The 67,160-nt window shown below is 43.6% G+C and overlaps 1 protein-coding gene across 1 annotated transcript; it reads right to left on the minus strand.

Annotated features, from left to right (window-relative positions):
* Positions 1-4,258: 4,258 nt before the first annotated feature.
* Positions 4,259-60,242, minus strand: ETV5 (ETS variant transcription factor 5). Its single transcript, XM_059920726.1, has 13 exons — positions 60,108-60,242; positions 56,868-56,986; positions 56,645-56,732; positions 56,465-56,512; positions 56,321-56,371; positions 33,028-33,157; positions 31,847-32,134; positions 21,402-21,661; positions 19,277-19,336; positions 15,117-15,185; positions 14,799-14,968; positions 10,007-10,108; positions 4,259-6,759 (listed from the first exon to the last, which is right to left on the minus strand). Exons 2-13 carry the CDS (start codon positions 56,910-56,912, stop codon positions 6,538-6,540), a joined length of 1,533 nt encoding a protein of 510 aa, XP_059776709.1. The 5' UTR covers positions 56,913-56,986; positions 60,108-60,242; the 3' UTR covers positions 4,259-6,537.
* Between the last annotated feature and the right edge of the window lie 6,918 nt (positions 60,243-67,160).

Below are 67,160 nucleotides of genomic sequence, written 5' to 3' on the forward strand. Positions count from 1 at the left end.
GTCGACATTCCCATTTGGATTTCTAATAGGCATCTCAAAGTTATTTTGTCTAAAACACAGTGCCTCTTCTTCCCCTACTCCCACCCTCCATTTGTCTTCCTCAGGCTTTTCCATCTTAGTAAATGGCAACCTCACGCTTCCCTGTACTCAGGCCAAAAACCTTGGAGTCGTAACTGACTCCTTTCTTCCTCTCACTCTACAATCCAAAACCTATTGGCTCTACCTAAAAATACATCCAGAACATGACCTCCTCGTGCCCTGGTCCAGACCACCATCTCGCCCCACCTGGATTACTGCAATAGCCTACTCCTTGGTCTTGTTTCCTTCCTTACTCCCCTGCAATCGATTATCAACTCATCAGCCAGTGATCCTTTAAAATATAAATCAGATTATGTCACTTCTCTGCTCAAGACCTCTAACAGCTAAACATTGACAGAGTAAATGCCAGAGTCCTTAAAAAACCTACAGGGCCCTAGATGATACGTCCCCAGTTACTTTTCTGACTTTCTCTCTTACTGTGCCCTGTCTCACTCCCTCTGACCCATTGTCACAGGCCTTGCTATTCCATAAATAGTCCAAGCATGTTCAAAGTCTCACGGCTTGCTCTTCCCTCTGGCTACATGCTTTCCCTTCAGATAACCATCTGGCTACTTCTGTATTTATTGTCAAGTCTTTGCTCAACTGTGAGGTCTTCCCTGACCTTCCTATTTAAAATTGCAACCCCCATCCCCATCACTCATCATATCCCTTCCCTGCTTAATTTTTCTCCATGGTACTTAACATCATCTAATGAATACTTTTATTACTTTCATTTATTTGTTTCATTTGTTTTTTTGCTCCCTTCCCCAGATGTAAGATCCTCAGCAAAGATTTATATCTATTTTTTCCCCTCCACTAATCCTAGAGCAGTACCTGGCATAGAACGGGCACCATTTATTGGGTGAGTAATACTCAGTATGCTATAACTTGTATTCTAGTTTCATGCAGACAAATGTTTCCCCCACTAGCCTGTGAGCTGTCTAAGGGGAGGATGGGTTTCACTGTGAGGTCCCTCTCCCCACCCCCTGCGGAAACGTCTATCATGGTGCCTCACAAACAACAGATGTTTGATATATGTTTGTTAATGGAATGATGGAAGCAAAGACTCACCCACCTTAAGTATGGAGACAAAGAAGCCAGGTCATGCAGGAGAGCCCTGCTAGTGTTAAAGGTGGGCATAGCGAACACCATGATGTCTGCTCCAGGTCTCCTTGGCCCCCTGAGTTACTGTATCTGCCAGCAGTGCCCAGCACACTGATACCTGCTCTTCTTTTCTTCCTGGAAGGAAGTACATTGGAGTGTTAGCCTCCCTGGGGTTGACCCTCAACCAGTAGGGGCAGGAATTGGTGGATAAATGTCCCAGCCTCCTTGGCCTCTGGTCAATGTGGTCAGAATAAGACAATGCCAGTAGTGTTGAAGTAGGAGCTGGAGAGTAGAGCATTTAAACATTTACAAGGTCAAGAACAGGGATTTATTTGAAAATGCCAGCCTAAACCTTTATTTTCAGTATCTAGCAGTGTCTGGCATCTAGTAGGTGCTCTGTGGATGCTTAGGGAATGAACAAACATATGCCTTTAATGGTGGGACAGAGCAATCTTCAGAGCTTGCTCAAAGGTGAGAATGATGTTAACTGTTAAATCTGCCTACACACTCACACACACACACATGCACACACACACACACCCCCTTTGAATTTCCAAGGAACTCCTTTCTCCTTTACCTCCTAAGAGATTTGGTAACAATTCATCAGTGTCCTCACTGATGTAGGAGGTTAGGCCAGGATGGCCCTCTGAGATCATCTAGTCAAATCCAATCAATCCCTGAACTGGGGCCAGAGCCCCAATGTTCCACCTCCCAGTGTCCAGTCCTCTTTCCACAGTAGCCACTGAGAACATTCCAAGAAAGTAATTTTGTAGGCTAACAGCCGTGAATATTTTCAGATTCAATTTCAGCAAAGTGTTACCATTTAAGAAAGTCTGCCAAAAAGATAATGCAGATGAAAATGTACTGTGTAAACTGTAAAGTGCTATCCAAACGTTAGCTATCTGAGGTCCACTGCCAAGGTCAACAAGGCCTGGGTGTAGAGCCAGCTCTTAAATTGGAGGAGCTAAGTAAAGGCTGGTCATTCAAGGGGCCCCTTCCGAATGGGACACTGGTGTCTTTGCTGGGATCAGAAGGACACAGTGGCTTGTCTGTGTGCCTCTTTCACCCCCATCCCACTAAGTACAATACACTTGTGCTGAATAAGATCAATGCTTACATTGTATATGTGATAAAACTGATGATTTTCCAGCTTCTTCTCCTTTTGCTTGTGTTTTAGAAGCCACACACTGAGCTCCAGCCACCTGTACCACCGGGCAACGGACTGTCTCTCCAAGGTTTCCAACTGTCTGGGTACGTGAGTGTTTTTCTCCCACATTCGTTTACATTTGTCCCAGCTGCACTACAATTTAGATTCTGAACATACTCTGGCTCTCAAAACCGCATTCTTTTGCCCTCACACTACTTCTTTGTCATCTAACAACTGAAAAAGCATTGTTTCCTTGACTTGGCTCGAGAAAGGGGACCTCGATGAAGAGTAAACTTCACATTTTCTGGGCTTTCTTATCCTAGTGCCCAACAGGAGAAGGGAGGCCCAGTGTTTGGTGACCTCCTGCCTTAGGTTAACGATCTGGATATGGGCCCAGGGGGATAATGAGCCCCTGAATAATAGGGAGCTGATTGTCAAAGTCTTATCATGGTGAAGCTGAGTGGCAGAGCTTGCTTTGTCCTGGCTCCCTCGCCTTCTCCCCAAGCATCTCTTAATCTGTCGAAGCCAATGGGTTTATGTGGCAGACATTCATTCCTCACAAGCTTCGATTCAAGCGGCTGTGCACCGATTCAGGCTCAGATGTTTCTACACTTAGGGCTTGTAAAACAGTGAAGGAAAGATAGCAGATAAATTCACAGAAAGCCTTCTGTTATAGGCTTGAAAAAAGGATCTACTTATTTCTCTACTGTAACAGGAGTCTTGAAAAGCCCAAATTAAGGTGCAGAAAAAGGGTGAAATGAGAACACTAGAAGGCCTAATACTGCAGCGAGCCCTGCAAACTTTTCCCAAGTGATATATATATTCCCGAAATCATGAGTTAAATTCATTTCACCTGCATTCACTAATCAACGTGGTTTTAAGACTTACCATGTCCTCCAAGGAGCACGTGGCCTAAACAATGTTTGCCTGAGATATTCTCGGGAACTTGCAGTCAGCTGTGTGTACCTAGTTGGAGCTGGGCTGGTTAAGACCGGACAGGAGCACGGACCCTCCAACTGGGCATGCGCGGTGTCCGCTGGGTGACCTTTCGACACAGAGGGCTGAAAACTCCACCCTCAGGATGTGCAGAGGCCTATAGCCTAGTGCAGAACCTCGATTCCCGCACCTTTTTCCAATCACCTTTCGCCGTGCTCCCCACGCCTCAGTCGGCCCTGACGCTTTATTCCTAAACCTATAAATACCCCCGCCCCTTGCCTTATAGGAGGTAGTTTTCAAGCTTGTTTTCTCGTCTATCTCGCTGCTTTCCCTTTAAGCTCTTTTTTTGCTGCAAACCTCGGTGTCTCAGCATTTTGGCTTGCTGAGCATTAGAATGAACCTGGTTCGGTAACATGGTTCAAACTCGGAAGAAAGGTTTTTACTGCTCTATGGCTGGAAAGAACAAACAGCCAAAACCTTCCTAAGTTGTTGTTTTTGAGGGAACAACTATTAGTAAAATTTCTACTCCTTAAGGTCAAACCTTTTGCGGGGAAAACTAGGGAATGGGCGGTCTTCTTAACTTCTGTCTGGTTTTCCAAGAATCCATCTAAGGAGCTGAGCTGGATGCGTCTTGGAACTCAGAGTCCTAGCCTAGTTAGTGATCTTTTCATGCAACCCAGGGCCCAAGCGTGAGCTATGCTTTAAAAAAAGTTGACTAAAAGTTGGCAAGTAGATGGGTTCAAGGAGAGGGGGTGGTGTCAGCTCACCACTGGCTAGGAAACCCTCTCTGCTTTCTACTTGCCTACTCTCTTGGGTCAAATGTTTAGCCAGAGCTTAAGAAATGAGGCAAGAGAGCAGTTGTACACAAACCATCAACTTCCACAGTCGTAAGGCTAAACAGCTGAGAGGAGGAGAGAAAGATGCCAGGTGGCTTCTGCTTGCTTCAAGATTAGACCACTGAGGGCAAGAAAGAGGCGGGTTTCAAGCACTTGGTAAACTGAAAGCAAACTTCTTTATTGTACACAGTACAGAATATAACGCAGCTTGGCAGGATGCAAACGGCCCTGCACAGGGGAAAGTATTTCAAATCAACTGGCAGGTTAAAGCCTTTCTGCACTGTAGACTTTCCACACTCTGGAAAGAAGCAAAAACAAGAACAAAGAAACAAAACCATCAGGGAGGTGCATGAGTCCGACGGGAATGCAACGGTGATGCTGCCATCCTGTGTCCCGTGACAGCACAGGCCACGTGGCTACAGCAGGGGAGGGGAGCTCAGGCTACAGAGGATTCTTTTCGTACTTGCTAAGACAGCATAAATCCATCAAAAAAAAAAAAAAAAAACAACCCAACAAAACCCAAACCCGGATAAGTAAAGAAAGGAAAAAACAAATCCTATACAGCATTTACAACAAATTAACCTCTAGCCAGCTGGGGGTAAAATATGCATCTATGTATAGACTATGTGTAGGTTAGAAAGCTATAAATACCGGTTTGGAAAGTCCTTTGATTAGAATACAATGCTAATTAAGGCCCAAGCTACAGGTTCAATAACTTTGTGGGCTAATTAGCTTCCAAGATAGGAAAATCTTGTATTTCCATAGCTATAAAATGCACCCCTTATCTCTGTGACCCTCTTCACAAATGTGCTCCTGGTCACCAGGGGGACTGTTTGAGACTACAGAGCATTCCATCAATAGAAAAACAACTCAAAGCACTGTCCTCCGCATATGAAGAGTAGCATAGTCATTCTTTGTGTGCTAGGTGTCAGGGGAAGCACAGAATCCTATCAGTAGGCAGCAAGGTGCTACCACTTTCTAATTCTTTTTCCACTACTTTGAGCTTAACTTTCATATAGCTTTAGCTGGGTTATTTAAAACTTTCCCAATATAATACAGCAATCAGAGAGAACCTTTTTTTAAAGTGGCAGGAAACTAAGATGCTAGTACTGCTTTACCTGTCAGTGTCGCACATATGTCTCAAACCCTATTGAATCATATGCAGGGTTTAAAGTCCAAAAATTAAAGAAAAAGGAAAACAAAACAAACTGAAATGGAAATTGTCATCAGTCATGCCCAGGGAAGAATCCCTACCTAGGGTTTCCACCAGGTGACCAGGTTTCAAATGGACATGACATGTATTATGTACATATGCTTTCCAGAGAGGGCATGTGAGGGAACGGGGGGGACTATACACATAGAACCTAAACGGTGTACCCAGGCTGTCCTGCACACCTCAGAAATGTACAACTCAGGTGCAAATGTTCCATCAGGCTGTCTGGTGCAGAAAGCACAAAGCAGGCAATAAAAGAGGGCTTGTACTCGGCTAAGGGGACGCCCCCAGCAAAGCCCCTTTCAAGCTGCAGCGTCTTCATAAGTTGGCACTGCCCCGTTTAAAGGGCGCAGTGCACAGTTACCAAAAGGTTTGTTTTTTTTTTGCTTTAAATACCAAAACTACAAAAATCAGTTTATAAACTGTTTTTCCAAAACAACCACCAAAACAAAACAATCCCCCGAATCAAAGCAAAACAAAATACTGTCAAAAGTATTAATCACCCTTCTCCTAAAATTAAAGCCATCCACACACACAGCGATGTTGTGACTGGGAAGAGAAAGGGGACTTGCTCTACTTGGTGACCACATGGCCACAAGGTTCCCAAGGGTAGCAATGGTTTTATTATTTGAGAACCATGGAGTGGGTAACAGCTGTTCATCCTTTTCCCCCTTCTTTCCAGACCAAGAGGAAACATTTCAGATTAAGCTGGAAGAGCTCTCTGAGTTTTAAGATATATTTGTAACCCCTCATGGTTTGAGCCTCCCCAACTTTGCCTACCTCCTGTTCTATGGGTTTGTGACATCTTTTTCAATAAATTGTGCAAATCAGAGCCCTTCTATGTAAAGGCATTTAGTAGTCCATGATCAATGCAGATTGTCACACACTCTGTCCTGGTTTGTGGGTACTAACCTGAACAAGGTATTGCTTTGCATATATTGTCCATGGGAAGGAGACTCCATTTCAATTGCTTTCCCAGAAACCTTGTCAGGTTCAGAGCTGAGGCACCAGCCTTTTGGTGGTTTTCTGCCCCTCCCTGTTCCCACTCCCCCGCCAAGGTATCTGTCTTTAAGGGTGCCGATCCAGAGACAGCTTGGGTTCTCCAGATAATACTCAAAGGGCAAGCTTTGGGAACAGCCAGAAACACAAACAAAACCACTGCCCTCGTTTGCCTGAATGGGAACTGCTAGCTCTAGGGTTTGGCCGCTCAGCTGCTCGGAAACTTAGTAAGCAAAGCCTTCGGCATAGGGGAGGCTGCTGCAGCGGTCCACATCCAGGAGGTAAGCAGGGTTGTCTTCAAAGTGGGTCAGTGGCAGGGTGTCCTCCTCGCTGAGGTGGCACTCAGACTCCGCTTTCAGGAACGGACGTTGGTTGTCGGGGAAGGCCATGGAGAAGAGGGCATCGGGGTCGCAGACAAACTTGTAGACGTATCGTTCCCCGGCCACCTGAGAGAGAAAACACATCTTATGAGGCCCAGCTGGAACAGGGCGTGGGCCGGGGCCAGGGCACCAAGGGAAGAATAACGAGATATTTGTAAGTCACCAAGCTCTCAGGGAGCCAGGGACCAAGAGGCTCACTGGTAGCTGATTATCCAAATCATTCAGATTTATTTTGATAAACTGTGGGAACCTGTTACCTGCCAAGTGTTGACACCACAGCTTAGCAGTTGAAAAGAATATCTGAATTTCAAACTCATATTAGGTTCTTTTAAAAGAAAATCCTCACTGTGTTATACTCACAGCCTAGAAACAACGGTTATGCTGACGTTGGTGCCTGATATTACGGGAAGATATACGGACTGAAAGATGCAGGAGTCGGACCATGTGTTCAGTTCCCTCCAAAGTTTACAGTCTTCCCAGGACAGCTTTGCTCTGAAGGGCTAGGAATTCAGAGAGCTGTGTGGGAATTTTAAGTTTGTTCCAAAACCAAACAGAACTGTGTTTTGGCTTACCTGCAGTTTTAAATTACTCATTCCATGGCTCTGCTACACTGAAGGAACTGATAACTACCTTTATATGAATTTTATGCATTATAATATTACGAGAACCAAATGGTCTTGATTAAGGGTGGCAGATGTATAAAATCAATCATCCCTATTTGGGTTGTTTTGTTTGAAAGCCAGTTTTACGTTAAATCTCTGGTTCCCCGGCCCAAGAGTCAGCTCACGTATGTGGAAGAAGGAAGTAGGAGGACATAGTGGCAATGATATCAGCTCAGAAGCCAGGAGCGGATGGCTCCCAGCATTGGCTCAGTCGCTAACAAGTCTCAACCTCTATGAGCCTCAATTTTCCCTTTCAAAAACCAAGGGTATGGGACTACTGCTTTTCTAAGTCCCTCCCTAGATGGGCATGCTACCACTCTTCTATTTAGTTCTCATTTACTCATGGGTCATGTAATAAATATAACAATGATCTCTTACACTGGATAGCACATTACTATTTCTAGAATGTTTTCACATATATTACCCTTTGAGATTAGATTAGGGACTATTACCTACATTTTTATTGGAAACAGGCTTTGGAAGGTTGACTTTCCTTAAAGCATAAATAAATGGGAGTGCTGGATCTGAGCCCCCCAAGTCTCATTCCTGTGCCTTCCTGTACTTTTTGCCTGTTTTATTCTCAGAAAATTCTCTTCTACTTCCTTAGAAAACCTAGGAACAAGTTCGTAGGGACAACTCGTTGCCATTAGTTCAATTTGACTGTCTTGATTACATTCCCTCAGATTGGATCTGGAGTTGGGAACAGCAAAGGAGTAATGGCCCTTCTTCCTGAGTTTAGGATTCTACCTGATAATGTTAAAACTAAAAGGGGAGAGAGTGTGTGTGAAGTTTGAGGGGAAAAAGGCAGTGATTGCTAATGGGTTCAGGGTTTCTTTTTAAGGTGATAAAATGTTCTAAAATTGATTGTGGTGACGGCTACACTACTCTGTGCACATATTAAAGCCCCACTGACTTTAACCCTTTAAAAATAAAAGGGGGGAGGTCGGGCTTCCCTGGTGGCGCAGTGGTTGAGAATCTGCCTGCCAATGCAGGGGACACGGGTTCGAGCCCTGGTCTGGGAAGATCCCACATGCCACGGAGCAACTAGGCCCGTGAGCCACAACTACTGAGCCTGTGCGTCTGGAGCCTGTGCTCCGCAACAAGAGAGGCCGCGACAGTGAGAGGCCCGCACACCGCGATGAAGAGTGGCCCCCGCTCGCCGCAACTAGAGAAAGCCCTTGCACAGAAACGAAGACCCAACACAGCCAAAAATAAATAAATAAATAAATAAAGTTAAAAAAAAAAGGGGGGGGGGAGGTCAGGTGGGGTGACCACCCATCCTAGAGTATTCACTCTGTGCCAAGCACTGAAGTCAAACCCTCATTCCTGCCCTAAAGGAGCTGATACTCCTGCGGCAGATACTGACAAGCCAGGGAGTAACTTACAATACAGACAGTAGGGGAAGTGATGGAGATGAGCCCAGGTGCTCTCAGAAGCAGAAGAGGGACCATGTAACTCAGCCTGAGAACTTCAGATTCTTGGGAGTAAAGAGGTGATTTACTGAGAAAACAAGTAGGGGCTGGCCAGGCAATGAAGGCGTTAGGAGTGTTCTTAAGTAGGACGGTAGTTTAATAGGTATTTTTTTCATTTTATAGTATGCTTGATAACTTACATGAATGATACGTATTGTTCGGTAAACAAATATATTAAGATAAAGATGGCTAGGCTAGTGAAAGCAGCCAAATACAAGTGAGGAAATGAGGGTTTAATGGTGCCTTGAGCCTGTATGAAGCATTAAAAAGTCTGGATCTTATCCAGAAGACCTTCCATGAAAAGCTGTTCTAGTATTTTTTAAGGAGATGAGAGGAATATGGGGTCATATTACCACCTGCCTCTGAGAAAGATAAACCTTGCTTCAGCGTAGACAAGTTCTCAGCAGCAATGACCATATACTTCTGAGTGCATCTTGGCATCTACCATGTAGGCTGCTTAAATGTGTAAATGCTAGAATCTGGGCAACAGTACAGTATAAAATCTGGTGGCTAAGAAAAACCAATCAAAGATTTGCCATTCTCATCTTCTGCCTATCCACAGGATTTTAAGATTGTGGTTCTTCACCACCTATCACAATAAGGATTTTGTATTGGCTTCCTCAAAATTACACTTCATCCTCTTTTCTGCTACCTGCTACCAGGTGATTCTGCCATTTTGCAAACCTTGGGTTTTTAACTTGAGTTCCAGTTTCTAAGGTTCTAAAAGAGAAATAAGATTTTTTTTTACTGCCCTAACACTTTTGGGAGTATTAAACCAACATATTTGGAGGTCTCGGTGTTTCAACTAAAGACTTCGCCTAAGCTCTCATGGGAGGGGAGACCTTCCAGTCGATTCCCTCACTTGCTCCTTTATGGATATAATAGTTGGCCTAAATGTCTGGACATTTTTGTAAGTAGAGACAGTTTAAAGCGGAGGAGGCTAATTTTCCTACAGTGTCTTCCACACACAACCTTTGGCTTTCACGTACCCAACAGCATTAAAGGTGCTCTTTATTAACTCATTTAACTCAAGTTTTTCCAAGATGTTTTTCCTATCACAGAATTACTTACGAGGCTGGCATTTCCTCCCAGTCATCACATACAGTTTTATTTCAGAAACCCTTGACATTTTCTTTGAGAGTGGTCAGAGTGGTCTAAGCGTCTATAGTAATCGCTCACCTTCTGCATGATGCCCTTTTCATAGTAATAGCGCAGAGATCGGCTGAGCTTGTCGTAGTTCATGGCTGGCCGGTTCTTCTGAATGCCCCAACGCCGAGCAACCTGAAGAGACAGGAAAGCAATGGAAACTCATTCCCTGGGCTTAGTGGTTTTCTCCCAATCCCAGGAGAGCCAGTTCTGGAACCTGACTGCTTTGATCAGTGACCCATTTCTCTGACCTGGAAGGAAAAGCACTTAATTCCCTCAAGACCAAACATTCAGCAAAGGTGATGATTTAGTCAAATGCTAAGAGGTGAGACCTAGAGGTGGAAAAATCCTAGCACTTTAATAAGACTGCAGAGGGCTCGGCTAGCGTCCCAGAGGAAGCAGGCTCTCTACTGTTTCTCCACATATGAATTATCGACCAATACCCATAGACCATTAGCATGTTGCCATTAAGTGCTATGGTTTCTGTAGCAGTCAATAAGGAATAATTAGAATGGTCATTCCTGAAACATTAGAAACACACTGGTGAGTTGCTAATGGGCCAGCAGAGCAAAAGTTCAATTCTAATAAGATTGGAGAGGGGCTGGGAGATGTTTACTTATAGCAGCTCATGGAGTAAAGGGGAATCGGATCATTTCAGCCTGCTGCCATCCAATCCCCTGCTCCCAGCAGACTTGCAGAATGGACATTAAAACATGTAGCACCATTATCCACTTAATGAAAAATTAACAGGGCTTCCCAAACAGTTCTGAAGTGCATTATATCCAACTTGGTCCACCTCTGAGGTGCAGTGATGGGGGGGGGGGGTGTAATTGGAGCTTTGGGCAAAGAGGCCTTATAGCAAGAAAACTTCCTAGTGGAGTTCAGCAGGACAGCCAAGCAATTTCTGTTCTCAAGTATCTCAACATCCCAAATCCTACTTATAAGGATGACTGTCAAGGTAAGAGAAGAATAACCTTGGAAATATGAGGTCTTTAAATGTATGCAAACCAGGGATCATGTTTTGAACATTTTGGGTCAGTTTTAGAAACTTAAAAAAACAAAATAACTACATTCCTTTTTATTAAAAAAAAAAAAGATGACAAACATGGAATGAGAAGTAGGGAGACTGCAAGTGGAAAAGGTGGATCATAAAACCACATTTCACTTGAAGTATTCTTTAAAAGTATTTGGGGCAGAATGAAAGCAACATCTTCTGAATTCAGGATTCTAAGATGACCTTTAATAAATACCAAAAATAATCTGATAAGTAAGGAAGAATGCATCTGTCCTAATTATATTACAGTAATTCAATAGCCACTATTCCACTCTGCCTTGCAAGAAACTGTGTGAAAGTTAAATTTCCATTCGTTTGCTTTGTGCCCCCATGGCACACACGATTATCCCTGGCTCTCCCCCTTTCTCCACATTGCACCCATTCAACTCTTTGAAATGGCCCAAAAGGCAAAATTAACCAAAAATACATCCCCTGGTTAAAGAAGACAAACATTTTATTTTACTATTATTATTTTTGGCTGCACCGAGCAGCATGTAGGATCTTACTTCCCCGACCAGGGATCAAACGCGTGTCCCCTGCAGTGGAAGCGTGGAGTCTTAACTACTGGGCTACCAGGGAAGTCCCGAGAAGATAAAACCAATTTTTAATCAATTTCTATTTTTAACCAGTTTTTAATCAATTTCAATATTTAACCAATTTCTATTTTTAAACCAATAGAAATAGGGGTAAGAAAGAACCTGTTAGATCAGTACATGTCCTTTTACCTGTTCAAAAGAAATGACACCATGAAACTGTACTTGAACTGCTGTCAGACACAAGTGATGCAGGGACCCTTAAAAGAAGCCCAGCCTCATCATTTTACTACATTCAGTAGTGGAAAACAATTCGTGAATATTTTTCAACTTCAGCCGTGACCTCTCTTTGCTGTCACGTGCATATGCAGTAGCTTGCTGGAGAGAGGTTTTATATATGCACAGACTTCAAAGCAGCTCTGGTAGCCATAGTTACTGACTCATCCTCTTGGGCCAGGGCCCTCTGATTCAGTAGCCCTCACCAGGGCTGCTCCTTCTGCAGTAATCATGATGCAGCACAACTGCAGAGCAGCTGGGAATTAGGGCTGTCCCATTTCTGGGGGGAGGGGAGCAGGCAATAGCTTGCTACCAGATCCTCCTTTCTTTCATCTTTCACATTCGTTACTTTGATAGCATGCATCTTGAGGATGGAGGCCGAAGGAGTTTTAAAAACAAACAAACAAACAAAAAAACCTCACATGTCTCTTCCTCCCTTTTTAAGAGAGAGCAGCCGCAGCGCAGGGAGCGGCTCTTTCTAGCAGCCCGTCCTTTTAAACCTCCCCATGGCATCATTTATCTGCCACATGTTCAACAAACAACCCTACCCCCCAAAATATTCATTAATGCAGATTCACAGTTAAAATGGCTCCAGATTAAAGCCGAGTCAGTCATAATTGAGAGGGTGCTAAGCTGGATGACAATCAAAAGACATTTGATTAGGAGGCCTGCCAAAAGCAGTTCCAAAACCACAATTTCCATGCACAGTGTAATGGATATTATGGATAATTACCCAGAGTGCACTACTCAGCCACACAGCTGCCTACAATTACGGCCCAAACAGCTTCCTCCTCCGCTTCACCCTTCAAGCTTCCCCCATGACAACTTCTTACAGCTTTTTCGAGGAGTTGGTATCTTCCTGACAGTAACAAGAGTAGGGCCCTCCAAGTTACACAAGGATTAGAGAGTGAAAAAATTCAAATGCTGCATGTCCCGAGGCCAAAGTGCACATGTGGAACAGAGCTGATCCTGGGTTAAGAGAATGGAATATTCGGAGTTCATGGAATGCTCGGGGATTTCAAGGTGCGGCGGAAAGAAGTACTTCCTGAAGAAACAAAGCTGTCCAACCAGCTGAGGGGAGGCTCAAGGCCACCACAGGCCTCCCCTGTGACTTGGCTGCTTGGCATTTATGTGAGCATTCTGGCTTAGTATTAGCTTCGTTATTAAGAAAGCCGGGCCCTTTGCCATCTGTTCATCATTTTCTTTACCACTGGTAGGAGAGCAGCAGATTCAATAACAGCTTTACAAAGGGTCATAACCAGGTTTACCTGCAACTATACAGCCTGTGCTTAGGCCAGACAGAGGCAGTGGCAATAAAGTAATAAAAGCTCCTGTTTGAAATGAGATAAATCAATAAGGGCTGCCCACATGACAGACTGACTTTCAAAAAGCCTTAGTGAGTCTGGGCGACATGCTTTTCTCAAGCCTCACATAAACCAGGCCACGTTATGAGGAAAAGAATGCAGGGCGGATGCTCTCCAGTGTGGCTGGAAGCCGCAAACACGGCTCCACTTCTAAACACGACTTAGCCAAAAAGACACCCTTAGAAAAACACAGCAGTACCAAACTCTGGCTTTGAAGGTAGACTGACTCTTAACAGAAACCATTTACAATATGAGGTGTTGACACATTTCCATTTTTCTGTGAATGATGCAAGATCGGGAACACCATACATGTATCTTCTCTAACTGCCTTTAATGAAGCCTGCCTTCCTCTCCTATCAGTCAGGATTCTCCTTAAGTCTCCAATCCACACATTCTCCTTTGCTCATCTTAACTTTCAGGTCACTTTCTTCTTCCAAGTCTCCTGCTGTTAACCCCCATGCCCACCTGTCCCCTTGGTGTGCTCAAGTGAGCCCTGGAATTGATGGAACAACATCTACAACTGCAGTCCCTGTTCAAACTCCTTCCGAGAGCATTGGTCCCATTCCAATCACACCCAACCCAAAGATACGTTTTGCTCTGCTGGTTTAATATGTAACACCTAAGTACATGCTACCAAAAGAAGCATATGTCGGATTTTCAGGGATGTTATTTCTTTTCTATTTATAATCTCTCTAGATTCTAAATCAGATAGAAATCAAATCAACCCCTTTGGGAATTCCCTGGCGGTCCAGGGGTTAGGATTCCGAGCTCTTACTGCTGAGGGCCCCGGTTTAATCCCTGGTCGGGGAACTAAGATTCCATAAGCCGTGTGGCGCGGCCATAAAACCAAAACAAACAAACAAAAAACAACCCCTTTTGAAATATGCCAAACTCAGAGCCTGATTTAATTTACTTTGTTATACTCAGGAAAGGAGGAGTTCTATGATGTCCTCCCCTTTTGAAGAAATGGTATTGGTTCTGTCCATTGGCCTTTCTGTCAATAGTGTGGGCAAACAGACAGTAACAATGTTTCTTTTTTCTATTAACAAAATAATGAAGGTTTGTGTCCTCTCTCAACCACCGTGATACTACATTTAAAAAAAAAAATCTAACTTCCTAAGATTGACCCATCTCTGATAATTTTATTTCTCTAGGTTAGAGCCATTTGAAATACACAGGGGGGTAGTTGCAACCTACAGTATATTACCAAAATGTCTTACACTCTGTTCATGTAACCTCTGGTATAGGCTATGACATATGAGGGCTGACACCAAAACAAGTCGGTATCACTGAAAGAACTCTTGAAAAAGACTTTCCAAGAGAGAGAGCAGACCCTATTAGAATGTAAGTCTTCATGGCCTCCCTCCTCAGAGTTTGCAGAAGTGTTACTAATACTTTTTATATATTCTGCAGTGGAGAACTCGTGTCTGTGAATTGTAAGTTGTCCTATTAATAGAAAAGGCACTGCCAAGCCCATTGGCCAGGCTAGAATCTGAATGAGAAGGAAGAGCATATTTAACACCGTAAAAAAGGCTCAATGGAGAACAGGAACAAACATCAACAAATCAAATCACCTGATGCCAGCTTCCAGTGCTTACCTCCTCCGGTTCTATCAGCTTGAACTCCATGCCTCGGCCTGTCCAGGCAATGAAGTGGGCATTGGCTGGGTCGTCAAGAAGGGTAACCAGGAACTGCCACAGCTGAAGGGAACCTCGCCTCTGGTAAGGGGGCCCCTCCCGATACATGGTGGGCTCTTGCTTGAGTTTGCCTGTTTGGGACAAAGACACATATGTGGTACTTTAGTCTCAAGTTTCTCAGCTGATTTGGGCAAACGCTAATTTGGCCTCAAGACCGATGAGCGTACTCTGACATCTTGAACCTTCCAGTTTCGCAACACACTGGATGTGGCTACTTACCTTCCAGTCTCTCAGGAACAACACAGGTGTCGTCAAAGTACAACCGGGGATCCTTCTCATATGAAAAACCTGAAGGAGAATTTAGAAAGAACATGTTGCTGAACAAACTGTGTTCTCTGAAAACTCTGGATTTAAGGACTAAAACAGGATTCTACCATTTCAGGTCCTCAGCCTGATGAACTGCTCTATCTATGCCAGACTGAATTTTGGGGGGAACTTCAACTTCACTGGGACTTAGGTGTTCTGTTCTGATGCGATCAGAACTGAACCTGCGCTTCAGTCAGAGCAGTTATCAATTCCTGCTATTAGAGCTGAGACTGTAGGGAGGCACCGAGTCGCCAGAACGTTCCTTCGCATCTTGCTTACGAGGTCAGCCTGGATCAGCGTGGCCGTGACTAAGCCTTTGTATCTGAAAAGACATCTCATCTATTTCAGTTGGCCTTACTGGGTGGATTTGGTTGATCTATACGTGGTCTCGCCGTGTTCCTTTTAGCAAATATTAATTTCAACCTTTCTTACTGCTCGTCCGGGCTGCCCACACACCTCATTCAATTACGAAAAAGCTTGGAGGGTAGGGAACAATGCCAAATGAGTGAAGACTTGGGCCTGTGGAGGATTGTGACAAGCAATAATTTTAAAGACAAGTTGGAGGTATTATCACCTCCAGACACTGTGGAAGGAATCTGAAGAGACTTGCTGTCAATAAAACTTATTCGTTGTATAGACAAGAAAACAAAGGGGGACTGACTGGGTCCAACAACACATGTAAGTGGAAATGAAAGGCAGGCAGGGCAAAAAGTGGAAGGTGTCAAGGAGAAGGATGGTCTGGCATTCTAAACCCACCAACCCTTAATATGCATTCAACGCTGACCACCAGGTCATCCGGCACCCTGACAAGGCCAGCGGCTCAAGCCAAAGCCAGTTAGTAGACAGGCGTGATGGGACCACACCCTTGCCTGTGGTCCAGCCTGTTTCAGGGGGCGAGTGCTCCAGCGTACTCCCCTCTACCCGCACACTGCTCAAGAGGAAGCGCCAGGAGCTCCCGTCTGCTCGGTGGAGCTCCCTGTGCTCGGTTCTCTGATCAGTTCGTCCGGCGTGGGGTCCAGGCCTATGAGTGTCAGGTACGCGGTAGGGGGAGGGCAGAGGCGTGAAGGGCTCTGCAGTGAAGGGCTAGCATTAGATTTTGAGAGGGATTTGATCTGACTTAAAATCCTTGGGTAAAGGTGCCAAGAAAGAATCTGTTCTTTTTCTTCACAATCAGCCCGGGTCAAGTTCTCCTTGGCAGGATCAGCACAATTTTAAAGAGGCCTGGGGTTGGGAAAACACTGCCCAACCTGGAGGAAACAGACTGTTTTAAGGTTCTGTATTATTCATTTTTGTTTCCTCAGCCCCAAGCATTATTCCTCTGCTTAACTACAAAGGAAGTATATTTTATTTAGTATTTAATCCAATAAATATATATGCCGGGCACTGTGCTAGAAGGGGGTAGATAGAAGAATACAGACGGTGCTTGCTCTCGTGGAGCTTGCATCCCAACCGGTGGAGACAGACAACAAAGTAGGGAAAAAAGAGACATGGTGTAGTGTGAAGAGTGTGGGCCCTGGAGCCAGACTGATAGACCTAGATTAACTGTGTGACCTTGAACAAGTTAATTAATTTCTCTCAAGTTAATTTCCTCATCTGAAGACTGGGGAAGATAATAATTCCCACCTTATAGGCTTTTAAGAATTTAATGACTTGATACATATTCTGTTCCATTGACCGATTTATCTTTACAATAGAGAGCTAACAATAGCTCCTGGTACATAAGTGTGCAATACATTATAGTTATAAGAAATTAAGACAGTAAGTACTTGTACATTGTGATAAGTGCTATTAAGAGATTAACTGGATAATGTGAGAGCTTTATCTTATATTCTGTCATGGATTCTAAATTCCTTTAGGATAAGGACCATATCCTGAATATCTTAGCCTCCTTATAGCACCTGGTACATAAGTCCTCAATAAATATTTCAATAAATATGAGGGAATCTATAGTTTCCATTAAAAGATTTAAGAATGCAATACTAACTTTTAAGTTAGGGACTCAGGGACTCCTATAATTTATTTTCCAATTTGGTACTAGGAAACTGACTTATGACAAACTATTATACTTTATATTAACAAGAATTACATAATCCATCATGCTTCATGCTTTTTGCCTTGGCTACCAGGAAGCTATGTATTTCCTGAATTTCCACATGGATTTTGCTATTCCAGTGATGTTTTAACAGCCTTATTATAAAGTCATTATAAATAAACTACAAAGTTTACACACCTGTCAAAATTGCCATGTTATTTTTAGAGCTTTTCTTCCTCTAAGGTAAAGAAAATACATTCACAGTTCACAGTATATAGGGAAAAAATGTAAATCTAGATTAAATTCTAGGTTTGTTTTTTCAAACTAATCAGATGAAGCCCTGCCCATGAGTATCGTTTTGGTGTACTTTGTGGTTTCTAGTCATTGCCACATGTGGTTCTCTAAAACATCTGGAAGATGCTGTTGGTTTAAGTGAAATTTAAGTCAGTTGAATTTGCACAGCAGTTACATCAGTTGTGGCCACAACCATCTAATCACTCAAATAAAGGTGGCAGGAAGGAAGAACCTGTTTGAGGGACAAAGTGGAAATGAAAGATTCAAAACAGTATGCAAAGATTCCAGGTGAACGCTAAGGCAGGATGGCTGTCTTAGTAATCACAGATGCCAATCAGAAACACTTGTCTCACTATTTCACGGGCATCTGTGGTCAAGCCCGTATAAGGAGGAGAGAAAAACCATGTCAGGGTAATTGAGAGCAACTAAGAATGCAGATCTCTTTGAAACTAATTTCTTCAATGTGTATGGGCTCAGGGAAGAAGTGGGGGAAAAACACAAGCTCGCAGATATTCTGTGTGTAGTAAGCAGCCCGATGCCTTACTAAAAATATTTCCTTTAAGAGCATGCTCCTTTCTAAATGTTGTAATCATGCAAAGTGTTTTCCTCCCTCTCTTCCCTCACTCCCTTCTAGTTCGCCTGCTGCAGACATCACTTGCTGCTGTAGAAACATTCGGGAACCTGGAAGAGAGCCCCACACAGCTGTGCCGATCATGGCCAGAGGTCCAGTAGACAGCCCTTCCTTCCCAGGGCTGGACACTCACTCGGAATATCCCCGGGTGCCCGTGGCAGCCACACTGGGTCTCTCCTCTAACCAAGTCAGTGGGAGGCAGCCACCCATAGAGACCACTCTTGTGAACCAATCACTCACAATAACCAGCAAATGCTTCACAGTGCTATTTTACCGGGTCTTTCAAACTTTCTCTAAAACTCTAGAACAGTGGTTGTCACCCTGGGACACATGAGAATCACCCAGGAAGCTTTACAAACTACTAACGCCTGAGCCCTAACCTGAGAATTTCTGATTTAATTGCTCTGGGTGAAGCCTGGACACCAGAAGTTTTAACAGTTCCCCAGGGGATTCTAATGTGCAGCCAAAGCTGAGCCTCACGACTCTGCAGTAGTTCTCATGTGAGTGTGCATCACGATCGCCTGGAGGGCTTGTTGGAACACAGCGCTGGGCCCCTCCCCTGGAGACTCTGATTCAGCAGGTCTGGGGTGGGTCCTGAGAATCTGCTTTTCTAACAAGTCCCAGGTGAAGCTGACTGATGCTGTAGGTTTGGGGAATCACACTGCTCTAGGTATTTACGGAGAGACGTATAGGACAGAAAACAGGACATACTTCTGGGGAACGTGTTCTAAGAGAGAAATCCTTCCCTGTTTCAGCGTTCAGAAGAGAACTCTTGAAGGTACCATCTCAAGCCGTGATGTAGTTCCTAAGTGCCAGTTTAGGTGATAGTGTTATCTACAGCTATGTATACATAACCTCCTTGTATGGAAGGGTGGAAACCAGACGGTTCGTGTTTTCCTCGTAAAAGTTAGGGTCATTACTATGGAAAAGGATGGCAGCCCTCACAGGTCAAGAGCATGCCTCAAACCCTGTGTGTGAGATAACTGGGGATCACAATAAGTGAACTCTTGTGTTCACAAGCTAAGGAAGGTTTAAACTATGATCTCAAATCTTAGCCTGGAAACTGAGCAACTTTAAGCTTCCTTGAATATTATTATTTTTTAACGAGCTACTTACCTTCATGGCTACTGGAGAAGTAGCCCCCTCTCATGTAGGACGACTGGCAGTTAGGCACTTCTGAAAGAGAAACAGACACACACACTCCTGTCAATAGTCTCTGCAGCTGAATCAGCACATCGGTCCAACTGCAGCACTGCGGGAAAGCCCCTAAACCTTCTCCTGCTCCAAGGTCATGTCTTTTTGGCCTTGTCTTGGAAAAGAGGTACCACTCTAGTAAGCAGCGTGGGAAACACTATAACCCACCATCTGAACGGGGAGGACTCGACTCGCAATCAAGAGAACTGGGAGGAAAAAATACTCACTCCCGTAACTTGCTCATTTTAGAAACTAGTTAACGTCGAACCTCGTGAGAGAGTTAATGGCAGAAAAAGAAACTGGCTATCAAAAGGCCAACTTGGCCTTCTGCCTGTACTGACTCAGGGGCTTTGGGGTTTGGAGGGGCAGGAAGGTCACTTTAGAGCTTTCCCAGTTTGCTCCCCTTTACTGCTGATGGTCATATCCATTTCTGCTCCAAGAAGTGAGGGTATTTTTAGGTCAAAGAGATGAGGGGATTGGAAGTGATGAAGCGAGGATAAGAATGGGCAGGAGTGAGGAACTGCAGCTTGGCAAGCACATTTCTACCACATTGTTACTGTTAGAATGGAACCCATGCTGACGCGATCTCTTCTTCAGACACCATGTTATCAAGGTGTCCATCGAGACAAAAGACAGTGAGCTGAGCTGTGCCCGTGTGGGATGAGGCTTCACCCTGGGAACACCTCTCAGATCAAAGCATTGTAGATACGGTAACATCTGCTGGGTGTCTTGCTTTAAGGGAGTGGGATGGGGTGAAAGACTCATAGGACCGATGGAAATGTCAGTCCCAAAGGAAAAATGCTGCTGGTCATGCCTGCTCCTGAGAAAAATACATCAAAGCCTTCAGGAGGAATGCCAGTGGACATTTTATAAGCTATCGATACCTATACTTGGTAATTTTTCCATCATAAAGCAACAGATGTCTCCCTTCTGCCTACCTCCCCAGCCTTTCCCATAACCAATTTCTGCCTGAATTGAGCAATCTATGTATTATCTCAGAAGGCCAAGAGAAAATTCTATATCCTATTCCATTTGCAAAAGCCATTGAGTACATACTGCCCCACCTGCTCCCCAGGGCCTTCAAGGAAAGCACGCACAGGAAAGGTTGATAACTGACCCACCACCCTCAAATTCCTTTAGCACCAACTGCAAAAAAAAAAAAAAAAGGAGCAAAAAAGTGTCATTTTTAAAATAAGGGGAAATGAAGAAGAGGAAAGAGTTTCTAAATGTGCAAGCTGCAAAATTCCCACTCTCCTTTCCCATAATAATCTCATTTAATAAGCCTGGCCTATAAGATATGTAGTCAGTGAATGAGTGGGTGAGGGTGGAGAGGACTCCCAAGGACAGCTGAAACTTGTTTACGTTTAAGTTTCTAGAGAAGAGGTAACCCAAAAGCAAACCATAGGTGTTCTAACATGTTATACCTCTCCCTGTGTACACTGGCAACAGCTGAAGGACACAGGAATTTTCCCAGATGAAAGTACTGCAACAGAGCAGCGACTCCTATGAAGCAACCAACAGGACAAACTTTTCCATGGCGCACCCAGCACCCTATACAGCCATGACAGACCAGGCAATTTCTCAGAACACAACTCATTTCAAGAATAGAAAGAATCCCATCCTGCATGTGGACTCTCTTTTATTTGTATTGGGAGTTTAATGGGTCACTGTATTCAAAAAGAAAGCCACAAAACTACAGGCAGGACTAAAATGCAGAAATAATATCCCCTGTGTCCAGTGACTCAAAAGGTAACCGGTCTTAAGAAAGGACATCACCAAGACTGGATGGCGGCAACCCTCAGGCTCGGACTCAGATGTACTGTGACCACTTCCGACTGCCTACTGCTCTTCCTACCATTTGCATGGCTTTTCTGTTTTGTTTTGTATTCAGTTATGCATAGACATGTTTGCTTTACTAGCTCCTAAGTTCTTTGAGGGCAAATTTTATAAAACTACTCCCCAAAGCCCTGCACATAGAAGACAGTCAGTGACAACCTGACAGATGAATGGGAGACTGAAGAAAGGAACGGCATGATTTTATGCTTACCTGAATCAACGCAGTAATCCCGGGGCTCCTGCTTGATTCCCATTGGTGACTGGAATCCATGTGCTGGGGGGCCCGGCATGCCTGGGACCCCATGTTCATAGAGTGGGTCATGGTATTCTTGTTTGAATCCCTGAGGGGGTGGGGGAGGTGCAGGGACGATAGGTTCTGACATTTGCCGGTGGTAATTGGGGCGATTATCTCCAGGAACTCCTGACTGAGGAGGGAAGGGGTGGCAGGGTTCAGACAGTTGTCTCTGAAATCTGCAAGAAGAAAGTAGTAGTTACATTGTTAAGTAAGAACAAGATGAATACCTTCTATGATTTAGCATTGAGGATTAGAAGTCCAGATTAATGGAATTATTTGCAAAGTACTTATTAATGCTTATTTCTGGACATCTTAGACTCTTCCCAAAATTATATCGCACATTTCAAACCTCCTGAGTCAGGGACTGGCCAAAAAAATAAATAAATAAAACAATGACATGGTAGCATCTTATTTTCCATGCATTTTAATTTCATGCACAGTCTGTGTATAGTTGGGCCATATTACGTATCTGAATATATAAGACCAATTATTTGCAAATATCACATGTCATGCTTGTTTACTCGTTCATTCATTCTCTAACCTGTAGACAGAATTAATTTTTAAAGACAGAGGAGTATTTAACCAGAAGTTAACCAGTTAGAAAACGTAGTTTAAAAAAAAAAGCCTACATGTAATAGCAATCAAAGCCATAAAATCCCTAGGAATAATCAGGAAATGTGTAGGCTGTACAAGAATAAAATCTTAAAAACTATTTTCTAAGCAACAGATCTAATGAAAGAAAATATTTAGGACTTGGAAGGTGTTCACTCACTGAAAATTATTCTGTAAAAGCAACTCCTTCCCAACCAACTTGACAAAATGATTCTAAACTTTAAAAGATTAAGAAAGAAATAGTGATCTATTAGATTGACAAATATTATAAAGCCACAATAATAGGAATACAAAGAATGAAAGATAGGCATGTCAAAGGAATCCAACGAGAAGTCACAAACTGTCAAGCATGTTCTAGAATATGCTACTTGTTAAGGTTAGCATTTCAAATAAGAGGGTAAAAAGATCCCTGGTTTTATACCACATGCCAAAATTTTTATATAAAGATTTAGATGTGAAACCATGATAGTAAATATATATGAAAACATATCTTGGAGTGAGGAAAAACCTTTCAATACATCATACCAACAGCAAAAATCATGAAGATAAATACGGATATATCTCCTTGTATAAATTTCTGTAAGTCAATAAACACCAGAAACCTAAAGAAAAACAATAAACTGGGGGAAAAAAATCTATATTAGTCAGAAAATACCAGAAACAAGACCCCAAATTAAACAAACTGAGGAAAAATCTCTAACAGATACAGTAATGTTAATACTGTTGATATAAAGAGCTTTTAAAAAATCAATAAAAGATGGACACGCCAACAGAAAAAATGGGTAAAGAACATAAACGGGGAAATCACTAAAGAAGGGATGCAAATGGTCATAGACAAAAAGTTTAACTTCATTAGTAATCAAAAAAAGTAAGTTTTAAAAGTCAACAATGTAACCCTATAATATTAAGGTCTTACTCTCTACTTTTAGTTTGATCCTGTTGATAGTTTTAATCAAATAATTTGAATTTGATCTGAATCAATCTGTGACAACAGGTGGCCAATAGATTTCTAGAACATCAAGACTTAAAATCTTAAACTGAAGAGATTTGTGTGCAGATAAAACACTGTTTAGATCAGGGTATAGCGTGGCTCTCACTTTGTGAGTCTTTACTATCTTACTAAAAGCAGCACCACAAGACCATTTTATAACATGAAGATCACCAAACTATTTTATATATATTTATCCTTTTATCCCAGACACCAAAAGCATCAGAATCTGCCTGGCTAATTATTTAAACAAGCTTTATGAACTCTGTAAGGTTCAGTGGGCACTGAATGCATTACAGTGGATTGTCACCAGGAGCGCAATTTTCAAGGTTGCTGTTATTTAAGGAAACCCTTCTGTGGTCTTTGAAGTGTAAATTTGAAACTTGGGTTTAGGCTTGACATTTAGAATACAGGCACCAGGAGCATGCTGCACCTGATTTTTTTTTTTAACGCAAATTCTGAAGAAGTGGGCAGAAAAGAAAGTGAAGATACTCTTTAGGGCTTTTTAAAATAAAGTACCCAAAGTTTATGCTAGCAGGAACAGTAACGAGGGCACCCACTGTCCATGTTCTCTCCCTCCCCCGCTCTGCAACCTTCCTAGCACCTTCCAAAGTAACCTCCACAAATCACTTCCTCGATGGCTCTGAGACAGCACCGAACCGCTCAGTTCTGTAACCAGAGCCTGTGCAGCTGGCAGGCCCAATCACTGCACTTCCGCTCAGCGCTCAGCTTCTCACTTTCCAGAATGAAACTCTAGAGTTGGCCTGCTATGGCCCCTTCAGGAAAAGGTACTTCCAGGTGGGCACCAGCCAGCAACCCTCATCCCCTCCCCCCAGCATAACTTTAAGGATGCATGAAGCTTACAGGCCTGGGATCTGCAGAACAGATTCTATAACTGGGATTGTTTTGTCCTAGTTTGTTTTGAGGGAGCGGGGGTGGCAAAGGGGAGCTTAAGGGTAGGTCACAAAACCAACATATTTGGAAGAAAGATTCTCTCAGAGCTTGCTGCCGATAATGGCTTTTATTTGCAGAGATTAGTAAAGTGATTCAGTTCTTGTCCTCAAATACATTCTGTGAACTTTACTCACTGACCTTCATTTGAACCCCCTTCCCCTTTCTGCAATCCTTCTGAAGTATCTAAGAATGTGTTGTATTCATAGCACAGCTATGACAGAGGTGCCTCTTGTTTACTGAGGCAAGCATTCATTTTCAGTGGAGGGGTGGCTTGGTTCCTAACAGACCTCTTCTTCCTCCTGATAACCACTCCCCCCTTCCACCACCCCCTCACCCCGTGATCCCAACAGATTTCAGGCCATAGTGAGCTCACAGTTGGTGAGCAAAAGGAGACTTCTGACTACTGAGCAAGCCTAAATTCAATAGGTTACAGATTAAGGCTTTTTTTTCAGTGCCAGTTTATTTAAAGAATCAGTTATTTATTTATTTGTCAGATTTATATAGCGCCTTTCCTCCCAAGAGCTCACCCACGCTACCAACATTTGGTTTACATTATGAAAACCGTTAGATGCTTTTTCTGCATTTCCTTTTCGGTTTCTGCTGCCAACACATAGAGTAAACACAATCCTTAGAGAAAAAAGGAGAAAAGTGTGGATTCAACGAAGGCTACACAGTGGCAGGCTATGGGTGCCAGGTGAAGTAGAGTGACAGTTCAGAGGCTAGCCGAGAGATGATACAGAAAATTGGCTAAGAAACCACCACCACGTACTTAATATTTCCGTTAAAGCTAAGTAAGAGAAGATAGAAAATAGAGAAGCAGCATAGCTGGGTAAGAGGCTCTGGCTGTGAAGTCAGAACACACTGGGCTGAAATCCAATCTCTACCCCTTACTAGCTGTGTGACCTTGGGTTAGTTACGTAAATGCTCTGAGCCTCAGTTTCCTCATCAGGAAAATAAGGACAGTCCGGTTGCTTGTCCCAAAGATCTGTCGTAAAGATTACATAAGATACTGTGTGAGACAGGGCCCAGCACGCTGCTGAGTTCTTGATTTTATGTTACCGTCAAATGTCACCATCAACTCCCCATGCCACCCTGACCCCCACAGTAAGCTAAATTCAGAAGGTATTCAAATGTAAGGGAAGAGCTTAAGGAGCTGGGAGAAGACTTTCCTCCACACAAAATAAGAGTCTCCTAGCTGCCTAGTCAGTCTCCTGTCTCAGAAAGAGAATGCTGACTTTTATTCCGGGTGGTAACATACCACCTAACTTCACATAATATTGACTTTCCTGACATATACCAAGAGCCAGGCACTGCTGCAAAACAAAACCCACACATTGTCCCTAAAAAGCCCAAAGAACTCTGAAACAGCTCTCAGGACTCTGTGAGGCCTGTTGGCATTGCTTAAACTCAAATTGGCTTAAACTCAAATTGGCCTATCTAAACTATGGTAAAACATAAAGAGATGAGGAACAAAATATGTCCTTTAAAGGCCTAGATATTTGTCTGATTTCTCATGATCTAATATGGAAGAAAAAAGGTGATGTAAATACAAGATGTTACCAGGAGATTAGATGGTGAAAGTATTAGTTTTACGTGTACAACATTAGTAAGTCTAATGATGAAAAGATTTAGGGATACAGGGAGCTTTACATTTTTAAAACTTAACATTAAACAGTGAACCAACTAAAGTTTCTGTTGTAGTATCTACATCATTTAAGGAAGATTCCTTTAGGATAGTTTTCTTTATAGAACGTAAAAGTGATTTTTGAAATAAAATTGTCATGGAAACATTGAGTACTTTCCCTGTGCCAATATGACTTCATCTAATTCACCCAATGAGCTAGTATTCTCCCATTTGCAGATGAAGAAACCAAAGCTTAGAAAAGTTAAATGCCTGCCTGAGGTCACACAGATAGGAGAGACGTAAGTGAGAGAGCAGTGTATTCCAAAATTCTTAGATAGGAAGTAGCAGAGCTGGGATTCAATCTCAGGCTGTTAGTCTGTCCAACTCCAGAGCCATTGGCCTATACTATTTGTACAATTGTTTCTATAATTGTTTTTAAATACCCTCTTGATGACATTTAAATAACAGTCATATAGTCCAGGCAGCTAGAAAACTCCCATATGTTTAGAAATCAAGAAATATATATTTTAAGAACTCCAGGATTGAAGAAATAATAGAAAACACTTGGAACTGAATTTTTTAAATACCACAAATCAGAACCTGTGGGATACAGCTAAAGCAGGACTTGGGAAGGGAGATCAAATAACTGATTGTCCCAGCCATGATATTTTGGGGAGTGAAAAGGCAAGCTATTAGCAATTACTTTCATAAACCATAAGTGACACAGAAAAAACTGAATGTTTGGTCACCCCAGCCTTAGGAGAAATTTTATTTGGTTATATGGTTATAGTATAAAGAAAGAAAGCTAAAAAAATTAATGAGCAAATCATCCAACCAAAGAAGTTAGAAAAAACAGAATAAGCAAAGAAAATAGAGTAAAACATTTTAGTAGGAGCAGAAATCAATGAAATAGAAAACATCCAATAGAAAGAATGAGCAAAGCCAGAGTTGATTTGTTGAAAAGATGAGTGATATAATCTGCTAAGGCTAAGAAGGTCTAGATAAATAGCATCAAAAATGAAAAATGGATAAACAGATGCTATAGAGGTTGTTAAAAGGACATTACGAACAGCTTTATGCCAATTAATTTTAAAACTCGTAAAACAGAAAAATTCCTAGAAAAATAATGTATTAAATTCACTCAATTAAATAGGAATCCCCAGAGCAAGACCATAAAAGGTGAAGACACTGAAGCAACCAGTAAGTAAAAAATCTTCCCACAAAGAAAACATCAGGCCCAAATGGTTTTACTGGTAAATTCTTCCAAAACTTCAAGGAATGAAAAACCCCAAATTCACACGAGCTATTCTGGAATATGTAGAAAGGAGAATACCCTCTACTCATTTGGTGAGTATAACCTCAATGCTAAAACCCAACAAGGACAATATAAGAAAGAGAAAGTATACATTATTCTTAATCATAAATACAAATGCAGAAGTCCTAAATATATATTGGAAAACCTAGCCCAGCAATGTATAAATGATAATACATAACAAATAATTTTGCCTTATCACAAGTATATGAGGTTGGCTTCATATAACTCAATGTAATTCATAACATTGAAAAATTAAAGGAGAAAATTTGTTTGATCCTCTCAATAGAGGCAGAAAAAGTGTTTGATAAGACTCAGTATGTATGTAGTCATATTAAAAAATGTCAGTACACTAGGGAAAGAAGGAAATTTCCTTTGGCTTGACAAAAGGTAAAAAAAATTAAAACAACCCAAAATCAACCCCCCACCCCCCAAAAAAACCTATAGTAAACATGGGGAAATGCAGAAAACAAGCTCTTTTAAGATTCAGAACCAAAAAAAACCCCATACTCGAACCATTAGAAGTACATTATTCAGTCTGTCAAAGAAGGTTCCATTAAGCATCTATGAAACTCAGTTTTGGATCCTAAAGTGAATTTGCGCTGCCACACATAACACGCTGTTAACAGGAGTGTGTGGAGAGGCATGTGTCAGACAGGCTAGAAGTGTGACTCACTGTCAAGTTCTTCCCTCTCTAAAAGCTACGAAATATGAAGGACAAAAATGAATAGCCATTTATTAGGGATGGACTTTAAGAGAGGAAGTAGAAGCAAGAGAAAAACTTGCATATATTACATCTCTTAATCTAGCATCTTTAGGGAATAAATAGTTTTCTATTAAATCACAATTCTAGAAAACGTAGGCTCATCCTTTAAGCTCTTAAGTTTCGATCATAACCACTGAGGGAACCTTCTCAACCAGGCCATTCACTCCTTTAGATTGTGTGGCACACAACAGACCCTTTCTTGGTGACTCTGGGGACTCGGTTCTGACTATCGATTTCAGTGTCATAGCCTATTGCGACACTGATGCCCTTAGGAAGCATCAAGAAGCAGAGGATTTTTCCACCATCAGGGGTATCTCCTTAAATTTTGTCTTTTCTTGAGTTTTTGCTTCTTGATGCCATGTAAGTGCGACAGCAGTGTATTCCAAAATTCTTAGATGATGCTTTTCTTAGTGGAGTCTCTTCAGTTGAATTGTGGGGACTCAACTTGAGATGGATGACAAATGGAATAGTAAAGATGAAAACATATCTGGCCAGGACTATGGGCATAACATAGGAATGTTTTCTAAGTTCCCCCACCCAGCACATGTAAACATCGTAAACAGCACAGTGAAAACTCCTGTGAGAGTGGAAAAGCTGCATGAGAAGCACTCCTCCTTCTCAAGGAGCAGCTGCTCTTTAAGGATAAATGGAACATGTCTGAACATGCCAAATTACATGGTTTTTTTTTTTTTCCTCCTCCTTGAGGGGAGGAAATAACGAACATAAATCACGGCTTTCAAACACAGTATTTATCTTCTAAAAGTGAATTTTGAGTTGTAAAGAATTATATACTAAGATTATACAAAACATTAAGAATGTACTCTTGACTGGATTATATTTTACTTGTTTAAAGTATAATCTTAGCAAACAATCGCTATCAATAAACATTGAAGACAAGATACTGAGCTAAATGTGGTTTAAAGAAAGGGGTCTAAGTCATGATTTTTAAACCTCAAAGAGTTTGCTCTAGTCAACTGAAGAAATAAGGCACTCTGTGAGCAAAACAGAAAATATAGGTGTTACAATGTGGGCTTAGATAAGTGATGTGGGAATTAAGTAGGATTTTGTAGTTTAAGAGATGGATAAAGTTCTGGTAGTTTAGGAGATAAAGAGATGGATAAAATTCAAGGTCGAAATGGATTTCTCAAGGTCCCTTACTCAGCTTTCAGTAGATTGTTAGCAACCTTCCTCCTGCAAGCATAACCAAAATGGTGTACTTATATGTTAATGTTTTGGCTTCTAAGTGTAGGACCCTGTATTTGGCTATGTGACCTTTAGGAAGCCCTTTAGATGCTCTGAGGTCTGATTTTTTTTCCTTATCTGTAAAATGGGGTTTTTGTTTTTTTACTCTGCCTTGGTTACAGAGCTGTTGAAAAAAAAAAAAAGCTCAAATAAGACTATATTTCCTTCTATCCTGCAAAATATCACATTTTTGTTATGGGGTTAGTTTTGAAGCAATATTCCCTCTAATTTAAATTAAAAGTCAGCAAAGAACAAGCTACAGTTACAAACTAAAGTAATCTGCCCCACTTTCAGGCAGGTATAAGTTATTGAATATGTAATTATTAAGCTTGTAATCATACATGACTACAATTCCCATTACTTTTACAAAATCAGACTAGGGATTTTAGTTTGTCTCATTTTATGCACGCTATCCAGTATCTACAAGCAAAATCAATTGTCATGTTTTCGATGTATTCTGCATCACACAGATATCAAATCTCATTAATAACAGACAAGGGCAATAAGAACAAAATTCAGAGTATTGGGTACTTGCTGCTTAAAAAGAAAAAAAAGATGGGTTGGAGTAGGCGTGGGGGGTAGAAGAGAGGGTGGCACCATGATGTCTCAAAGTGTGACAATAATATTTCCAGGTCCTGCCCCCAAACCACAACTCCATCTCTGGGGTAGAGCAAGAAATGTGCATTATTAATAGCCCCCCACGGGGACTCCTGTGTACCCTCAGCTTGGAGACTACAGTGGTCTGGGGTAGAAGCCTAAGCACCCAGTGTTGCTTGTATTTTACCTCTCTAGGCGCCTGCCCTTCACCCCAATTTTCTCAAGGATCTCTATCACTTCCGTGTGTGTGAGGTCTTTTTATTTCAGACCCACCATTCCTAAAGGCAGAGGGGAAGGGGAAGTGAGTGCAAGGCGGACAAGCAGATTTCAGGGAGGAATCACCCCCCAAAAGAAATACCTACTTTCTGGCTCCTGCCTTTGGACACCTGAGGACAGACACTCAAATTTCAGGGATCAAATGTCCTCCTTTTGGGAGGAGGCAAACCTACTTCATCACTGAGACTAAGGCTCCCTGTCTGCCAGGGCTGCAAGGGGATGAATAACCACAGCAGAACTAGGGGATTTCTCCCCCAGTGTAGTTAGCCATTGACACCATCTGTTTACACAGGCCCCTGGATAAGAAACAGAGATTGGGAGGAAATAGGAATAAAATAGACGGAACACAAAGTAATTTTCCTTTCTGTATGGTGTAATAAATATAAAGTTTGCTAATTATTTCAAATACCAAACATATACCCCACCCCACCCCTCCTCTTCAATTAATAATCCCTGTAGAAAATCAGAAAGATACTGTTTAAAAACATAAAACCAGAAAAATTATTGAAATAAAAATGGCATCCAGGCTCGAGTTCACAAGCTGGCAGGCCTGAGGGTGATTCTGCCCACAGAGGTTTTGTTTAGTCTGCAAAGTGTTACTGCTGTTTTAAATTTGAATTAGTTGCCAGCTTAAAACAAAACAAAACAAAAAAACCTCAAACAAACCTGAAATTTCTACATAAAAATCCAAATTTCCAAATTTTGAAAAACTCCAAGACTATTATTACAAGGCAAGAACTAGCAAAAGCTTCGTGGTAGCTGTCTCCTTCAGATGAGCTCCCTGTGGAAAGCGAGGCCCACCACTGAGCCAGCCCCCAGTCAGCACTCTCCCCTCAGGCCCCGTATATCATTGGCGTTTGTGGCCCCCTGGCTTCAGCAGGGGAATAAACACTAACCAAACAAGTTATGTAGTTCTTTATGGTGACTTTCACAGCAAAGGGGGAAGGGAATTGGAACCAGACAAGAGTGCTTACTTTTCTACATTTCATCTAGAAATAAAGAAAGTGACCTCCAATTAAATACCAGCAGGCATCTGGGTTGGACCAGGTCAGGGGAAGAAACACTCATACATCCTTCCTCTCCTGTCCTCCTCCCCCACACCCACCTATGCAGAGCAAGAAAGACAGAAAGGACAAACAACAGTCACCACCTGGCAGCCCTTGGTAACCACAGACAACTACCCACTCTGTTATCTCCTCATTCCAGAGGGACTTGAAATAAAAAAAAGACAGGTCCGCAGAATATCCTGTATAAAGGAAGGTGACAAGCATCCAAAGTTCTAGAATACTGCAGATAATGGACTTTGAAGGCTGGGACCTAAGAGGTTAAGTTTGGTGTTTGCAGAGTAGATTCCTTTTACATTTTAGTTTTTCTGAGAATGAATGACTTTGGACAAGTTATTCTTGATGCCTCAATTTCCTTATTAAGAATGTAGAACTACCTGGAGTGAAGTCAAGATCTCTATCTCAAAAGTGAAAAATTATAAATAAGGTCCTTGGGTAATCCCCTACTGTAAAAATGTGTTAAAAATCAGATGAGTAATAATACCTCCTATAACTCAGCAATCTTCCCTAATACGTAAGTAAAATGGTAATAAAGTATTTATGGGTAGCATAAACCAAAGTGCAATTCTAGCAAGCAGCATCCAATGAGGAGCCAGGAAACCTGCCCTCAGCCATGGTCAACGGACTGTGCATCCTGAGCCGGCCCCTCTTCCTCTGCCTCTGCAATGGGGAGAGTACCAGCTACCTCCCCCCTACCTACTTCACAAGGATGTCGTAATGTCTATAACCCATGTGCAGTACCTCAGGTACAGGGTGATATATAAACAGGTCATATTCATATTATTAGTAGTCTTACCTCACAAGATGTCTCAATGGAATGAGAACTTTATAGGTACCTGGTAAATATGACTAACTGCTTCCCCTCTCCCTGGGAGGTAAAGGGGAGGGGGAAGGAGGCAGTAAAGGAAGCCCAGATATGCACCCACCTCTGTTCTGATGGATACTGGCTTTCAGGCATCATCTTTGGCATCTGCAGGGGCTGATGTGGCGGCCGGGGGACCGCAAAGGTTTGCTGCTGTGGTCCAGGTTCTGGAAGTGAATGAGGGCTGGGGGTGGGGCCCACACCTGGTACTGGGCCAGCTGCAGGGGCATGTGCCGAGGTGGGCAGAGTTGCCTGAGGCGGGGGAAATAGGGAATTCTGATGGGTAGGCGACAGTGGGGTGGTAGGAGGGGTTAATGGCTTGAACCCAGAGGGAGGCTTCCTATCATAGGCACTGTAAACAGAAAAAGAGAAGGAACCATTTAGCTGCAATGAAGCCATTAGCATGGTCACCAGGTCCAGCTTGCAGCCCACGGTTGCCAGGAAATGACAGCATTAACATAGTTAAATTGCTGGCAGCCCCGAGGGAATATTTGTACCTCTGAAAAGTGACAAACACACTGCGTCACAGGGACTTGTTTAACACTTCTAGTGATTCTTCTCAAAGATAATTTTAGCCTCTGCTTCCGGTTTCCTTTTTCCCCTTTTCTAAAAGAATTCTCCATGTATGCGTGTGCAGGGGTGGATAGATGAGGGGAGAAAGTATGCCTTGGGAGGAGTTTTCTGGCCCCCTCTCCAAGAATTCCAGGGTTCCCAGGAATTAGAATCTTTATTGAAGATAAATTTCTGCTGTAACATCACTTAACAACTCTTCTTCTCCCCCTTTCAGGCAGGTCTGTGTTTATCTTCCAGAGCAAAGAATGATTTAAAATTAAAGCTTCATTCCTGGGGCTTGGATATTCTTAAGTAAAGGGCACAAGCATGGGGACTTTTTCATATATTCTGATTTGAAGATTACTTCTTTGGTGCTTAAAGTTCACATTAACATATGATAGACATGAAGAAGCATATATTCCCTCCCTCGAAGCCACAGATCAAATATCCCAGCATTCAAGGTTCTTTCCCTTAGGAGGGCTCAGTACCCCATGAACTCAGTACCCCGGAGAGCCGATTTAACAGTTTTGCATTTTACGTGCAGACAAAGCCGCATTTGGACTGGCTACACCTAGAGGATCATTACACTGCCACGAAAGATGGGGTGCGCTACACTGAGCATCTGCTGAATAATACTGAAAGCAATCAGCGTGCCGGCCACTTCCAGGCCAGCCTTCCTCTGGCTCCACTTACCAATAGTTGTAGAGGCACTTTTCTCCATAATTAGCACCGAGAGCCTGTTCATGGCTACAGGACGACAGCTCGGAGGAGGGGCTGTGCAGCTCCCGTTTGATCTTGGCTGGAGGTGGGGCATGAAGCACCACTAAAATCAGAAGAGGGATGAGGGAGGAACAGAGGACAGCTGATTAACAGGGAGCACAATGCTTCCTTCTGCAAACCCTATACTAGCTGATTGTTCTTGGAACTCGTGTCAAATCACATGCCAGAGAAAGCCCAACCCTTAACACAGAGCCTACCATCTAAAACCAATGAAAAGTTCTTTAAAGTCAGAAATCATCATCTGACACTTTACATTAGCCAAGTCTGTTTTCACCAAACTTCTTTGGTGTTGGGTCTGCTTCCTAGCAGCTCTGAGGCCCTTAAAGATCCTGTAGGTGATGAAAAATCTTCAAGAAAAATGCAGGTGTGATAGAATACCAAGAATTGCAGATAAGAATAATTTTGTTTCTGAAAAGGACAAAACAACACCAAAAATATACCGGTAGACATTACACATTAGCTTATCAAAGGCTTAAAATTGCTGTGGCAAAATACAGAGGCATATATACAAATTAAATATATGACTTTTAAAAAAAATACATGATTTTGAAAAGTCCTTCCTCAAGCAACTAAATATTAGCTCTGAGTAAGAAATACTCAGTTTTAGGGGCATTTCAAAATTTTTAGAAGCAAAGGAATACAACGATGGCCCAAACCACAACCGAGGAGAGGTTAACTGCATACAGGAGGAGGCCTGGAAACCTCTGTGCTCGTGTCGGCTCCATGCCTGTCCTAGTACCCGGCCACGAAGGGCAGGCTCTCATAACCAATCCTTTCACAGATGGTGCCAATTACTTTTCCTAAATTGATAGCATACAGAGCTGTTGCTTTATGTTTAGAAGTCAACTGCACATTCCATACGTGATTCTGAGAGGGCAGAGGAGTAAGAGTTTTTCAAACCAAGGTGACTTAACACGCAGTGGCAAAACCCAACCAGTTTTGTCTTTTCTGCCGTATCTAGGAACTAACTCATTTTAGAGAGGGCGTTTTACCCAAAGTAGAAGGGCAAACTCTAAAGATGCCGCGTCGTAAGGGTTGTCTTCTAGCTACGGGCTAGAATTGCTACTCTCTGTCCAGCATCTGGGAAGGAGAGGGAGGGGAACGAGTTAAGCTTTCCTGCCAGCTGTTCTCCACTGGATCCAAATTCTCATTAAATAGCTAACAGAGCTTAGTGCTCTGGTGACCCACTAAAGTTTTCTGTTCCACTCAATCTTTACTTATAAGCCATCTTCCAGGAGCTTGGTTTTCTTAGTGATTCTATTAGGGAGAATTAGCTAAAGGATCATCCCTTTCCTGTCTGGTAAGACTGAACAATCTTCCCACCAACTGGTTTCTCAGGTGCCTCCTCCAACCCCTGAATTCTGGACTCAGAAGTGAACAAATGAGACTGAAGACTAGATCACAGATGACAAGTTTATAAAGCAAAGTCCTGCCAGGGACTGACTGGCAAGGGCAGGTTTTCATTATTCCTTTCCTACATAATGCCAACTGCTTTTCCCGAACATGCAAAGTAAGTTCAGAACTGGCAGATTATATTTAGAAGTCATTAGAGTCTCTCTTGTGATTTTTTGATGGTGACATCATGGCAGCCAACCCTCAATTGCTATCAAATGTTTTCAGACATTCAGACACAGAAAATGGCTAAGCTTGTTGTTGTTAGAATGTTGTTAGTAAACGAGAAGGGAGAATTGACGACTTGACACAGAAAACCATTTCTCCAATGCAGTGGATGCTCTGGTGGTTCTCGGCACTGCCCCTGTGTCATTGCTTCTCCTCTTACCAGTCTTCTGCCATAAAAGTTTTGGCAAGATAATGAGGGAAGGTGATGATGCCCCAGCGTAAACAGAAGTTACATGTCCTGGAAAGTACTTTTCTGACTTTATCTAAAGAAAATCATTTATAATCACTGTTTTACCGAAGTTTGGAGAGTAAACAAGTTATGGCATTATTCAATTTTCTCACTTCAGGTTTTAGAAATGTTTTGACATTTTCACAATATTGTTATAAAAGTTACCAGCTCTGCTGACAGGACTAACAACAGAGGGTAAACCAAAGTTTCCCAGGAAGCAAACTTTCATAATGTCTTCAGGAATAGTATATACCCATTTTGAAAGAGAATCTAAGCTTTTGGCTAACTGGATGTCCTGATTCCCTCAAATCTACACAGTACTCTTAGTGTGTACTACACCATTTTGGCTCTTGATTGTATGGTGTCTTCTACCACACCAAACTGTCCTATACCTGGAATCTTATGTTCTCTAACCAAAGGAGGAGTTCAAGAAATAGCTGATGAGTGCTACGGTCTGAATGTTTGTGACCCCCAAAATTCATATGTTGAAATCCTAATGCCCTATGTGATATTAGGGGGAGGGGCTTTTGGGAGGTGATTAGGTCACAAGGGCACAGCTATCTGAGGACACAAGTCTGTGACCTGGAGGGGAGCCCTCACCCAACCATGCTGGCATCATGATCTCAAACTTCCAGCCTCCAGAACAGTGAGAAATAAATTTCTGTTGTTTGTTAGCTCCCCAGTCTGTGGTACTATAGCAGCCTGAATCAACTACGATAATAAGTGATTGAATGGGTTATATTTCCAATTAATTCTTAACCTTGAAGGTAGGGACCACATTTACCCTTCAAGGCTAGACACGATGTTAGTCATAAATATTCTTTCCCTCAGGAATCAACCATTCGAAGGAGGGAGAGAGAGAAGAGTGGTACAGAGCAGGAACGAGAATTGGAAGTTTCACAGATAACGGACAGGAAAGCCAGTAGGGGCCCTGTGAGGGGTTAGGACGAAGGCTCGGTCTCCAAAGGGACTGCTGGGCCAGAGGATGTATGAAGGAGCCTGACGGTGGTATGCACTAGTCAGAGCTAGTCGTGTATTTTAAGCAGGAACTTAGAAGTCCAAGGAATGCTCCTTGCTTTCAGCCTGTTCCCTCTTTGTAAAATGAGATAGGTGATGCTGCCTTCAGAAGTTAAGAAAATGGCACAGCACCTTGCAGATGGTGCTATAATGTTGTGTAATTATACACTGTGCTTTCAAAAACAGAGTATTTACCTTCGCATGGGCGACTTACTAAACGATGACAGAGACTGAGGACTATGAAGCACGGCAATGAATTGCAATTAAAAGAGGAGCATGAACTCCTTAGGAAGTTTGAAAAGAGATGCTACTTGACTATTTGAGTTGATAAACATTTTCTACAATTAGAAACTTTGAGTTTAAGCTCAGTTATAGAAGATGAGCCCACAAAGCCAACAGTGCCCTGAGAACAATTCCTGGCAAACGTGGGCCACCTTCCTTGTTGTAAAAATTTCTTTCATTCATTCATCCAATCATTCATTCACTGAACATCTTCCATGGGTCAGGCATCCTGAAGGTGTTGGGGATATGACGGTAAACAAAACAGACATGGCAGTCCTTTCTTCAGGGCATGCATAATTTAGTGAGAGGTCTGACTTTCAGCATCTTCCCACAGATGTAATTAGAGTTGGACTAGGGCCTCATGATCCACTTAATTCAGGCCCTTACATTTATAGATAAGGACGCTGAGGCCCAGAGGAGTTAAATAAATTGCTCAAGGACTTGGAGCTTCTGATATTGGAGGGGAAAGGAGGCAAGAGCCCCCCACTGTCATTTCAGTGATCTACCACATTGACAGCAATGGGAGATACTGCACTCACCCACTTTGTACATCAAAAATAGAGGACAGGGCTTCCCTGGTGGCGCAGTGGTTGGGAGTCTGCCTGCCAGTGCAGGGGACACGGGTTCGAGCCCTGGTCTGGGAGGATCCCGCATGCCGCGGAGCGGCTAGGCCCGTGAGCCACGACTACTGAGCCTGCGCGTCTGGAGCCCGTGCTCCACAACAAGAGAGGCTGCGACGGTGAGAGGCCCGCGCACCGCGATGAAGAGTGGACCCCGCTCGCTGGAACTGGAGAAAGCCCTCTCACAGAAACGAAGACCCAACTCACCCAAAAATAAAAATAAAATAAATAAAAATTAAAAAAAAAAAAACCTTTAAAAAAAAAGAGGACATAGACCTTTTTTTCAATGAAAACAACAAAAATACCACATTACATCTGGTTTAGAGAAAGTGTTCTAGAACAAAGGAATAATGGATAAGAACTAACACCTCTGGAAAAGAACCAGGTAGACCAAGAGAGAGGCAGCCAGACAGACCCCTTATCGTTGGCTTTGGCCAGTTTGTTTATATACATTATTTTATTCAATCTTCCCAACCCAGTGAGAAAGCTACTTTCACTATCTCCATTTTAGAGATGAGAAAATCAAGGCTCAAAAGGTAAGTAATCTGCCACAGTCTCATAGCTGTAAGTGATCAGGATACTGTCCTAAACAGTTGTTAGTCATTCCATCATATTGCTTCCCAGAGGGAATCTGAGAGAAAAAGACTAAATCAAAAAGGGATTAAAAGAAATACAGAAAGAGGTCGAGAAAGAAGACAACACCAGAGAAGAAGATGAAGGAATACTATTTGCCAATTATCAGGGTCTGTGTCCTCATGTTTACTCTGCACTCGCCAGCTGGAGGCACACCTGATACACCTGAATCCACTCAAGGGCTTACACCTTCCCCATCTCTAGGCCACCAAAATACCCAGGATCCCTGCCTCACTCCTACTGGCAACTAACATCTCTTGACTCCAGTGGCCTCTACTTCTTACAGTCTTTGCCTCCCATCCTAGTATTCCATCTAGAAGATCTCATTCTCCCTTCTATATCCTGCTGATCAAAATCTCATTCAGATAGCTGCAGGCACTTTGGAAGGCCTGGCATCTTCTACAGCCAGTCACTGACCAGCCAGATGCCACACTGTTGCCATGGATACCATCTCGCACCCCAAATGCCCCACCCCTCCTGAAACTGCTTCTTGACATTCCCTCTTAATGCCACCTCTGAGGCAAGAACACTTTGAGTGAGCTGTCTGGACCCCTATTTGACTATAAGACCTCTGTTAAGGATTCATGCACAAATATATGAGAGTCTCTGCTTGTCAGGGGTAGGAAAGACAAGGGTGGCTGGCTGACAAGATACAAGTCCATACCTGTGGGCATGCATTACAAAGTACAATGTGCTGCTTTGCAGACCATCATAATACCATCTAAAATTTAGATACGATGTTCAGAGATCAACCAACTTAACTTCACAGTTGCTTTTCTTACTAGGGAACTCCTTGGAATATTTTTCTATCTGACACAGTGATCAAAAATCAAGCCTGATCCTAGCCAATGCAGTAAGTTAAGAAAAATGAATAGAAGGCAAAAAGATTAGAAAGAAAAATGTAACTCTCATTATTCACAGATGGCCTGGTTGGGTACACAGAAAATATTAAAGAATCCACAAAGTACAATAATCAATAAGCTAATTTACCAAGATCATTGGCTACAAGGCCAGTACATAAAAAGAATGATTTATATACACAGTAACTAAAACAACGTGACATTCAAAAAATACATTTACAATAGCAACAGATAACATCAAATACCTAGGAACACACCTAATAAAAGACATGCAAGATATCTAAACTGAAAACTATAAAACCATGAGGAAAATCAAAGAACTCTCAATAAATGGAAGAATATATTATGTTCATAGGTTGGAAGGTTGATACTGTAAAGATATCAATTCTTCCCAAATTTATGTATAGGCTCAATGTAATCCCAAACAAAATTTCACTACTACACAGAAATGAGAATGAAGAAATTACAATCACACTTAACAACACGGACTCATAAATAAAAGCCAGACACTACAAAAAAAGCCAGACACTACATGAGCCCATTTACAATAACATTCAAAAGGAAACAAAATTACTCTATGGTGTTTATAAAGTCAGGATGGAGGTTACTCCTGAGTCTGGGGGTGGTGCCTGTTCAGGGGGCACATGGAGTCTCCTTGTATTTTGATAAGTTCTAGGTCTTGATCTAAAGGCTTGTATAGTTTGAAAATTTATCAAGCTGTACTCTTATGATTGCTATGTGTTATTTCAATTGTTCCTATTTAAAAAAAAAACCAGCCCTCTCCTGGTCAAATAGCATCACTGAGTTAATACTAAGATTTCTCAAACTTTAGAAAATCTTTCTTCTGTGATGGTGTAGAAGCAGTCTTTCAAAGATATAACCCAATTGTTTCAAAATAGAAAAAAAAAAAATAGACAAACTAGTCCATTCAAGAGAAATAATAATTCCCTCTGCTGACAAAATCTGTTTCCTGCCCACAAGTACAGGCCTGTGGATTCTGTCCAAGGCAGCTACCCCATGCCAGTGCTGGCAGTGAACTTCACTATTACAGCACAGAGGATCAAAACAAAGGAAAACACTTTTGTTGAATGTTATGATGCACGACAGTTTGAGTCAAAAGGAATTTTTTTCAGAAAGACAAAAACCACCTTGTCTAATAATAAGCCTTTCCTTTGGTGTTTCGTGATCATCAAAATTTCAATTCGCCACAGCCTTTGTTGTGAATACATACAGCATTTATGTAGTCGCTGAGTGTTAAAGAAATTGCCAGTTATACCGCAGTCTGCGCGGGAGAGAGACCAAGATCATCCTACTTCTCCTGCATCACACACGGGCTCTGCCTGCCTTCTGTCGGGTGCCGCCGCTCTGATTTGGTTTTGGGGTTTTCCTCTCCACCTTCTTCAGTTTCATTACTTGCATCTGGAACAGACTCATCCTTCCCAAATTAGCTGTGCAGGCATGACCTCAGGGTAGGACCTATGTGGTCACGATTGACAGCACGATCTTCTTACCGTACATGGAAGGTTGACTTTGGGCATGTCCATGAGGCTATGTGGCCAGGTGGCCAGCCCGTGTCTCCAGAGCCTCTCACAGCACTCGTGAACAAACGTGGTGTGGATGTACACGGTCATGGCTGAGACACTTCTCAGGATTCCAGAGCCATAATCCTAAAGGGAAGGTCCATTCCTAACCTTACTACTCCCTGTGCCACCAGCTTTGGGTCACTGTTCCTCTCTTAGGCCACTACCATCCTGCTTCATTTCCCTCCATAGTATGGAATACATACTGTTTAGTTCAAGAATGATGGTGGGGAGGAGCCCGAGACACCTGCCTGTACTGCTCTTTGGCTGTGGCTGTCAGTAGAACTCAAGGAGAGGGCAGAGGGACACATGAACTTAAAAATGACACTGGCAAAACAGAAATGCAGAAGCCGTCTGGAAGGAGCAGGTGTGGCCTCTTCTCCCCTGATTACTCTTAACTTGTCAGGGTACCCAGTTGGCAAAGACCAGAGGGCCTTAAGTCACCAGGTGCAGTGTCCCTTGAGTTCTGTGCACAACAAAACCAAAAGGCTTACTTTCCAACATACTGCTGCCTTTCCTTAGTGCTGGCCTGTTTTGGACAAATTCTGAGACAAAGCATAGATAGCTAGTGAGTAAGAAAAAAGGGGTAGACAGGCTGAGGCTTATTTTAAGTTCTACCATACTACTAGAAGGGGTCAGAAATATGTCTTTATTTTAGGCCTGAGTAGATTAGAAATTCATTTCAAGCATAAAATATATTCCTAATCTCAATATTCTTTGCAATTGCTATAGCAAATGACAAGGACATGAGATAATACCCTGGTCTGGGAACCAAAGAGGTTTAAGGGAGATGAGATAAGTGGACAGGTTCTGGCACTTAAAAAGAGAATCTGGAAAAGGAGATGCCTTTTAGATTTCTAAACCAAATAAGAGACATGCTCAAACCCGTTTGAATGGATGGTTAACATTGATTCTGCCTGGCAACAGTTGCCAAAAATAAAAATTTGAAATGTTATCAAATTTAGTTAAGGGGCACAAGTACTAAAAGCAGAATTGGTGGAGATATGGGGGACTATGCCATTTTCTTTAATATCTAATACAGCTAACCTTTGTAAACATAAATTCAAAAATTGAATATAGCAAAAAATCATCAATAAATAGTAAAATCAACTATTTAGTAAGCTTTGCTAAAAAATTGTAATGAATCCCTCAAAAGCCCTCTCCTTTTGAGGGATTCATTTACTTAGTTACATGCATGTTTAGTTCTCTCCAGGAACTAAACATGCATGTAACTAAGTAAACATGCACAAACTCTCTCCATCTGATTCACTCTGTTCTTCTACCAGTGTTTCGAGGTCAACATAATAACATGGATATGAGAGGTGAGAAAACCCAAAACATAGGGAATTTCCAGGCCTAAGGTCAGCATTTCTGTATGTTGTTTGCATTTCTACATATCCTTTAGAAATGTACCCTAAAAAAGTCAACAACTACAAAACAACTGGCCAGGACCCTGCAAAAAAAGTCAGTGTTTTTTTTTTTAAAATCTGTATTGGAGTATAATTGCTTCACAATACTGTGTTAGTTTCTGTTGCACAACAAAGCGAATCAGGCATAGGCATACATATGTCCCCATATCCCCTCCCTCTTGAGCCTCCCCTCCCATCCTCCCTATCCTACCCCCCTCTAGGTCATCGCAAAGCACCGAGCAGATCTCCCTGTGCTATGCTGCTGCTTCCCACCAGCCAACTATTTTACATTCGGTAGTGTATATATGTCGATGCTACTCTCACTTCGCCCCAGCTTTGCCCTCCCACCCCATGTCCTCAAGTCCATTCTCTATGTCTACCTCTTTATTCCTGCCCTGCAACTAGGTTCATCAGTACCGTTTTTTTTTTTTAGATTCCATATATATGCGTTAGCATACGGTATTTGTTTTTCTCTTTCTGACTTACTTCACTCTGTATAACAGACTCTAGGTCCATCCACCTCACTACAAATAACTCAATTTCATTTCTTAAAAAAGGTCAATGTTATTGGGGGGAGGGGGCAAGGTAGGCAGATTGTTATAGATTGAAGATAAAAGAGGCATAACAATAAACATAATGTGTGATTCTTAATCAAATCCTATATCAATAACAATGTCAATATCAGTTATAAAAGACAGCTGGGGAATATTACTGAATAAAAGTTAATTTTCTTGACTATGTAGAAGAATGTCCTTCGGAGACGCACACTAAAGTATCTGGGGGGTGAAATGTCATAATGCCTGCAACTTACTTTCCAATAACTTGGAAAAAAAAATCTATACACAGAGAAATGAACTAAATGTAGCAATATGTTTTAAAAATAAATTGATAAAACAGCTATTATATCTCATCTCCTCCAAGATACTTGGAGAAAAAAATTATCTTACGGTTGACTAACAGGTCAGTAGACGTGCTAAGAACTTCAAAACCATGCATTTACACACGAAGGAAGTCACCCCTGGCCTATTACCAAACTGGAAGGAGACTGCCCTGTTTATACTGTACATTTACCATGTTTGGATAATACAGCCCTGGCAATCTAAAATTACACAAGGACAAATGTTGTCATACTCTAACATCTAAGCCAGTGATTCTCAAATATTTTTTTGCCCCTGGCCCACTTAGAAAGGAGAAGGGAACACCCAAGAGAGGGCAAAATGAAAACTGCCACTACTATCACCATGACTACTGCCCAGTGCCACCTCTACTATGGCCTGGGTAAAAAGACAGCAATTACACAAGTACAAAATATTAACAAAAGTAAAATTGATCAGTAGTTCCATATACATATTAATACGCATATAACAGGAACAAAAACATAAGCTCAACTCAAGATCACAAAGCATTTTTGGACAAAAAAAAAATGGAGAATGTCCACTCCTTGTGAATGTATATGCACAACAGGTTTAGAACACTACCAGAACAGATGAACAACTCATTAGATTTCATCCCGAGTCCTCAGAAGGGCACAATGCAGCCATCATCAAGCTGTGAAGGCTGGCAGAATTAAAAGGAATTAAAGTTCTCTTCCTCGAGGTTCTCCTTCATTCTTCCCTCCAAGCAGCTGGTTTGGCTCCTTCTGCCCATAAAGGCTGAGCAGGGCCAGGGCCAGGAGAAGAAGCTTGAAATGGGTGGCCTGGACTTTTGGTGCTCTGAGCCTTGGGGAAAAAAGGCACAAGAGTTTCTGGGAGCTACAACTGGTCCAACCTAGCTTATTAAGCTAAGAGATCAGAAAGGAGTGTGGAGCTGGAGACCTAAATTGTGTTCAAGTCTGTTGGCTTGGAGAATCCCCTGTGCATTTATGTTTTGGGAATCAAGAATGGCAGCAGGACTCTGGTATGGAAACAGGCTCTCCACATAACTCATGGGAAATATGACAAACATCTGGTACAGCCAACATCTGGGTGAGCATACCACATACAGGGGCTGAGATTTCAGGGTAGGTTCATTCTGAATCTCAAGTGGCAAGAATAGCTGCATTTGTCCTGGGCAAAGTCCTACATGGAGAAAGCAAGGCTTCTGTTCTGGGATAGAATCTGGTATCAGTAGGTATAGGGAAAGATCTCTTCACAATTGTCACAGTGGCAGTATTCAAGATTTTATTTATTTAAAGTAACTTTTGTTTTCATCACACTAATAAATTCACATAGTTTCAGAAATCAAATAGAACTACAAGGTTTATGACGATGAGTAACAGTGGTAGTATCAGGGTTTTAGATTGGAGATTAATCATGGTGGTGGGGGGATATGTTGATTATTCCGGCTTATTCTTTCCTTACTTGTCCTGTTTCTCAGTAAGGACCAAAGGACTGACTATCACCCTGGTGATATATTTCAGGGCCCCAGGACGTAAGATCAACCATGAAGTAGGAGAATTCATCAATTAACAATTAAAGAAGTCCTCCCTATACGGCCAATATCATCTTCTGTACAATAAATAACGCAAGAGCCAAATTAGGAACTGATAAAACTAGTTCCTGGAACATCTGGCTCCAGGAATCAGATTTCTCCCAAGCAGTGGGAAAAACCTACAGTCAGCAGAAGAGAGGCTTCAGGAATTGGTGTGTGGACAAAAAAACCCACTCTGTTTTTCATGATTTAGAGCTAGAAACTTGGGGTAACATAATCAGCTCAAGAAAAAAGCCTTTGAACTTATCATGACATGGACTATGGGAAAAGACTGTCAGATCCAACAAATAGGGTTATAATTACATTGGTATTGGAACAGGACCAGCCCAAGAGCGAGATTCAAATCTTGATGACCCTGCATGAAGATGGCTGGGTAATACCAGAGTGAAATAATAACCTACAAAACTAGAGCCAGGTCTTGCTACAGTGGGAAAAGAGGCGAGGGAAGAAAACACCTCTCTTAATCATAAGAGTAAATGAGGTTATATCAAGTATTTGGAATTCTAGAGCTGGAAACTTTGGGGGATGCAAGCCCAGGAATATTTTGTTGGTGAGTTCCTGTAAAAAATGATAGGCACTTAACTTGAAAGATGGTGTGGATTGGGAGTTTGGGATTGACATGTACACACTGCTGTATTTAAAATGGATAACCAATAAGGACCTACCATATAGCCCAGGGAACTCTGCTCAATACTCTGTAACAGCCTAAATGGGAAAAGAATTTGAAAAAGAATAGATGCATGTATATGTATAACTGAGTCACTCTGCTGTATACCTGAAACTAACACAACACTGTTAATCAACTATGCTCCAATATAAAATAAAAATTTTTTTAAAAGGTGGTATGGAGACTGTCTCCAGAGAGACCCCTCTCAATTCACAAATGGGGTGGCAGAAAAACAGGGTTCGCAGGGACATGAGACGATCACTTCAGAATTCTGAAAATGGAAACCTAGAGGTCTTGAATACAAGAGTTAGAAATTAAAGGGAGGAAAAGGAGCTTAAAAAAAACTGGCCCAACTTTGAAAAGGTATAAATAGCATTAGTAAAGAGTGGTATCTGAAACTTCTGAGAGGTCACCTGCAAAGGCAGTGGAATTTCTCCCAGGAGACAGGAATTAGAGTTATTGATAGAATGTCTCCCACCTGGGTTTTAAATTAGACAACAGAATTGATACCATGAAGAAGTTAAAACCATGAGGCCATGCTCTGTAGGCCTCTCTTCCATTTTGTTTACCTTGGATGACCCTAAATCTCTGCTATGGACTCGAGCTGACAAGAGCAACATGGGTCTAGGTTGTGCCCCAGATCAAGTATTGGGCTTGTAGAATGCTGCTTTCTCAGGGGGAAAGGCTGGCTGTATGTGAGATTGGTGCTTCGATGACAAGAAGCTGCAGTGTTCACACTGGCTCTGGGAAGTGAAATGTTGCTAAATTTTGTTTGGATGGGCCCGTGTTATGGTATTTTATGCTCTTACTGCTCCCTGGAATGTGGAATATATGACACAAGATAGATTCAACAATGGAGAAACCCAGCTCCAAAGATGCCAAAGCTCCAGCTTAAGGGGCCCCGAGGTTGTAGCTTCCTTTAGACCCCCAAACAAAGCCCTTCTGGCTAGGGTAAAAGCAGGAAGAGATGAAAATGGTGGTTTTACACTTATAAAGGGACTTAAATTTCTCTGTGGAAAAGAGGGACTGACTGGACATGGGGGTTATACTTTATAGGAAAGGGCTTTATTGGGGGCATTCTTACACTGCTGGGGTCTTATATGAACTAGAGTGTTTATATTATCTAGTAACTTCATAGAATGGGGAGGGGAGGTGGGTGATTTGGAGGTTTGCTTCTGCTAGGCCCAGCTCCATAATATCATCCCACAAAAAGTTTCCTCCCTCCCCTGCCCCCTCTTCCACTGCCTCTTCCAGCAATGGCAGCCACTGGTGGCACAACCAGGACACGGTATCTCAAAATCAAATCACCAGCTGAAATACTATTGGGCAGAAGATGAAAAACTAAATTTTGCCCATGGAAGTCAGTTTGGCAGGTCACTGTATAATGTACACTTGCAACCCAAAAGGTAGAACAGTACCACCCAGGCTGACCACTCAAAATGTGGGGGGCACTCTAGCCTCCAGGGGGTGCTCCAGGCTTCCCCTACCTCTTTACCCTGCCTCTGGAGAGGAGAAAACGTGACCCAAGACAAGGGTGATGCCCAGGTCCTAAAGCGCAGACAGAGCGAGGATAGCTTTGGCTAGGAAGAGAAGTGGTCCTCGAGGCCATCTATTTGCTACTTCTGCTACAAGGGGCTGGAGAGGCTGGGAGGGTGCTGGGAAGAGGTCAGGGTGATGGGTCTATACACAGGGAGGCCTTAGGGGCCAAAGAGTCCTCAAGGGGGGGGACCTATGGCCCAGTGGCAAGTTTGCCAGGGTAAAGAGGTTGGCTGGTCATGTCCTTGGTCATCAACTAGGAAGAGCAGTTGCTAAATGGAATTTATAGGACATTGGCCTTATCCTTTCTTCACCTCTACCAGTACTAACAATAATGACAGGTGATTTTTTTAAGGGCTTCTATTCTAAATCTGGCTAAAATAGAAGGAAAGAGATTCTTTGTATTAATGCTTTCTTTCTCCTCCCAAAAGAAGTGGTCATGTTAGTAAGAGGAACCCACCTTGGCTGAATGTACTAAATCAGGAATGTCCTGACTCAGAGGGGAACTGCAGGTCAGAAAGAGGGCCTATCATGGAACAGCTACCTCTCGTTGAAACTGCATCTTTCAAACAGTCATTTCTAAATAGAAAACTGGTTACTCAAATAAGGAAGATAATTTAATGCCAATGGTAGTAGAGAGGTTTTTGGGGGGTTTTTTTTGACCCAGATGAACTAGTTTCAGATTTACTTCAAGTTTACACTCTCTCCACACTTTAGTATTATTCTTGAAACAGCTTGGATTTGTACAGTTCATTTTCTTTCAGGGACTCATTCATCCTAACAATTTAGGATTGTTATTTTAGAATTCCAAAAATGGAAACCCAGAGGCCTTGAATATAAGAGTTAGAAATGAAAGGGAGAAAAAGGAGCTTAGAAAAGATCTGGCCCAACTCTGACTGAGGTAGGCTTGTGTATTATAATACGGGGCTCTGCCATGAAAATATTTTGTACAGAACGAATATTTCTAATTGCATCAGAGTGTCACATCCCAAAACTCTAGGCCACAGAGAAACTAATATGATAGACAACTTATTTGCTTAACTTTTACCATGGAGAGAGAGAACTAAATAGAGCCCTGTTCTCCCAACTCGGGTTCGGTTAGAGGTGAAAGGCTGGCTCCCCCCACTGTGGGCTTTCCGTCAGCCACAGCAAATTCTACCACGAAGGGCTGCTCACGGCGGAACACACCATCAGGGAAGGGGGGGAAACAGCGCATTCCTCCTGAATGGAAAAAAATGCAAGACCAAACCTTACACCCCTTCTATAATTTATTCCCAGTTTATTTGATTTTCATCTAAACTGGCATTAAAGCATCAACAATATTTGAAGTGGGATTTAATCACTGTGGAAAATTTTACCTTCAAGTTTAAAATTCATCTTAAAAGTCTGACGGGAGAAAACTCAAACCCTAGAGAAATAGGCTTCTCCTACGAGAGAACCATTCCCTTCTATTTATAACCCCGACGCTCCTGAGAGCAGAAACGCACCAAGTGTGTCAAGGGTACCTAAACTGTGACTTGTCCCCTCATACATACAGCCTTACTGGGGAACAGCATTAGCCACACAAAGTCTAGATGCAGCCTGGGAAGACCTGGCTAGTGTATGTGTTTAAAAGAGGAATCAGAAAATGAGAAATAGCGCTAGCTAGTTTTTTTCTATCACTAAGGTCATCCCACGGGCTTTCAGAACTCATGTTACAAACTTACTTCCCTGCAGGCTGGAGGCTGGTGTTGGGGCCTGCTGAGCAACAGGGCGGGGAGGGAACAGAACAGAGAGCGGTGGTGTGCAAAACACTCCCCAAGTGTCGGCTGCGCGCAGAGCGTCATGCTACGGCTCAGGCAGACGTGAAGAAACACATGACAGGGGTTCTCTGCTTTTGGACACACTTAGCGCCTAAGAGAAACTGTTTGCTTCTTGTTTCGACAGGAATGGAAATTGGGAAGCAGAGACCTTGTTTAATATGTCAAAATACAGAATACATTAAAGCCCTACGCTGTTTTCTCCTTATTCCCCAAGAAATAAGCTCCCAGGCTGGTGCGGAAGGAAAGGAAAGAGAACGAAGTTGAAAAGGAGCAGAAACGTTCTGACTCTGCTGAGGCCCCCTCAGCACAGTGACATTATCCCTACGGAATTATTCTCTGTTAAAATTCAGATTCGGAAACTTGGGGTAGGCCTTCCAGGATCTGGTCTTTACCGTGGGCAGCCAAGTAGAAGAGACATCCCCCCTCTTCTATTCTACCTTTTCTAGGGGAAAAGTATAAAAGACCCTCCTTAAGTGCCCTTTCAGGCAATTACAAAGCATTTCCAGGCACTCAGCTGAAAAGTGTTTATGTAAGCGAAGTCCTCCTCAGCCCCTCTGGAGAAGCACAAGTATCAGCATCCTCTTACACAGCCAATATCTAGGGTTACCTCCTGAGAGGTTTCAAACTCTCTCACAAAAGGACAATCTGCCCAGGCCTGTTCTTTTTTTAATAGGGAAGGGAAGACATTCTTGCAAGACCAATTTACAGCAAGGGAAACATTTCAGGAAAAAAAAAAAATCCTTACAGCAAAAACACAAATGCAAACAGCCTTGTTAGGTTGTGAGGATGAGAAGCAGGAACTAAGAAGAGCTCTTAATTTAAAACCCTGAGGAAATGGCACCGGATCATTACTATTAAGTTTTGTTTTTTTAAAGGATTGTCCTTTTTATGCTTATCATACAGCCCTGGTCTAGCCCACATGGCCCTTTGAGGTGGGGGAGGAGGGGGGGGGGTATGTCTGCGAGCTGTTAGCCAAGAGGTTGGAAGATGTTTAGGGTGGGCGATCCTGAGTCAAGTGTACCCCTAGAACCTGGCCTAGTTTGGGGGTGAGAAAGCCACTCTGGTGTTGGGGTTCCTCAGAGGCTGGGTTCTTTCTGGTACTTCCTGGGATGTTAATTGAAAAGAAAAGGCATTTGATGAGTACCCCATGGGAGGGTTGCTGCCATAGTGAGGCTCCCCCATAGCTGAGGCCCAGTCTGGGAAGGGTCATTTTAAAATGACAGGTATCTGACCACAGTGGGAAATTAACCGGGAGAGAGAAGGCCAAGGAGTCGAGAAATTACAGCTATGTCCCTCCCATGTTAAAATGTTAAGTAGAAGTGCTATAGCAGAAAAACACCCGTTCTTCAGGCCTGGAGTAAAGACTGGAGAAGAAGAGCAGGCAGGACTCTTCAGTGGGGAGATAAAGCCACAGCCCCACGGGAACCAAGAGATAAAAGGGTAATATCCTCAGATCAAGTCTCAACACCTCTCTCTCCAGGGAAGCTAAACCACCCTCTCTTATTATCACTCCCTTTAGACAGCTACAGTCTAAAATGGGAGACAAAGAAAGGGGGGGCGGGCCCATGGGTCAGTAGCAGCCCTTCCCTAAGCCCAGGCCCCCAGCTTGGCAGTTGGAGGGTTAAAGTCAGCACTTAAAAGAAAACTCAAACCCCATTAAGCCCAGGCTTGGAGAACAGGGAGCAGCAGGGAAGCCAAAGGAAACTAATTTTGGAGGTTCTCCAAACTGCCAATCACCAGCATATTTCTAACAGTCCCAGTGTTGTTTGAGTTGGTTGTTTTTCCACAGCCTGCACAATGGGGTCTGGTTATTCATTGAAAAAGTCTGCAAGGGAGCCCCGCCCTCCATTCACAACCAATTTGGAATGCTCCATTCAGGCCGGGGGTGGGGGGGTACTCAGCCGCTCAGCTCGCTGGGGCCGACGGAGCAGAGCCCAGCTGTCGCCGCAGGCACGCTTGCTCGCCCGGCGCGCTGTGTTTATGTAAGAAATTCAGACCCTGCAGGCGTGCTCTGCACTCTCCCTGATTCAGATGGTCAAGACGCTGGCTGAAATCCGCAAGGGTGTGCAAGTCAGCTCCAAGTGAGGTCGGCAAGTGCCCTCTGGCAAAAGAAATCTGTCTTGTGCGGCCCACTTCAGACTCTGACTGTAGCTACCAGCTGAGAGAAACAGACTTCAGCGGTATTTCTCCTGCCCTCAGGGACGAACTGGTTTGCATTAGAGGACAGCTCTCTATGGAAGCCAGCCTTTCCAGACTCCTTGCTTTTCCATTCATTGCCAATAGCTGTATCGGGAGCCACCTGGCTTCCTCCCCAAGGGAGTGGGTCTCTGGAGACACCCACTACTAGATTCTGGCTGCAGAGGGGGAGGGGTCGAGCTACCTATTATGAACAGTTTCACAGTTCCTTTTCCTGGCTTTGCATCCGGCCTGAAAAGTTTATAATACCCCCCGGGCATGCTCATGAGACATCAAAAGAGAAGGGCAGGAGATCTGGGGGTGGGGGTGGGAGTGAAATCTACTCCAAGGACAACGCAAAGTACAAGGCTAAAAACTGGTTGGGTTTCTATTCTTCTCAAACCTTCAATAATCACCCTAAGGGTGATCTTATGAAGCCAGTGTGACAACTAGACTTTATTTCAAGGCAGAATGTACTACTTTAGGAAAATTTATCTCCAGGAGATAAATTTTAGCACATGGGTTTTTCTTCTTTTTCAAAACCTATTGGACTATTTTCAAATGTCTTATGTGGACCTCTTCTCACTGCCTGCCCCCATTCCCACAGCCAGTGAACTCAGATAGTGACACCGGAAGCATTTCTCTGCATCTTTCTAACTACAGACTCTCCATTCAACACCTTGAGTGCTCTGCAGATCAGTCTCAAACTCCTGGCCTTTTAATAGCTAGATCTTATCCTGCTCCCTGGAATCTTCACCCTTGGCTGCAACTTTCCTCTAGATGTTTCTTTCTGTTAGGCAGGGGAGCCTCCTTCATGAGGAGGCTCTTCTCAACTTTAACATCTGAGTTGCTAACATCTGTCATTTACCTGCCAAGCCCAAAGGTGTACTTACCTTGTGATTACACACACACACACACACACCCCTGTGCGGGCATCCACCCACAGACACACTCAGGGCTTAGTGTCTTGTCTCTCCTTTATTTTAAGCTGAGCCACTTAGAGGGATGGGACAATGATAGAAACTGACGACCAAAGCCTCTGTTAAATGAGCTTGATGAGTTCACAAAATGAATTTTTAAAAAAGAAACCTAATCCGGTACTGGCATCAACATGCCTGGCACTTGTCCAAGAGCTGGGAGCTGCAACATGACAAGACTCTGAGCTCCTTGGATTCCAAGTGGAGAAGCACTGTGTGCCAGGGCACAGATGGGGCCCAAGCTGCCTCAAGGGCAGCCATGTGCCCGAGAGGGAGCTGTCAGCCTCTGAGCCCGGATGTGCTTTACCACCATGAAAACCGCAGAAACACGTGGAGGGAACAGTCTCTGGGTAGAGAATTACACACCCCACCCTACCCCACCAGCGGTAATATTTTTTTCTAGGATTGAAATTAAAACAATGATACTACTAGATGGTTGAAATGGCAGATAGTACAAATCCCCAGCTTTATCAGTCTACCCATGTCTTAATCTTATAAAGCCGAAGAATGCTGAAAAACAGGGGATAGACTGTAATTTCTTGATTGATGCCAGGATTTTGTTACCTCTGGAATCTACAAAAGTGATCTGCCCGGCAGACGTAGATGTAATTCCCCATTCCAAGTCTTTTGCGCCAAACACAAATGTTTGGAAAGGATACTGGGTTTTATTAGAGGACTGAGAGCAGAGAGACATAGAAGAGGAAGAGAAAAAAAATCTATTGTTTTTAATAAGCCTAACTGAATTAAAGTCAGATGAAAAGAGATTTCGTGTAAACATATGGCTCTGTTTGATAAATGGGAACACTAGGTCTTGGGTCCTTAGGAGTCCAGCATCTTAGGGATCTTGGAGGCTATCAAAACAGGAAGGATTTCAAATCATTTAGTCCCTTCTCAGTGGTAAGGTGGTGAGTGGGCTAGCTAACAAAGACTTTGAAAGGTTTGTAAAACTTGGAGTCAAATAACCTCCAGTTTTCATCCTCTTGCTTTAGCACGCTTGTTTCTTCTCCCTACCTTCAGAGCTACCAGCTCTGGATAAGGATAAAATGATAGGCTTGACTCCCTCAAGCCTCTTATTTTTAAAGTGCCTACTGTTTTCTCTCTTACCTTTTATAACAAAAAGACTTTAGGATGCTCCTTTCATACAGAAATGGCCCAAGGACACAGAGCAAGTAAATGTACAGTTTTGCTACATCATGTCTGGGGCCAAAATGATGTGCCCTCTGCCAAAGGAAGGCACTCCCTCTACCATATCAACCTCCTATGCAGTAAAGAAACAAACAAAAAAACCAGATGAATAATATCATATAGAAACAGGATTAAGATCAATGTATTTTAAGCTCAAGGGCTGCCATAACAGTTAATCCTATTTCCCCAGTCATCTATTGCAATGTATTTATGAAATGTCGATTTTTATCAGTTAATTAGCCAGTCCTTAGGAAATTACCCTTACTTCCTCCAGTCGGTCCATTCTTTTTGAAGCACAGATCTAAAAAGAACACTTCCAGGGGAAAATAAGGTCATTCAGATTTTAAAACAATTCTTCCAATTATATTTGGTACAGAGACCATCTTTTAAAATAAGATTTTACCACACCTTCTCCCCAGCATAAAATATTTTAGTTATTCAAAATGCCGACAGGTAAAACAGTCACAATATCACAATTCAAACAAGTGAGTGAGATTTTTAAAAATCAGAACTGAAAGCTGCATTAAAAAAAAACCCATTTATATATGCTAAAATCTAGTAATTACCCTAAGGTGCCCAAACAGTCAGCTCAGAAAAATGAATGTCGACTACCCACCCCTACCCCACATCTAAGCACTTTGAGTTCCATTCTTATCCATGGTTTTGATTTGCAGCTAATTCTGTGAAAATGTGTAGTAAAAATGTGTGGTACACATCTATCTACTGACCCAGATTCCGTGGTTTCGTAGCTCTGTGTGTTAAGGCACATATAGCTACACACACATTTATAATATACAGGATATATACTCATAGTTTTATCTGTATACACACTAATGTCTTCTAGGAAACATGTGTGTTCCATAATTTTTCTGCTTTATAATTTCTTTCTTCCAAATCCTACATGAAAAAACTCAAAGCACCAAGATACTGAAATGGTTTCTTGGGATTGTAGAATGAAGAGACCTGTGGGTTAGACTGGGCAGCCAGTGCTCTCCCAGGCCTTCTTGAGGGCCAGCTCCAGGTATCTGAAATAATGAGGGAGAGCCCTGAGCAGCCCTGACCGTGACAGTGCTCCCTGGCTCTGCAGCTTTGTGAGAGCTTCTTCAAGGATATGATTTTATACATTTTCCCCCCTCATTTCACTTAACCCCTCCCAGTTGCCCCCAATCACCAGTCAGTCTCCCCAGCTATCTGGACCTTGTCATAAGTAAAAGGAAAGGGTTAGGCAAGACCCTTTAGTAAAATGAAAGGGTTAGGCAAGACCATCTCTACAAGGGACCTCTAGCTCAAACAATCTGGGATCTTCAGGATTATTTATCAGGATCAAGGGACGATGGATGGCATTGGCAGAACGCCTATGTCTATAGGTTAAACTTTCTATTCCCTTGAATGTAACCTTTAGGAGTTTCCAGGTGGGGGATACTTTACTAATGTCTGAATTTGTGATGTAAGGGGAAATCTATACAACTAGAAGTAGGCTGGGCATTTCTATAAGACTTATAAGAACAGTGGTTTCATTTATTTAAATCACACTTATAGATGGATGTCTATGGGTAGGAACCCAAATCTAGAAAATTTACAAAATATAATCTCTTTAGAAATTGAGGTTACAGTGTTTATCAAAAACAGGTAAGCCATAACCTTCAAACCTGACGTTCTAAAATAAAACGTTACCCACATTACTTGGTATTTCTTTTTCTCTCTCACACACACACAAAAACTCTCACACATACAAGATGGAAAATTAATCAAATCATCAGTAACAGGAAAGGTAGACTACTACTTGTGGCAGGCCACAGAAGAATATTTGCAGAAACAAATGTTTCTGCTACCCTAGGGAAGAGGTTTGCTTTACCTAGCAAGTGTGAGTTTGGTTTATAGTTCATTGATCGGGTGATTCAAATCAATTCATAAGATTTCATTAAATTTAAATGAGCTTCCCCCCCTCCCCTGGAACAATCATGGGTTCTTCCAGAAGGTGACTGGAGTGGAAGCTGATCCTCAGCAGGAGGTTGTGAGATGCACTCACAGAGAGTCTGCCCAGCCCTGGGCTCTGCCAGCTCCCATGAGTCTACACTGCCTGTCTCAACTGCAGTCAAAGCAGTTACACATGTAACAGCAAGGATAAATGGCTCAAGGATACACCTCCCCACATTTGTGTTCCTGCCTAACCTCTGTTTGAATCGATCCTTCTTGAAGCTCCATCTCCAGAAATAAGAGTCAGAGAAGGGGAAAGAATTATTAAGAGACTTTTTGAGGCTACTCAACCATCTGCTTTATCCTTAAAAGACAGAAAAGCTCAACCTTAAGAAGTTAAAGCAAAAAGCAAACAAAGTAAGAAACACATCACACTTGGTAAGCAGAAACATAACCCAAAGCAGCTCCATTTTAGGTATGGCACTTTAATTAAAGAAGTTAGCACATTCTATTTGCTGAGCAGGAATTATTTCTAAGGAGCCAAAACACATTTATTGATTCCTTCACTTTAGCTTCTTCCTGCAGATAAATATCTCTCCAAATATAAATCTTGTTTGCTGACATCTTTCTCTAAAGAACATACCTTTGATTCAGCACATGAAATCAACCTGAATGCAGTCATCTCACCTTCCTTTTAACTCTTTTGGGTTACAGAGAAACAAAAGTGTCATAAAAGCATTACCTCTGCCAAGAAAGCCACCTCCCAAACAGACTGCAGTTTATGCTGCTCTGAGCAAGAACCGGAAAGGCTGGGCAAAATTGTCAACACGGAACGAAGTAGGATTACAAATCCTGTCTTTTATCTTGCAAACACACACACACACACACACACACACACACACTTTAGGTTATCTTTATTTAGCCTTTTAGTGGCAAGCTTCCCAATCACTTGAAAGCAATCAGAGGGCAATAATTAACACGCATTTACTCTCCTATAGAAAACATTCACAGCAAGCTGTGACAAAGCTAAGGTAACCATGCATCTGTGGGTTACAGTTTGTTCCCTTTCAAAGTTTCCCAGCACTGCACCTTGAATACGAGGCCTATCATTAAAGAATGTTCAGCTGGTACCTCTGGTCTTCAATTTATTGATTTAGAACACCCAACTTTTACTTAGACCCAAAGATATGCTCTCTCCCAGTGGCATTTTTACACACACACACACACACACACACACAAGATAAAACAAAGCTGGGAAGAATGTGTTGGTGCAAAATGAGAAATCGAATCCTTGCCTGGCTCAGGTGCTTGCTATTATAAACTATGACTAAGACACGAATTTCTCTATGATGCAGCTCTCAAGAGAGGCAGCATTTTTCTCCAGGCCTCTCTTAAACCTGCTCATTCGCCAGTAACTAATGCTCTCTAGAGCTGCCCTGTGCTGCTCAAATTTCATCAGCCAGCTTTGTCCTTGATAGCTCTTCCTGGACCATAAAATCTCCCAGACCTGTTGAGGACAGCCCCAAAAGATCAGCGTAATGCGAACCGCGCCTGTGCCAGCACAGAGAGCCATCTTTTGAGCTCCCACTGCATTTGTTATCTCAGTGATATGAGCACTTAAAGACCATTTTAAGAAAGTTTTTACTCTTCTCTGAATGATAAAGTCCTGACAACTACATGAAAAATAAGTGTAAATCAGGTCACTCTGTGACCACTTTTTGTCAACTTTGAACTAGTAACAAAACTGACAACATGTTTGGTGAAGCGACAATTAACTGGAATCTTCCATTAACTATTTTCTGCACCTTTAAAAGAAAAAAAAGTCAGGCTCATGATTTGCATCAAGGATTTAATTTATAAAACAAACCCTAAAAAACCACTGTAAAAGGAAGACTGATTTATGGATGCTCGGTCCAACAACTTATATATTTCAATTAATTTATCATTTGGATCTTGAAGCCTTGCAAAATTCTTAGGCAAAAAGACATTTTAAGATAAAATCATGTTCAGTAAATCTCACCTGCAATACAATAAAAGCACTTTAGAAGTAATTTCAATAAGGAATGAAACAAATTCGGAGGGGGGGTTAACTTTGAATTATTAAAAGAAACAAAACACATTCCACTGTCCAAATATGCTGGCTACAACTGGAAAGAGTATTCTAGACTTGGATGATCCAAGACCAAACAATTTCAGAACACATGTGCCACCACCAGAAAGGTACTTACAGTTATCAGACTGAAAATCTGGGACAAACTGTTCGTCATCAGGAACTTGTGCTGGAAAAGAGATTTTTATTTTAGACCTTTAAGTTTTATTAAAAAGCACAGTAAAATGTTTTATGTGGAAAATAGAACAGCCAAGAAACTTGCCTTCAGCTAACCAAGCCTCTTGAAGTTGACTGAGATCCTGAAACAACTCTGGAATTGAAAACAGAAGACACCAGAATGAGGAGAATTCTTCTGCTAGGGAGAAGAGGGAAGAGCTGGCTGCGTGCAGCTTTCGCGGGGAGCCATGTGAACGAGCCACAACAGAGGGGAAAGCTTCACTACCTTCAGAATCATGAGCCAGATCTGTGTCCAAAAACTTCCTCTTTCTGTCAATCACAGGCCGCCCTCTACTCTCCTCTGACCGAGATTTCTGAAAGAGGCCAACAGACAGTGAAGACTCAAGTGTAATAAAGGGGTCCAAAGGGGGTTGTGCCATAAACCAATAAGGAGAAGACTCATGTTCGAAGAGGGAAGACAAAACAAACCAAAAGCCACATAAACTTACCCCTGGGACCATAAAAGGGACTTGTTGATCATAAAAACCATCCATGGTGCTTCCAATGTCTCTAATGTCACTTTGGAAGGTCTCAGCATTGAGTAATTTCTGGGGGGAAAGGGGTCCTCCTGTAATACGAATTTGGGAGATTTTAACCGAGAGGGGGGAAGAAAGAGAAATGAAGTAATTTTATATTGCTTGTCCTTTTAGGGCCTGTGCAAAATCACTACCTTTCTCTGAGGTAATTAAAGCCCACTTCAAGGTGTAAGCTTTACAGACTAACGCTGGGCTTGATTAAGGGCATCAAAGATTCATGGTGTACTTAGTGCCAAATCCATTCAGCTAGTCAGTCTTTTAATCTTTTTCTCTCTCTTTTATTTAGTCATTAAAATTATAGGTTTACTACTACCTGTCTCCTACCAAAAAAAAAAGGCCTTATTTTCATTAAAAAGGGCGATTTCAAGATTCTCTCCATAAGAATATTCCCCAGGGCGTTTGTAGTGTTAGGGTTTTTTTTTTTTTTTAGACATAATTTAATTTTTGACAGTACAGTGACAGGAAGGAGAAAAACTGGGTTTAAGCATTCCAAATTATTTGCAATTAAGAATCTGACATACATACTGTTTCTAAAAGTATTTTGTAGGTCAGTGGTAAAACACTAAAAATAGTTCCAGGAATACAACGATCAGTGGTATACTTATCTTCATACACAACTTTTTATTAAAACTTAAACCTTCTGTCCAAACAGCTGTAGTGTCTGTAATGTCACAGATATCTCCGTGGCAACTTACAGAGATGTCTGTGATATCTCCAACTTCTTAAAGAATAAAGTAGCTATGAAAAGTAACACATAAAGTTAACTAAATTCCACTGCACATATTTTAAATGCATCTCTACCACAGATCTTTAAAAAGCATTAAGAGCAAAAGATCCATGGAAAGAAAAATGAGTTTATTATAGTGAAATTATTTTTTCTCAAACATGACCAAAAAATAAAATTAAACTTGTTTCAGCACTGTCAAGTGTTGGGGCTGGGAAGGGAGGTTGGGGGTCAGAATGGAGAGGAGGAACTTTTTCTAATTTGAGAGGTATAAACTAACAATTTTAGGAAAGTGCCATTTTCCCAAACACTGTTTTATTCTTCAAACAAAAACGCAGTTAAGTCAACAAAATGGGGGAAACATTAATTTCACTCATCCCAGCTCTAAGCAATGCAAAACACTTCAGGATAAATCTTTTCTTTAACTTGTATAAAATTTTTAGATAGGGAACTTTTTCTCAGTGGGCAATTCCATCCAATTTGTTTTTCACACTGTGTGAAACATATCCAATTTTTGTAAGTTAGCAGGATACGAGGAAACCCTTCACGGCCAGCCTCCTCTCAGCACTTTGGTCCAAGTAATAAGATATTTTCCAAGTCAAAGAGAAAGAGGGAGAGAAACAAAACTGCACACTTCATAACTTCCTAGAAAAACACTTCGGCTAGCCTGCCTGCGTGCCTTCCAAACAGCGCTAAAACGTTCAGAATAAAGCTTCTTTCCCAAATGTCACCAACCCGTAAACAAAATCTGAGGGGCATCAGCAGTGAGTTGAGGGGCAAGAAAATGAGTTCTCTGCAGCCTTCAAAAATCTGTCAGATTAAATAAATCGCGGCCTTAGAAATTCTGTAAATGTCTACTGGGAGAAGGGGACAACGGGTAGGAGATCGGAGGGAGAGAGATTTTCAGAGTCTCACGATGAAATACGTTGCAAAAATACTTCACCATGAAGAGCAAAAATACCTTTTAAAAAATTAAATGAAAGAAAGAAGCGAACCCAAAAGAGGGATCAAGGATCTTTAACGCAGCTCTCAAAGTTCAAGGGCTAGAAAAATCGTGTTCAAAGTGTAATTTTTTTTTAAAGCCTTAAGGGAAGGCTCGAGTTCATCCAGGAGTTTAAACCACTTCCTTTGTGCCCCCCCCCCTTCCCGGGGCCCCCAGGAAAAACTTTAACACAGCGCAGCGGCGCAATCGAGGCCCCACCCCCGCGGCGCGCAGCGGGCCCGGTTTTATGAATGAGAGAGAGCCGCGGCCGCCACATCAGGTAAAGGCTGTAACTGGATCCCTCTCACTGGGCCCCATTCACAAAACAAGACACACTTCCACCCAATTCCCAGCCTTCTCCATTCAAGAAAACTCCTTCAGATGCGCCCCCGCCCCCACTCCCAAAGCACGCCCAGCCTCCGACGCAGGCCCCTCACCCCAGCGTCCTAGGAAGAAAGCTCAATGCTTCATTCACAAAAAGGGAAAGAAAAAAAAGCCGCAGGGAGCGGCGAGCCAACGAAAGAAACCCGCTTCATTCATAAAGTCACCCACATTCATAAAAACGAGCTGCGGCGCCAGGCGCTACCAACCGCCTCCAATAGCCCCCCCCCCCCCAAAAAACACCCTTCCAAACATCTCTCTTTGGCACCCCTCCTCAATCAGGACTTCGGCTCCCCCAGAGGTCCCCTCCCCTCTGAAAACGCGGTCAGATCCCAAATCCAGCGCGAGGCTCCAGCATCTCTCCATCCCCCGCCCTCCGCACCCATTTTTTTTCTTTTCCACCATCCCCAGGCCGCGGTTCTGATGCTCTCCTATTTCTCGAGAATCGCCATGCAGCCTGACGCCCTCAGTCTGCTGGGGGTGGGAGTGGGGGGATTGGGTGTCCGCTTTCCACAACCTGAAACTTGCAAGGCCTTCATAAGTTCCTGGCCGACCCCCAACCCCGGAGGCTGCACATGCCTATGTCACTTAACCCCTCCAGGTGCTGGGGTGGGGGTGCATCACTCTCAAACATTCCCCCTAAGCTGCTTCAGCCCCCTCCTCCCCGCTGCAAAGATCTGCCGAGTGCCTCTTCTCGCGAGCCTCCAAGTCCCCTCGGGGCTCTCAGGTCTCTAGAGACTGTAAAGCCCGCAACTCCCCGCCCCTCCATCTCCACCCGGGAGCCTCCGCACCTCGCGCTCCCGCTCGCCTCCCCCGCGACGTGCGGAAACCCGCTCTCCGCTAGCTCCGGAACCGTTAGCCGCCCCCGCCCGACGCATCCCAGGAACCGAACCGGACCCGGCCGCGGGAGGAGGGGGTGGTCAGCCTCGGGAGGGAAGGGGACCCAACCCCAATAGAAAGTGCACCCGGACTCTGAGGATTCTGAATCAGCCAGTGAACTCTCGCCGGCTGGGCCCTTCCTGGACACCCCCTCCTAAGCCCCCTTGTCTCCTCGACGCCCCCTCACCTGAGGCAGTGGCTCTCCTCCCCTTGCAGCGGCCCCGGGGCGCAGGCGCGCTCACGCACGCGCGCACCGGGCCTGGGCGCCTAGGCTAATGTCTGGGCCGAACCGCTCCGGGGACGCTGAACCGCTCCGCGAACCAGCCGCTGGACTCTGCGCCGCAGCTGCCAACCAGGCTGGAGCGCTGGCCCGGCCCCCAGCGGCCTGCCGCTCCGCCCTCTGCTATTGGCCCGCGGCTATAGCCCAGCAGCGTTCCCATTGGCCCGAGGCCGCTCCAGCGGCTGTCCATCACCTCTTGTTTACCCTGTCTGCGGGCAAATCCAGCCAAGCCGCCCCATCAACTCCGGCCCCCATTGGTCAACAGCGCGTCCCTCCCCCCATCTCAGGGGTCTGTTTTACATAATTTATGCACCGGGGGCCATTGGCCAATCAGCACAGGCTTGTTTATATAATGAATGTAAGGACGTTTTTCATTCATAAAAAACGCGACCTGAGGGGGGAAGCTTAGCTGAGTCAGTGAAGAACTTAAAGGGGCCGAGGGCCTCGAGGAGCCGCAGTTCCTTCCTTCCCTGCAGCTCTCCCAACTTTTTACCGAGGCTTGGATCTTTCCCCTTCCCCATTCACCCCTAACTTCTCTCCCCACCCCGCCCCCCAGCAACACCACTGCCAGGACTGGGCCGCTGGGCGCCAGTCATTTGCAGCTGCAGCACCAAGCGAAGTTATCATTTTAGAATTCGGGCTACAGGAATCCGTCATTCCACCCGGAGAGAAACTCGCTGACCGACCTGGGCGTTCGGCCCATAGAAACACAGAAAACGGAAACCGACCGCTCTAATCTTAGTTACCTTTAAGAGAGGCCTTAATTTCCTTTAACTATGTTTCCAGTGGGGGAAGAATTAGCACCATCTCCCTTTAAAATCTGATCTCTCAAACAGACTTTAGTTACTATTTTATACTGGCCGGCCAAGGCCCAACCAAATCCCGTTTTCTCCCCACGTCTAATTGCGGTTTATAACCGCTAGAGTGGGTTTTGGACCCGAGATGAGGGAGGGTCGGCGCTCAAAGAAATCTTCTCCGAGGACTGCACCAACCAGTCCGCAGACCTAGAAACAGAAACATAAAGCCCTCCGAAACGGGCTTGCAGAGTTAGATCGCCTGCCTCCCTCCCGGGGCTGCTGTTTTCCATTTAAGTGTTGAATGCAAGATGGTGTGTTTGCGAATTAGATCCCGTGCAGCTGGGAACGACGAGAAGCTACTCCGCTTGCCAAACGACCGGGCACTAACTGCAATTGCTGAGATTCTTAACAGGGTGTTCCAGGAAACAAATAAGCAGTCCTCTCCCCTCTCCGCCCCCTCTGCCCCCTCCTACAAGGCCGTGGGGCGGCTCTGTGCTCTCCCCCAGGATGCTGGGGCTTGTGAGGGAGCTCTTCTGTTCTCGTTCTGTTCGTGTGCCCTGCCGTTCACCCCCGTGTGCCGGCGGTGGGGAAGAAACACGCCAAGTATCAGGGGAGTGCGCCTAGAAAAGGGAGCCCCAGGCAACTCTGGGGTTGCCTCATACCACTACCATGGGGAATGCAGTGTGGCTTTCTGGAAAAAAAATTTTAAGTAAAAATTTGCCCACTTTCTTTTCTGCTTCTGCTTATGGGTTCTTGGTCTGTTTATAGCCAAGAAATGTTGGAATTCACCAAAGGAAACCGGGAGTTCGGAGGCCCAGTGCTGACCAGGCATGAGACTTTGCAAGAGGGTGGGGTGGGCATGAGCGGGTGGGTGGGAAAGCGCTCTGAACTTTTAACAAGCAGTTCCATGATATTTAATTTCCTAGGAGAGCAATTTGCTACCTACCCCAGCTCCAGTGGAGTTTTCCCTTAGTGCCTCTCCAGGTAGTGCCATTTCTGTTTGGCGGCTAGAGTACAGCCCTAGCCCAGCTGTGCTCCCAGTGTGTTGCTGAGGGCTGTCTCCCTGGCTAGACTCGGGGCCCAGATTAGCTCCCCAGTCCTCCTCCTCCCCAGCTTGTCTGCCCCCATCCTGCCCCACCTCATCCCATCTCATCCTGCTCTCTGATCTAGTTTCTCCAGAAGAGCTTTTGAATTCCTCTTCGCTTCAATCTGTCTTCAGGCCTCAGCCTGGTAGGCCTGCAGCCCATGGGGCCACATAAACCTTGGTGCATCATCACACTGGCTATAGAAACAGTGCAGGACACTTCACAGTGACTTCCTCCATGGGGTTGGACTTGAGGCCTGGAGTGTGACTTGGATGACCTTTGCCTCGAGCCAAGGCTCTCCATCCCACCTTGGGGAGAAAAGCTGATATTTCTGGATTAAGTAGTAATAAATAGCAGCTTAGTTGGGGGGAGGGGAGGAGTTGAGGGAGGGGTTTTTATGAGAAGATTGTCACAGACACGAGATCATGGAGGGATTTACATCAGAGTAAAGCTCTTGCCAATTAATTATTTAGTCATTCGGTAAACATTTATTTTGTACTCAATACTCGGCCAAACCCTGTGCTCAGCAAAAAAGTTACAGAGATGAGTAAGATCCAGTCTTTGTCTTGGAGGAGCCCACCATCTATTGTACCATTTCAACGGCTGAAGTTTACTTAATGTATAACCTGTTCATGCCATGTACAATTCTCTACAGATTATCTCATCTAGTCCTCATAAGAATAGATCTGAAGTGGTCTCTACTGTTAATATCTGCACTTTATAGACAAGAAACGGAGGCACAGAGAGATTAAGTAACTTGCCAATAGATGCACCGCTTGTAGGTTTCTGAACCTGGATAAGCACTAAGGCAGGCAGGCTCCAGAGCCCATAAGTGGCCCACTTAGCATGTGCCTTTGTTGCTCAGAAAACCACCAGGAAATATCATTTGAACCCCAAATGGTAGAGGGCAGAACTGGTTGAAGTCACAGGGAGGCAGATATTTAGCTCAGTATCGGGTTCGGAAGAACTTTGGAATGTTTGGAGTGGCCCCAAAAGGAATACTGCTGCTGGTAATGAGTCTCCTATCACAAGAGGCATTTACACAGAAAGATTTAGTGCAGAGATACTACTGCACTGGGTGGTGTAGATGAACTCAGAGGATTGCTTCAGCTCTGAGAACATGACTCGTGTTGGACAGGGGTTTAGGCCCTGGGCCCAGGCACCTTGCCTCTGCTGTGAAATGTGAGGGTATAACTCATGATGAACTACCTTGCCAGACTGACGCCTGGGCCCAGAGTTTGTTCCTTACTGTTAAGTGTTTATGATGTTTTTTTTTCCACACCTCTTCTTTCTTTTCTTCTGCTTCTCCTTCTTAGTGACTTACCTCCCCCGCTCCCGTCCCCATCCCACTCCCCGTCTTCTTGAATTATCTTTGCCTTTAAAAAGAGTTAAGGGTCGGTATTTAGAAGTTCTTTGTTTAGTACACCGAGTCCTTCCTCCTAAGAACATTACTTACATTGGAGGATTTGTCCAGCCTCTGTTCTGATGTACCATTCCCTCTCCTTCAGGAGAGAAACGGGACTGGAAAAGATAACAAAAAGAGAGACCAGCCCTCTGGAACATTCATCTAGTGTCAATCTAGCCTTTGTTCTCTGGCAACAGCAAAACTCAATCACAGTAGGATAACTAGCCCCTTGTTCTTCGATTTGCAGTGTGTTTTCAGAGGAATAACACAGAAGGATAGAAAAACAAGTCCCTTGCCCCCAGCCTGAAAGCTTCTGTTTCCCTTTAGAGGACTGCTTTTAAAGTCTTCCCCTAAAACCCCAAAAGCGAGTTAAAGTATAACGCAGGTAACCCTGCCTTGAGCTGATCACCAAGATGGCAGTGGGAAATGTGGCAGCATGGTGATCTTGGTCTCTCTCACAGTGGGACAGTGCCTCCCCTTCCTTTGATCGAAATGCTGCAGGGAGTGTGGCCCTGTCTGGAGGTGAGGGTGTGGGCTACATGACCCTGGCGGGGGTGGTCCTTTCCCATTCTTGTATAATACAGGGGAAGGGACTCGAGGACTGCGTCAAAAAGGTGCAGCAACGTTTTTCTTGTCTTCAAGGGATAAAGGATTCTATCTGGTTGTCACACCTTCCTTTGTAAAATTCAGATATAAATACCCTAAAAACTGAGGCAAGAAAAGAAAATCTTTTAGATTCAACGTCTCTTCAAACGAATAGGTGCCATATTGTCTTCAGGGTTCTTTGTAGTCAGGGAATAATAATAGCTGACATTTACTGAGTGCTTAATATGAGCCAGACACTTTTCCAAACACTTCACATGTATTAGCACGTTTAGTCCCAACAACAGCCCTCTGAGGGAGGTACTATTATTATCACCTACACTTTTCACAGATGAGGAAGGTTAGGTGCAGGGAGGTTACATAAATCACTACATGGCTAGCACACAGTCAGAGGGAGACTGTACCCACGGGACCCCCTCCAGAGTCCGGCCAGTAACCACTCTGCTGGGCTGTCTCAGCTCCAGAGAAGGTGTGTGTGCTTAGTGACAGTAGCTGACACCAAAAAATCATGTTACTGCACCAGGCCATTTAGGGGCTTTGCCTGTACTAACCCCCTTGATTCTCCTAACAACCCTGTGATGTAGATACCATTGTTATCCCTATTTCATGCATGATGAAACTGAGGCACAGAGAAGCTAAGTAACTTGCTCAAGATCGCATAGCCAGTAAGAGTTGGAGTCAGGAGCCCATCGCAGATCTTGTACAGAGTCCTTGCTCCGAAACACTTTGCTGTGAAGTCTTAGCCCCAGCCATCTTCCAACTCTGTCGGTTTCCCTCATCTTGCCTTTGGGGCTCTGGCTGCTTCCTTGCCATTCCCCTGGGAGTCACGGTGCTTCCTTGGGAATGTGCTCCAGCAAATCCAGGCAGACTTCTGAATTATTATATTGGGCCAGCTCGAATTTGTTTTCATTAGAGCCATGTCAGAAAGAGACTAGAAATTACCTGTACTGAGCATCCCCGAGATGCCAGGCTCTGTGCTAAGACACTTCACATACATTGTCATTTAGTGCTCCCATTCCTTCTTGGAGGTGGTGATAATACCCAGTTTGCAGATGTGAAAACAGAGGGTCAAAGTGAGATTTTAAAAACCATGTCTGAGGCTTCACAGTCAGGAAGGAACAAGCCAGGCCTCTGATCCAATAGGTTGACCCTGTGACCCACTGGCCTAGTGGGGCCTCATTCCTCTCCCGGTTCATTTCCTGAGATTGAGGACACCCTCTCTCCTACCTCTTTCTCCTAATTCTCAATTCTTAGACTTTATAAAACATCCATTATCAAGAAAACTTGGGGGGCACATGTTATATTTAGATTCCTGACTGCTGAGGAATTTCTTCCTTAAGCCCCAACCCTTACCAGAACCGTAGGGTGAAAATCTTTGGAAACTTCCCATGGCTTCTTATTGCCTTCAGAAAGGAGTCCAGCTCCAGAACAGGATCTTTACTGCTCCCTGGTGACTCCGCAGCGTCTCCCGAGCCTCCTAGACCTTGGGTCCGGCCATGCAGGACAGAGCTGCCTGTTCCTTGAGCCCGTCACCCATCAGCATCCTGCTCCACCTCTGAGGCTCCTGGAGGGTCCCTGCATGAAAGAGCCTCAGACTGCTGGGCTTCTGGGGGATCCCATGTCTGATCTTTAGAGTTTTCCTGCTCCTTTTCCATAGTAGGTTGTCAAGTGGAACTTCTCAATACATTAAGAACACGCTTTTCCAGCAGCCCCTCATGTTCGCTGGGATTTTCTGCCTCCGATGTACCACGTGCTTGGAAATCAACAAACCAAGGGAGTTTGAAACGGGCGTCCACGGGTTCTGAGTGAGAGCTAAAGGGCCCCCTCCAATGAGGAAGTGGATGAACTTGAATGTGTAGACTTGGCAAAATCTATTTTGACCTTTCGGAGTCCTCTTTTTGCTTCCTTCTGTGCCGTTAGTGGAGAGTTTCCTATGGCCAGGGGTTAACCCTTGCTTGGATGTGCTCAGATTTGAGCCCCTGAAATCTGAGTAGCAGGGTAACCTAGAACTTGCCCTCCTCCAGCTGTGAAAGGCTTGTGGCGTTGCCCCACCATCCTACTGGGCGAGCAGGCTGAGGGGACGGTGGGGCTGGGAGGTGCCTTCTCTCATGGGCCTGCTTCACCGTGGCAGCTGGAGAGCGGGTGGTGAGGGGGGTGGTTCTTTCAGCTCTTGGCTTGGTTTGTGAGTGCCCACCCCCGCTCGGGCTCTGTCAGGCCTGTGAAGGGGGCTGTATTTATTTGGAGTTGGACAAAGGGAAGATCAACTCTGCCCAACTGGTAATAGAGCCCTCAGGTGAAATGCTCCACCAGTGTGGATCCTATCACAAGGCTTCAGATGGGGCGTCCAGCCTGCCCGTTCACCCTGCAGCAGTCTCCCGCCTATTGCCACCTGAAGCCAAACAATCAGCGTGTTTAAAACAAGTAGGTGGCTTCTGCTGACCTTTCCCCACCTAGATTCTTGCTAATAGTCTGTCTCTGGCCCCCAACCTCTGGGACGTAGGGCAGCTTCCATTTAAACCAGAGCCCACCTGAAAACCTCTCCGCACCCCTGTTCCTCTCCCTTTTTTGCCTTCTCGCCCATTAAAAAGCCAAACTACTTGGCTGGAAAGGTAGACTCTGAGCACAGCATCTCGTCCCAGGAAAGCTCGGGCCGCTCAGCAGCACAGAGGTGCCGGGTGCTCCGCAGTTAGGCTCTGCCTCCGGCAAGACGCAGGTGCTCGTAAAACCATTAGGGACCATGGTTTAGATGCCATCTCCCGCTGCTGTGCCATCGCCGGATATCTAGGAGGCTAGAAGTTCGGCATCTGACTCTTAAGAGGGACTATCAGCTTGATGTAAGCGAATGCTCAGGCATCTCATTTGTGGCTTATTCCGTGTGTTTGTTTACTTTTTACTGAAGTATAACATACATACAGGAAAGTACACAAATCCTAAGTGTGGAGCTTGATGAATTTTCACGAAGCAAGCACCTCTGTGCATCTAGCATCCAGATTACAGAATATTTTCAGCTCACCCTCCCAAAGGACCCCTCATCCCCTCCTCTAGTCTAGTGGCTGCCCCTCCCCCCGCT

The sequence above is a fragment of the Balaenoptera ricei genome, chromosome 4, assembly GCF_028023285.1.
Source record: "Balaenoptera ricei isolate mBalRic1 chromosome 4, mBalRic1.hap2, whole genome shotgun sequence".
Taxonomy (NCBI): Eukaryota; Metazoa; Chordata; class Mammalia; order Artiodactyla; family Balaenopteridae; genus Balaenoptera; species Balaenoptera ricei.

Bases quoted from the DNA above. Each gene is read 5' to 3' on its own strand.
- ETV5 (XM_059920726.1), bottom strand. From the start codon at position 56,912: ATGGATGGTTTTTATGATCAACAAGTCCCTTTTATGGTCCCAGGG. The intron at 56,733-56,867 runs GTAAGTTTATGT...GGCCTCTTTCAG, and splicing joins TCCCTTTTATGGTCCCAGGG to AAATCTCGGTCAGAGGAGAG. The intron at 33,158-56,320 runs GTAAGTACCTTT...TTCTGATTTTAG, and splicing joins AGATTTTCAGTCTGATAACT to TGGTGCTTCATGCCCCACCT.